Source organism: Acanthochromis polyacanthus, chromosome 6 (genome assembly GCF_021347895.1).
Source record: "Acanthochromis polyacanthus isolate Apoly-LR-REF ecotype Palm Island chromosome 6, KAUST_Apoly_ChrSc, whole genome shotgun sequence".
Classification (NCBI taxonomy): Eukaryota; Metazoa; Chordata; class Actinopteri; family Pomacentridae; genus Acanthochromis; species Acanthochromis polyacanthus.
The window spans coordinates 26,961,202-27,019,420 of NC_067118.1; the positions used below are offsets into that span (position 1 = coordinate 26,961,202).

The 58,219-nt window shown below is 39.8% G+C and overlaps 4 protein-coding genes across 5 annotated transcripts; 3 read left to right on the plus strand and 1 right to left on the minus strand.

Annotated features, from left to right (window-relative positions):
• The first annotated feature begins 2,769 nt into the window (after window positions 1-2,769).
• cebpb (CCAAT enhancer binding protein beta) lies at window positions 2,770-4,293 on the plus strand. Its single transcript, XM_022188097.2, has one exon. The coding sequence runs from the start codon at window positions 2,949-2,951 to the stop codon at window positions 3,822-3,824; it is 876 nt and encodes a 291-aa protein (XP_022043789.1). The 5' UTR covers window positions 2,770-2,948; the 3' UTR covers window positions 3,825-4,293.
• Window positions 4,294-19,031: 14,738 nt separating this feature from the next.
• Window positions 19,032-30,641, minus strand: LOC110946557 (protein tyrosine phosphatase non-receptor type 1). Its single transcript, XM_022188077.2, has 9 exons — window positions 30,165-30,641; window positions 29,310-29,400; window positions 28,047-28,147; window positions 25,600-25,698; window positions 25,361-25,498; window positions 25,011-25,220; window positions 24,639-24,800; window positions 24,311-24,465; window positions 19,032-22,237 (listed from the first exon to the last, which is right to left on the minus strand). Exons 1-9 carry the CDS (start codon window positions 30,219-30,221, stop codon window positions 21,946-21,948), a joined length of 1,305 nt encoding a protein of 434 aa, XP_022043769.2. The 5' UTR covers window positions 30,222-30,641; the 3' UTR covers window positions 19,032-21,945.
• A 5-nt stretch (window positions 30,642-30,646) lies between these two features.
• Window positions 30,647-45,651, plus strand: LOC110946540 (kelch-like protein 12). 2 transcript variants are annotated; one of them, XM_022188065.2, is made up of 13 exons: window positions 30,647-31,001; window positions 31,100-31,219; window positions 32,345-32,571; window positions 32,849-33,002; window positions 34,095-34,312; window positions 35,687-35,836; window positions 35,953-36,067; window positions 36,151-36,257; window positions 36,343-36,538; window positions 36,668-36,826; window positions 39,434-39,532; window positions 39,612-39,798; window positions 44,713-45,651. In XM_022188065.2, exons 2-13 carry the CDS (start codon window positions 31,162-31,164, stop codon window positions 44,837-44,839), a joined length of 1,797 nt encoding a protein of 598 aa, XP_022043757.1. In that variant the 5' UTR covers window positions 30,647-31,001; window positions 31,100-31,161; the 3' UTR covers window positions 44,840-45,651. The 2 variants fall into 2 exon arrangements, with proteins under 2 accessions (XP_022043757.1, XP_022043763.1); XM_022188071.2 differs by lacking the exon at window positions 31,100-31,219.
• A 5,406-nt stretch (window positions 45,652-51,057) lies between these two features.
• tuba5 (tubulin alpha 5) lies at window positions 51,058-57,935 on the plus strand. The gene is made up of 5 exons (XM_022188086.2): window positions 51,058-51,217; window positions 53,379-53,604; window positions 55,266-55,414; window positions 56,531-57,211; window positions 57,285-57,935. Exons 1-5 carry the CDS (start codon window positions 51,215-51,217, stop codon window positions 57,576-57,578), a joined length of 1,353 nt encoding a protein of 450 aa, XP_022043778.2. The 5' UTR covers window positions 51,058-51,214; the 3' UTR covers window positions 57,579-57,935.
• The last annotated feature ends 284 nt before the right edge of the window (window positions 57,936-58,219 follow it).

The following is a 58,219-nucleotide window of genomic DNA, read 5'->3' on the forward strand; positions in this document are numbered from 1 at the left end:
GAATTGCCTCTGTCAGGGTGTTATATATGACTGGTTCGTATATTTATTGTACTACCCTGTGAGTACAAAGTAGTGTAAAATCCACAAACCCAAATTTGATTCTCTCCAGTTTTGTATGTGCTTAAATCTGCGGTATTGTGCAAGAGTTTTAAGCATTAGTGAGGATGCTCTCAAAACAATGCCATGATTAGTGTTTATCTTTCAATTAGGGGAAAAAAGGGCATAAAGACAATATTTTTTTAAACAGCCCAAGTTTTTTTTTAAAGGTACAACACCTCAGTTTTTGGTCTCAGTTCTTCTATAGATTTTCGCTGCCTCTTTATGTAAATCCCAGTCTGAGATTGAAATGTTGGGATCATGGCTCTGAAGGTTCCGCACCATCGACTGCAGGAATCCTAGCTCTGCTTCTTGCTTAGATGAAGGTTTTTGACTCTGAATGTATCTTTCAGGCTGTTGTCATTCTCCTTACAACTTTGGTGTCATGCTGCAGAATGAATTTGGGATGATTTTACACCTCTCGAGGGGTATTTCATGGTGGATAACAGGGTTTTTCCTGGTTCAGAATGGGCCTTTGAGGGGTCACTGCACAAAACGGTAAGCGTGATTGGTTTGCATGAAGTCAGTGAGTCTGTGCTACCTTCTGGGACACAAGTCTAATCATTTTCTTGTTATTTCTGACCATTTGATTAACAAAAAATGTCTGTTAGGCTTGATGAAAAGAAACCTCAGTTAAAAAAAAACAAGTTAAAAACTTATATTGCTTTTATACTCAATTGTCATCATTTTCATACTGGTGATGTTCATTTGGTGCTGCCTCACACCCCTTTTGGGAGTGTTAAATATCATTGTGCCTAAAACTTTTGCATAGGTACTTGGTTATGTTTTGCTAGTGGTTGATACTAAAAGTGCGGTTCTGTTTTGTTTTAAAAGCTTTTTACTATTTACGAAGAAGCATAAATTATAAACACTAATGTGATGCACAAAAGCCTCAAGACTGTGCTCAATTAAAATATTATACAATGTTATGGCAGACACACTTAACACTACCTTCTAATAATTATACTTTGCTCTGATGCTGCTCAAAAATACACTTGTATTTGACTATGTAATTCAGTTTTTCCATTTTACGCCACTTTAAATTTCAATTCTATTTTTTTTACAGGAAATATTTTAGCTTTATTTGACTGCTAGTTATCTTCAGATGTACACTTATTTATAAACAAAACATACCATCATACACAATGTCACCTATGATGCTAGAACTATATAACAATTTATAAAGTTGAGTGTTAGGTATCATTGATGATAAAACAATAATAAGCTGCTATATTTTACATTATGATAGTTTTATTTTAAGGATCTAAGTAATTTAAAATGTATGCCCAAGCCTTGATTCTCAACCAGGCAATGCAGGCAACTGACCTTCAGGGACGTCAAAAGTCTCAGGTTCACTATGAGCCCAGTGATTTAGCTATTTTTCATGAAATGCACATTTTTTAGGAAATTTGCAACAACTGTAGCAGGTCACACAATGTCAGTGAAACATTCTGACTCATCTTATAGAGGTACTTTGTGTCAGAAAGTAGTTTTGAGGCCTTTATTCTTTCGCTGAAGTGGTCTTATCTTAGCACTAGTTCATTTGTGTCTATATAATAAAGGTAACACATATAGTTTGTGTGTTTGTTAAGTCACAGAATAAAGTGTAACAGAGATCCATGCACGTGCTGGTGATCCATATGATAAAGATTTATATTTCTCGTACTCTTGCTGTAATCCTGCAGCTCCCCACAAGGTGGCAGTCAGACCTTATCTGTACTTTTACACTGTAAATGTCTGGTTGCGTTTTAGGGGAGTTTTTCCTTATCAGAGTCGAGGGTGTATGAACAGAGAGTGCTGTATGCTGTAAAGCAATTTTGTTATCTGTGATACTGGGCTGTAAAAGTAAAACTGACTGGAGCTCACATTAAATCCAAATAACTCAGCTTGGATTATAAAATGTGACAAGAGCTGAGAGACATGTTCTGAATCCTGTGTGCTTGTAGAGTCATTAGACGTCCTGAGCACATATATGTCTGAGCAATGTGACACCAAGACATGATACAAGTCACAGTGTCCGGGTTTTGGCCTGTGTTTGTCTCAGACATAAACCAGACTGGCTGCACCCTGACCCTTACACAGTATTGGAGCAGATGCATCATCTTGTGGGTTACAGGTCCTCCTCACAGCAGCGTACAGGCTGGTTCTAACTGGTCTGTAGACGTTTTGGGAAAACATCTGTGTGGTGATGTGCAGGGCTGCTTATTGAGAATTATGAGATGATTACGCACAAACTTAGAAAATGGTAAACATGTTGCCACTGAGTGGGACTTTTCCATTATTGTCGAGTTGATGAGCTGTGACTGCAGAGGGCGTCAACGAACGTGCTGTCAACAACAAGCTGCGGGTTAAAAATATTCACCACATTTAGTTTTGCGGCACTGTGGCTGCAGTTGCTGCTGTTTCACTTTTCATTTTAATGATAAATCAGTGAGGATATAGTTTCCCTTGCTGTGCTGCAGCCGCAACTGACCGTAATTATTATATAACAGTTAGATCAAGTTGGTATTTTATGATGTTCAAACACTGATAGTTGAACGCCTGAGAGGTCCTCTGAAAGCAGGACAGGTTGTCCGGTTGGCTGCGCGCTCCGCGTCACTCACCTGCCCAGATAGAGCCCGCCCCCCGCTCCACATAAAACCCCCCGAGACAGGAAGACCTGTCAATTCCTCCCAATCCATGAGCTCAGCCTCTTCAAAGTAGTTCTTAGTGCGTGTTGTCACAGGCAGTGACAGGAGATTTAAACTCACCACATTCCAATACATTTCACAACTGAGGCAGCTGAACTCCAAGCAGTCAGGGCGTCTCATCTCAGCCCTCCATGCTCCTGCAATCGGCGGGTGTTGATATCCATGGAAGTGGCCGGTTTCTACGACGAGGGCAGCTTTGCTATCCACAACAGAGACAGCATTATCAGTCCCATCGGCGGTGGCTCATACTGGAGGCTCGGAGACTCGATGACGGAGCTGGGCATTGAGGAGCGGGAGAGAGCGATAGACTTCAGCGTTTACCTGGATTCAGCTTTGCACTGTCCGCAACTGGCGGCGCAGACGCAGCAGCAGGGGGACGTTTACTCAGATTTCCTGCCGGAGAACAAGATCAAGAGAGTTGCAGCTCTACACAACTACAAGAACTACTCGCTGCTGAACGAGCTGGAGACGAGTCAGTGTGACAGCCTGAGGGACCCCAGGGAGCCCTACGCGCTGGGTTACACCGAGCTGCAGGAGACCCGAGTGGATAGTGTGCTCAGCCCTGAACTCGGGAGCCGCTACAGAGCCGCCGCCGCTGCTGCCGAGAGAGACGACAGTCAGGAAGACGCAAAGATGGAGAACGGGTCGTCTGGCTTTGACATGAGGTCCTACCTCCACTACCAGTCCACCAGCGGCAGTCTGGGAAACATCTCCACCGCGTCCTCGACCTGCTCCAGCCCGCCCGGCACACCTGCCCCGTCAGGTAAAGGCAGGTCACCGTCGCACGGCGGCAAAATGTCCAGCGGGAAGTCAAAGAAACGCCTGGACAAGGACAGTGAAGAATACAGGCTGAGGCGGGAGAGGAACAACCTCGCCGTGAGGAAGAGCAGGGACAAAGCCAAGATGCGCAACTTGGAGACTCAACATAAAGTGCTGGAACTGGCTGCGGAGAACGATCGTTTACAAAAGCGCGTTGAGCAGCTGTCCAGAGAGCTGGCCACCCTGCGCAACCTGCTCTCCGCCACCGGACAGTGTTAGACAGAGCAGAGACTCCGCACGGCTCTCCGGGCTGCTTGTCTAATCATTGATGGACTTTAGAGCCGGAGCCGATCCACTGTGCTGAACACGGTACGCTTCACAGGTGAAGACAGGGACCACCAGTTTACAAGGACACTTTGAATGGGACTGAAGGAGTGGGTGCATGGATTGCGCAATCATTCACGACTCTTCACATGCCACCGTAGCTTTATTCTCAGATGTAATTTTTTGGTGTTATGCAGTATTTCTGTGCAGGTTTTACATACATGCGAGTGAATTTCTACATTTTTGTGTATCTGGAGCAGTGGTTGTCAAGGGAAGAGTTGTGCTGCAGTGAAATGATGCAACTCTTTGTAATAGTATTGGCAATGAATGAAATAAGTCTAATTATTTAATATTAAAAGGTGAAATGCTTTAATTGTACTTGATATTTTATTGAATTAAACAGATTTATACTTTGTTTAAACAATTTCATTCGTAAATTCTTCTTTTCTGTCCTTTTGTAGCAGCTGAAGGCTCAGACAGACAGACAGACAGACAGACAGACAGGGGCGTTATGCTTGCCTAATATTCACACTCATGATAGGCTGTGCATTACCATGTTTTTCTATTGCAGCATATTGCAGAAAAGGAACCGGCCTGACAATACAGCAAATTTGTAGTCTTTTAATCCATGCTAAAACTGAAAAAGACACCGGCACACTGGAGGAATTCTGTTGATATATGGCGAATTTTATACACCCAGTCATCAACAGTAAGGCTAAGGATCACCATTGTCACTATTTCTCACATTTATTTCCTCATTTGGTGTATCCACAAAGCAGAAAATGGTTATCATAGTTACACAACGTCGTCAGATGAAGAAGGTTGAATGAGGATTGAGGTTGAATGAAGGTTGAATGAGGATTTCATTTGTGAGACGATTCCTTAAAAATCCCATGTTTATGCCTGACTTAAAAAAAAGCAAGAAACCGGCTGTCCTCACTGTTATTTGGTAATGCTTTATGCCAGCGCCATTTTTGTGTCTCTGTTTACTTAATGATTCGACACAAAGTCCTCAGACCCTGAAACACGTCCATGCAAGTTATGCTGAAACGATACTGCTGAGGACAGCGAAAAGAAGGGGAAAAAAAGCCCAAAAAAGACTTGGTCACACTGCAGGCAGCACAGAAATGATAGTTTTATCTTTAGCACACGGCTCTGTCAATAGTCTGCTGGGTCCACTGGCCCAGAGAGGGGTTCAAGGTTGCAGTGAAATTAATCAGCAACTAACCTCCTCACACTAGCTCAGGTCACGCTTCAACAGCCTGGAGAGTGAGTGCAGGCGAGATACGTGCAATCCTGAGCAAACCTCGTTTAACTCTCAAGTGGAAGACATTCGGCAAAAAAACCCAAAAATGTAGAAGTTGAAAATGGGAGTGACAGAGTAGGTTGCAGCAGACATGGTAGATAAGTTGACAAATGGTTGGCAGTGGAATTTACCAAGCCCTCTGACGGCATTTCACTGTGTGCACAATAATAAGCGTATCTGTCACAAGCAAGCAAAGCCCAGACAGAGCAGATAAAGAAAAAGGAGCATGGCGGGATTTGTAGGTGATCCATGACAATTCAGGGGTGGGGGACTGTTTTCCAGCTCTCATTTCAAACTGCAGAGAAAAAGAAGAAGAAGAAAAAAACACCTCTGCTAGTTTGTCAAGAAAAGACACATTTAGTATATTGGGCGATGAAAAGCCACACTGTGTTCTCTCAATGAAGCATGAAAACTGTGCGATGCTGTTTGGAGCTGCAAGAGATGACATTTTGGATGTTTCAACACACTCGGTGATGAACAGTTTAGCTTTTAACAGTTGTGCAATATCCTCCCTTTTCCAACACATGACCACTTGAAGAATGCTACACCCACATTTAAATAAGACATTGTTATCCTCCATGTGCATGACAATAGCTGTGTGTAGCTGTGGCTTTGGCTCGCAGGCCTGACTGGGGACGAAATAACATTCATCATTTCTGACAGATATTTTAAAAAAAAAATCTACTTAAGACAACCACAGGAATAGAGTAGGGTTTCAGAAAGACGCTCCATTGTTGTGACTGTTGTCGTCACTGTCAGCGTTGGCACAAACTCTCTGAAACATTCTAGGCATTCTTTCTTCGATGACCCCTTGTTTCCTATTGGAGCCCCACGCAGTCAATCCCTGCTCCTGGCTCACATGCTGACAGGCGAGAGGGAAATTCCCACACAGGATGACCTCCTTTCTTCAGAGTTTAGTCCGGCCCCCTTTCCGCATTTTACCGTCAATGGGCAGTGTCTGTCCGTAAACTCCTTGTTGCATCACAGCCCCTCCAACTGGTCTCCTAAAAACTCCTCTGATAGAGCAACACAAACACACACACACTCACACACTCGCACACACACACCTGTCTTCCCGCCGTCCTCTCTGTACCAGTTCTTGTGAAATGGGAGAATTTTTTCTGCAGCTCTGAGTCATGCTAATATGCTGCTTGCACTTGTTTGTTCCTCAAAACATTTTACTTACGTTGTTGTAACAGATCGTTTTTCCCAAACGAATGAAAGAAGGCAAACATGCCGAACACACGAGCCGGTGTAATTTAACACTTCTAATAGTTTAATTTGGCTTCGGTTCAAGTTTTCCAGCTTGTTTGTTTTTACAGCGTCCCGGCCGACTGTACACAGTGTTTAACAATTTACGTAATAAAAACACGACCTGTAGAAGGCCGGAGAAGTAAATTAACATCTTAAGCATTTAGCTGAAGACACTGAAAAGGTAGGGCTTTGTGATATCAAACATCCATTTTACACGTTTTTTTTTGTTTGCAGAGTTCTCATTTTCCACAACTAATCTAATACAACATGATTTACTCCAATCCAAGGTTCATTTGTTGTTGTTTTGTTTACGCTGTTACCAGGTCACTGCATTCATTGCCATGCTGGCTTTACATACGTACAGCGAAATGAACTCGGGACAAGGAAGAAACACTAAAAATGGAAGATTTTGTTTCAAAAAGAAAGTCTTTTGTAATGAAATATTTCGGCGACAGAAAGAAAAGAGTTCCTCTGTCTTGGAGCTGTTGTCGCCACATGAGGAAACACAACTAATTTGTTTGAGCGTTTAAATCAACACCACAAAGTTCTGTATGATTCGTGCCAAGCCAGATCTGAAGGCTATCCAAAGCAAAAAAAAATATTTTGGATGCCTTTGCCAGTGTTGCACCACATGAGAAAGGCTCCAAACAGCTTTTTATTTATTAATTATTTTCTAATCGGAGCCTTGAAAATATCACCCCAGGAATTCTCAAATTATTTCATCTCTCCAAGTCATCGGGTGTAATTCCTGAATTTTTCTTTGTCACAATATATGCTTCCAAAAAAACTAAATATCACAGTGCTGGGATGCAGTCCCTATAATCAGGGTTTTGTTGCATCTCACACAGAGAAGGTAATTTGGAAACATATGACACATGGTCAGATAAAAACTGCAACAGTTAGTAATTAGTAATGAGCATTGTAGTCATATTTAAGCAACAACTGAGAAATATTTGCTGCTTCTAGCTTCTCAAATATGATGATTTGGGCCTTTTTGCTTTTTGCAAATGATAGATAAGTGGAATATTTTTGGATTCTAGGTGGTTGATCAGACAAAATTATATTTTCTGATTTGCCTTTATCTGTGTAGGACTGCTGCTAATGATATTTTTTTGGTTGTTGTTTATTCTGTTGGTTATTTTTTGAAAAATCAAAAGGTTGTTTGCTCAAAAAAATGTTACGAAAAGGTGAAAACTGTCAATCAGTGTTTCTGAAAGAACAAGAAGACGTCCTCAAATGTCCTATTTTGTCCATAACTCAACGATATTTTAGTTTACTGTCATAGAAGAATAAAGGAAGCAGAAAATATTCAAATTCACTTCAGTTTAAATTACTCAAAGCAATTACTGACTTATCATATTGATCAGCACAATAGCTTCTAATGGGTATATTTGTACTGTTTTCTGGCATTATATTGACAAAAATGAATCATCAGTGTGATCAACAGTGGATAGTCGTTCTTTGCAGCATTAATATGATACTCATTACAGCAACTATATTCTGCTGTTGTTGGTTTAGCAGACAAAACGTTGCTATGGCAGTTGCTTCATATCACGGTCAGGATCAACTTTGTCATTCAATTACAAAATACAAAACAGCACATCACACTGATACCAAGGTAATGGGTTATTCTCTGGCAATTCAGTTAAAATTTGTGGTTAAAAAAAAAACAACAACAAAAAAAACTACTGCTGTCATAGTTTATCAGTGCATCTTAAACCCAGAACGCCTTTAGCTGGTCTCTTGACACGTTTCTGGACCAGCTGCTGGGTTGAGACACAAAGTTGCTGGTTTCTATTGAAGTTGTAATGCTTTAAAATCAGCAAATAAATACCCTACTGTTCAAAAGTTTGGGATCACGTAACCCTTTGATGCGCAGTGTGAGTCAGAAGATACTCATTTTCCATTGGATTTGGGTCACTTTTGACCCATGTTGCACATCAAAGGGTTAAAAAATGTCTTTATTTTTGAAAGAAATGTGTTTTTTTTTTTTTTATGAAGTTAGCATTAAATTAATCAGAAATCCAATCTAGACATTGTTAATGTGATAAGTGACTATTGTAGCTGGAAATGGCAGATTTTTATTTTTTTTTACTCTTTTTTACATATTTTATTTTTCTGCTATTAGGAACAACAAACATAGTGGGGTGCTACTGTTGTAAGAATAGACATTTTACAAATTTTACAACTGCTTTACATATTGTGTCCATTTCTCCCATCTCAAATTTGCCCATTGTCAGTCTTAAATAATGAGTCATCCTTTCCATCACATACATTTCGTCCATAATTTCTCTCCACTGTGTCTCAGTTAAAATGTCACTTTTCATCCAGTTCCATGTTATGGTTTTCTTGCAGGCCAACAGTATCACTCTGTAGAGGCAGATATCCTCCATGCATACCTCCTCTTTAGATGGTAGATCCAAGTACGTAGTCTGTGGATCGTCTGATATCTTGTAGCCAAAGATATCCTCAATTACCTTTTCAGTATTCCCCCAAAAAGGTCTAACCTTTGCACACGTCCAAAATACATGAGAATGATTGGCATCCATATTACCACATAATCTCTAGCACGGTTGTAAAATTTTGAGCTGCTTTCTTTTGATGTGTGGTGGTCTAAAATACCTAATTATGTTTTTCCATCCATATTCCCTCCATTGTCTGGAGCTGGTTGAAGCATGTTGTAAAAGGCAAACAGAATGCCAATCTTCTTTTGACACTTTAAGCTGTAATTCAGTTTCCCACTTTCGCTTTGCATACAATGAGTGAGTCCTGTTACAGTTATGTAGGCATTTATGTAGTCTGGATGCAATTTTTGATGGCAATTTTCTGTATGCCCCTCTCACCATTTCAACTAGTTCACTGCCGTCTTGTGATAAATGAGCCCTGATATCAGAATTTAAAAAGTGTCTTAATTGGAAATACCGAGGAAACGGCTAATTTTTAATGGAATATCTCCATAGGAGTACAGAGGAACATTTCCAGCAACCATCACTCCTCTGTTCTAATGCTACATTGTGTTAGCTAATGGTGTTGAGAGGCTAATTGATGATCAGAAAACCCTTGTGCAATTATGTTAGCACATGAATGAAAGTGTGATTTTTCATGGTAAACATGATGTTGTCTGGGTGATTCCAAACGTTTGAACGGTAGTATATGTATTTTTATTTTTTTTACTCAATGACCCAGTAAATACCCAAAACAGCAGCTGTAGTTTTTAATTAATTGCATATGTGTTGGGGAGTATTTTCTGCTGCAGATTAGTGACAGAAGGATGGTGCACGTAGGACACATTTGAGTCATTTTTGGACAACAGTGGAGCTGCATGGAAGCTTTGACAAAACACTTGTTAGTTTGATCATTTCATTGTTGCCTGATCTTTTTGATGGGATTTGCTCTCAATAAGATGAATGTAGCTACCCTTTAACTAATAATCTGTATTTGACTGTTTTGAAGGTTTTCGTCATTACATCTGAGTGTGTGAATCAGTTTGTTCCTCTGCGTTCGTGTCTAAAACAGAAACTAACTGTGAGCACTCCATTAGTTTCTGTTTTAGAAACACAGATTTGTTTTGCTGTTATAAGCGGTGGAGAAATTCCAAGTTCTATTCTGGCTCTCCTTTTTGGTCCTATTTATGTATTTTTTATGTATATTTTTTAATTTTCCTGTAACATTTTACGTCACTTTGAACAGATCATTTTGAACCCAGCGACTCTCTCACAGCCGTTTCTAATTTTTTTACTTTTATCTAGTTGCTGATTGCAGAACCAGGAGTCCACTTTTATTCTGGTTTGAATTTAAACCCCAGCAGCTCAGTCGTTTCTTCTATTTCATAAGATCTTTAATACTTGAGTTTGTAAAGGTTTTTCACTTATTTCATAATCTTGTTCTATCTCACGGATTGACTTATGACTAAAGCCAAAAAAAGTTCATGCAACTCCCAGTTTGGAGAACATTCCTTGACCTCAGTTGAGTCATTTAGGGACTTAGAGATACTAAGAAATTGCTTATGCTGAAAAATTTGAGTGGTAGGTCTTTCAGAGAGCATTTCTTTATATCTTTGTTTGCAGTTTGCGTGTTTTTCAGATCTTGCTTGAAACCTTCTTATGATTCTCAACAAAAATGGTCCCTAAACAACGAAATACTCAATCAAAAGTAGTCAAACTTGTGTTGTAATTTTACCCACAAATAAAGCAGATAAATTAAAAGTGATTTCTGTGTTTAACTGATTTTAACGCCATTATTTTGCTTGTTTAATTACAGTTGCTCCTCTGAGTGAAAGGGCCACCGGATATCCGGACCATGGGTTGTAACGGGAAGACAGACCGCCTGAGCTACGGTAAACGGACCAGAACATGATCTGTCTTGAAGTGAACCAAAATTTCAACATCTTTGTTCACTTCTGCTATTTTGCCGTAGATGACTGTGAAAATACAAAACTGACGTGCAGAAGTGACTTGCGGTCACTACGCAGCAAGTATCGCTGCCCAAGTCTTGTGTAACAGCAGGACGTCCTTGCAAAACGAACATTGGCCCAATTATCACTGTGACATTCGTGTCTGAGAAGAGTTTTTATATCAGTGCAATCGTGTGTGAAGACACAGTAGCTAACAGGTGTGTCCACTGGAATAATTTGTAATTAATGGAAGCATTTATCCTTTATTATATATAATTCCTGTTAGAAATGCACTAAAGTTTGGAATCTGATAGAAAACAGGTTTTTGCAGGTTGGGAACAACTTGAGATTGTGATAGTTAAGCTGCCTTTCACATTAAAATAACAACATACAAACTCATAAAAGACCTCTGAGGATGAATCCCCAAGAATGTATTTGAATATAGTCAAAAAATTTAGCTTTTCAGCTGCAATGCCTGGGCTGATGAATGTTAAAATATAATCAAATTATCCTATAACTTGTGTGAAGACTTTTACACTAAGAAACCTTTTTTTTCAGCCAGATGTACCAAAGAAATATCCACATTTAGAGGGTTCTGTTATGTCTTCTGGATTACTGAAATAATGCTCGGGATGCACTGAGTGAGACGTCATTTTATTTGGTTGAAGTTAAACAAAAATAATAACCTTGCAATTGATCGCTTTCAACTCTTTACACTGGCTCCCAGTATGAATTAGGATATATTTCAATTTTTACTGATTAGTTTTCAGGCCTTTTATGGGCTTCTCCAAATTTTATTTCAAAGCTCTGAGCGCTGTTTGCAGCAGTAGGCACTTCTCTGGTTGATTCTTTGTCTGTTTGCGGTGCTCAAATAGAAACTAAAGAGGACAGAGTGTTTATAGCCCGACATCTAAAACGGAAATAATCTGTCTAAAAATCAGGAAGGCTGATCTTTTTAAGTTCTCTTTTGAAAACATATGTTCATGGGAGAGTCTTCCCTGATTTTATCTGCAATTGGTTATGTCTTTTAACAATATATTTTACTTTTTTTACACTATGTAGTGCTTTTCTTTGTCATTTAAATTCTTATGATTTGATGGCTTGACCTTTTTATTTCACAGAAAAGTGCTCTTCTTATTCTTAATTTACAAGAATACATCAAACTTCACAAGGGGAATATTTGATTTTGTATTGAAAATCAGTTTTTATATCAATCAAAAGTAGTTGCCGGATAAATATAGCAATATAAATAAATTTTATTAGTAAAAAGTGAAGTAATACTTCACTACTTACCGTAGTGAAGTATTAGGTAGGATATATCAAGTAAAGTACAGCACAAGTTAAGTACAATTCCAAACCCAAAACAGTTTTCCACCACTAAACAAAGGATGGCATTTGAAACACTATATTCCAGACATAAAATTATGAAATGGTAACAACTGCCCCTCGTCAATATGAATATAAGCTCTTTTAATCATTCAGCGTCACCTCAGATGTTTCTAACTGAGATTGATGAAGCACTGATAAGCTATATTCATCCTGGCTTCTCTGAACAGACAAGTAGATCTGCGTGTCACTGACTTAAAACATAAAATCACACAAAAAGGCCTCCAACTAGCCTTTCGAGGTGCTGAAGTTTGTGTCAATACTGAAAGTTCATGCTGTTGCTCTGTTCCTCAAAGCTCTCTTCCAAAACTTTCCTAGATTACCAGACATCTGACTTGCTGGCCACTTAAGCAAGCATCCTGTTTTATTTTAACAACCAGGCCTTGAACATTGTGAATATTATGGAAGTGAAAATTGATCTTCTGTTGTACGCAACAGCTGCCTCTTTTTTTCTCTGTCAAGGAAATATGGACACCTTTTACCTCTAGCAGCAAGTATGCTGGTGATAAAAAGATTGTGCTCTGTTCTGTAGATGTAAATGAAACACAGATTTGTCTCAGAGCCTCTGTAGCAGCAACATGTACAGTAAATTATCAGCTAGACACTCATGAAATCACAGATAGCTACTTGATATATAATAGTAGTAGTGATGCGTAGGCTTTAGCATGTAGAGATTACTCAACAGGAAGCAGGGCGTGTTGATGCTGGTGGCAGCCATGAAAACATTCAACACCCACACGGGTTTAGATATGTGGCCATCCTCACGTTCACCGCGTCGCACCTTTCACCTCGTTCCTAAAAGGTGTTATGAGCACAGCATCTTATCACAGATTCAAAACTCACAATTATCACATCGGATGCAACAACTTGTTCTTTTTCCACTGCTGTGATGAGGAAAACATAAACAAGAAACCAGAAGAACACAGTGATGACATCTGTGGTGAAGGAGGCAGGTCAGCTTTGTTTACATGTGGTACCGCATGTCAGCGTCATCAGACTTCGTTGCGTTCATCAGAGGAAGGATGCGGGAGCTTTAGAAGCGCACCAAGAGGGGAAGCACCAGCTCCAACCTCTTCGTACGCTATGACCTACATGCATGAGCTTACCCTATGACAGTCAATAAGGGTATGTCACATCGAAGCATGTGTTTGACGGTTGGTCCTTAAAGGCAGCAGCCAGAGGGACAGGAACAGGAAGAGGAACTGCTCACGAGTGTCTTAACAGACGTAACCAAAGACATCAGCAAAGGGACTGCAGTCAAGTGAAAACAACACAGTGGTGTTCCATGAAGGTTAAAAACAATAATGCTGCTTTTGCAGAAAAATTCCCCCCGTGACTGATGTGACTGATCATCACATTAGTAGATTACTTAATACTTATGGATTAGTGCTGGGCTAGCATTTTACTGTTGTAGCTGAAGAACTTATAACTACTTTTCACTACTTTGTAAACAGTTTAATGTCCTGCAAATAGTTGCATTTTCAATGGAAGAGGGAGTGAGGTAGTTAAAGGGAACTGAAAGAAGAAAAAGCAAACCTCTGCTACTTTACAAATTTTTGCAGCCTTAAGATATTGTATACTTTAACCTCTTTGGGCCTCCTGCGGTTACGTAAAGACCCCCACCACCACAATGTCACTGAATAAACACGTATTTCACACGGCTGAATCCACACAGAGACATTTCTGAAGACCCCCTTAAGGAGAAAATCAAGATCTTCCACTGTTAACATCTGCATTGTGTTTTTATATGCTCTATGCATCATGAGCAAAACAATCAGTCAGTACTATGGCTAATAACTCCGGTATCACAACTTGAAGAGAGAGCAAAAAAAAAAAAAAAAAAACAATGTCCTGCTACTTTTTACATTGTTGCTCCTTCAGACGTATTCTTTATCCTTTCTGGGCCTCCAACAGTTATGTAAAGATTCCCAGCCCCACCATATCACTAAATTAATACATATAGTATTTCACATGGCTGAATCAACACAGAGAAGTTTCTGTAATGTATCTGCTGAAACTTAAAGACTCCCTCTGGTGAAAATCTCATTTTTTACATTGTTAACTTGTCCAGAGGGTGTTTTTTTTATATGCTTGAAGACACATCATGAGCAAAATATGCAGTTAGTGCTATTCCTGAGTATTTCCACCTTGGAACTGGAAGTCTCACATTCAAACTTCTGTGGTTTCACTCATAATACTAAGGAACCAAACCTCATGGCATGGCAAGGCTTTCAATATCATTATTGTACTTCAGAATCAGTGTCAGGTTTAAACACGTACAACTGAATTACTCCAACATCACAACTTCCCATTGTTTAGCCCAGAGCAGTTTTACAGTGTTGGAGCTGGTGTGCTTGAACTGCAGCAATGTGATGAGGTGTGGGCGTACTAGGGACTTGATTGACACATTCTAGAGGAAACAACAGTGTTCAGTTACATTTATGTCATTTTAAGGCAGGAAGAGATTATTTTGTTGAAATATGTAGCTTAGCGTGGCTCAATGGTTGACTGCAGGTTTAAAGGCATTATGGAGGATGTTTTTTTTGTTTAATTTGTCTGATTCACATAAAATGAATATACTGACCTTTAGTGGACTTGTATGTATGGTCTCTAAAAGAATAAAAAAAAAAAAAAACTGTGGACATGGCAGGACCTGAAAAACATCAGCCAATCAACGCGCTCGGACCGAGGCGTTTGGTTTGCTCCCTTTCCTGTCAATGAAAAATCTTCCGGCTCAGGCCTAGTTACATAGATTACGTACGCCTTGGACTTACGTGTTTTGTGTATGTGTTGCTTTGGTATAGCTTCGTAGTTAGCTGGTGACTTGTTTTTCTCATCTTTTTTTACATAATGGCAGATAAAGATCCAGGGGGACCCAGCCGTAAAAGAAAGGCATTTTTTGAGGTCAGAGAAAATAAAAGACAACTGGATCGCGAGAATGCAAAAACAAAAGTGATTATTGGCGAGTCATTTGGGCGATGGCGTCAGCTCAAGCAACAAATGGACCTAAAGACAGATGCCTTGGTTGCTAAATTCCTTCTGGACAGGTAAAATGTATTATTGATTATTGATTATACTGCGGCTGTAGGCAACTTCACGAGTCCTACGCAAGTTTCTGGAGGGGGGCGTTTCTTCGTAAATGTTAAGGGGGGAGGTTAGAGGGGGGTGAGGGAGAGGTTGTATGTGCGCATGCGCATGCTACGTTCAAAGTCGTAGGAAATTAAATCTCCTCTAATGCCTTTAAGTGTGCCATTGGATGCAAATTTTTAAACATCTCCATCGCTATGGGAAATAACAACAATGACAACGTCTGAGCAGCAATCTACACTGACAGTTATGAGATTGGCCAAGGGTTTGGCTCATGCCATTAAAGTATTTTTTTGACTTAATTATCCATTTTAATGACAGTGTTCGCCTCTGTGCATGCAAACCAAGATGATTGTGATTGATTTGAAGGCACATACACCTGCCGAAGCTTTTACTCTTGTTGCTGAATGATAATGAGGTGCAGCAGACCATTCTACACAGTGCTGTGTTGGTGAATGATCATGTTGTGAAAATTTTGAACAACAGAGATGACTCTTTAGGGGTGATACCAATGACCAAAGGGTTAATTTCAATGAAATCAGCTGAACAGTTTACAGTAGTTGGGGAAATGTATCAGCAGCTGGTTAGCTTAGCTTTTATCCAAGCCTGCAAACAAGAGAAAACAACAGGCCCGGCTCTGTCTTCTAGCAACACAATTCACCTACTGTTGCTGCTTAAGCTTTCAAACAAACACATTACTGTATATCACTTTAAACATCTAACAGTTCAGACTGTTTTTGCAGTGTAATTGTCAGCATAAAATGTATTACCTTTGGACAGAAACAAACTAGTAGTTTCCTCCTGTTTCTAGTCTTTATGCTAAGCTAGGCTAACCACACCCAAACTGTCGCTTCTGAATTTACTTCTTCTTAGGTGTATTTCTCGTGAAGTCAAACTATTCTTTTCATAAACATGTCTCATAAATGAAGTGCAGCAAAAAATACAGCATTTCATCGGAAATGCCATGAAAAATTGTACTTGAATAAATGTACCGACTTTTTTTTTTTTGTTGTTGTTGTTGATGCTGAAAGCTAAGACTCATTAATCTATTTGAGATTTTGAAATGATAAGGGCATGAAGAGACACGGTACACCTGTGCTCTCAGCTCATGGTATCGCGTTTCCATTGAAAAGCATGACTGCGTGTGATGAGTCAGACTATTGCAGAGTCATACTTGGAAAGGTCCGACTCCTCGCATTCAGGAATTTCCTGATCCCTGCTCGGCTTCCTGCTAAAATGATCAGCAGGCTACAAAAGAGACTTACAGTCAATGATGGTCCCACCCACCCTCGGAGCTGGCCAGCTATTGGGAAGTTCCAGGTTAATAACTAAACCCAGGACACATGCTGGAAGAGTCAGCGGGGCAGGGCAGAGATCCTTTTAAGTCGACTGTGAATGTGGAGTCAGCATTGTGCATAACTGGGCCGAGTAAGGAGGATTGTTGAAGCTACTTTTAGTGTTTTCCAAACTGTCTTATTCTAATCTGTGAACTGTTCCAAAACACTGGAACGTGTGGGCCTGGTAGATGACATACATATATATGAAATGCATCTAAAACTACTTTTAACGTATTGAAAATGATAAATTGACTGTCACCACAAGCAACGTGAGTCATGATAACACCACCAGATGAGACAGACCATAGTTTCATCAGAAACAACTGTGGCTTTAAGATGCCTTCCGGTCCCTGGTCACACCTTGATTGTAGTTTTCCTACTGCTGCGTGTTCAATCGTTTGACGTCAGAGAGGGGTGGCTGGGAGTGCTATTACTCACTCTGTTTAAGTTGCATTCCTGTACAACACGTACCAGTGCCTGCTTCTTATTTCCCAAACAGGAAGTTCTAGCCAAGACTGTTGCCAAATCCTCTGTACTACACCCATGTGGTGGAGTTTGCTCAAGAAATGTCTGTGTCTCTGGACAGGCTCATCCTTCCCTCAGAGTTCACTGATTGTCGGAGTCTTTCTGCCAATGTGAACATGAAGTCATTCTTGAGCCATGTGTAGTCAAACAGTTTGAACCAGAAAAAATAGTGTTTATCAGTAACACCTGGTTTGAGCGTAGCCAGAATAAATATTGAAATTTAAAGTCCAGTTTTTGAAGGCAAAGGACATTTCCGAGGAAATTGCTCTTTGTATAAATGGAAGCACTTACAATTTAGATAAAATGAGAGAAATATTTGTGCCGTGCAGCCTTAAAATCTAATGGCAGTGCACGTCTTTGCCTGCAGAGGAAGGCTTCCAGATTCAGTCCACTGTAAATACAACATAACTGATGAGCAAACCCAGGTACAACACAGAAAACAGGAAAGAGTGGGCTGCAACAGAAAGCCAAGCCTTCATATTCACCGAGAGAAGGCCAGTGTTACAGTCCCACAGAGCCACCTAGTGGTGTTTGTGAAACGATTCACTCTGCAGTTCACCACAACTACTACAAAAGAGTTTTCTGTGACAGTAAAAAAAAACATGCAGAGACACCTGAGACTGTTGGATATGTTTCAGCACTCTTTAGAAATGGTTTATAAGTTGTAGCTTTTGGCTTTATTGACACTGAAGAAATCATTTTCAACTCATATACCATCAATAAGAACTAACTTTTGAATTTAAAAACTTCCATAGACTGATTAAATTGTTATCAAATGAACAAAAATTTCTTACCTAACAAATTTAAACAACACTTACAGTGACTGTTATTTAGTAATTGGTTGTGAATTATTGAAATTTATAACTGCAAACTCGACGGTTTGGTAGAAAATGAGAAACAGCTGAACATTTATTAGTGAAACACCAACATTTATAACTGCATTATTACCAGTTTTAATAAATGACTTTTTCATGATCTTAAAGCACAAAATTAGTTTGTAGGTACATTTTTTTCTGCAGCAGTGTTTCAACAACTGTTTAACTAAAATTCTCATTAAAAAGGACTTTTTTTTTTCTCTTCAATCGTCAAACTTGCATCGATTTAGTCACAGAATACACAACAAATTGCTGATGTCCTTGAATATAACTCTAGCAGGTATTTTAGCTGTTTACAAGCAGCCTAAGTTGCATCTGTTATCAAAACAGCAAAATAAAGACAGAACCAACAACCAGATATGTAAATAACTATTCAAATTCCCCTTACTGGAGCAAATTAAACTGCACAAAACTCTACTATTAGAGTTTTCAGTCCATTATTTTAGGTGTAACTGTGCTGGATTTGATCTCATCCCATTTTAATCTGTTTTAATTGATGTGATTCTACTTTTTATGGTGTTTTTACACTTTATCCACCTAGTATACAATATTAAAAAGCAATAATTGTACCTATTATTCATGTTTATTATTCATGCAGTTTGTGACTATAAAGCCATTTCATTAACTGTCATCATGAAATGTGACACATTCTTCAGAATACATATTCTGATTATGACACTTTACTCACTGTTGTTTTTTTAAAGCACCCACTCATTGCAAAATGTTCAGATGTTATAATCCTGTCATTCAGGTCGCAGACAAGTGAACTCAGACATGTGGAAACACTGAGTCAGTTTCATGTTTGGTGAAATTATGACAGCTATGTCTCTGTGACACATCAAGGAAAGACACATCAGCCCTTTGTACTCAGATTACTGATCAAAGGATATGATTTAAAAAAATCTGGTGATATTTGGCCTTTTTTTTTTATCCTACTTCAGAACTGAGAACGAGTATAGGCGTAACTCTGTTGAAAAAGAAAACAGAACAACCCACACAGATGTTTTTTTTTCTTTATTTAAAAAGTAAAACAACAAATGTAAATTAAAAAAATACATGTTTTTGAGCTCAGCATAAGTATAGAAAAACAGGAAAACCTGGTGCAATGGCTGCACAGGTGCTGAGATTTAATACCTCGCTAAAGCAGAACAAAAAAAAAAAAAACTCAGCACACTGAAACCTGATTTGAAATATATAGATATCTAATAAGGGTGTGTCCTTGGAGAGGACATTAATACATTCTAAAGAAAAGTACAGCTGTCAAACAAAGTACTGAACTTTGTCGAGTCCCAAAGGTAAATGAATGCTAGCAGCTTAACTAATCTCTTCTTAGGACAAACCTGTTGATTCACAAATGCAGCATGCTAAAAAATAAACATAATCATATAAAACAATATTGCCAGCTCAGGGTCACACCATGGTACAATGGATAATCACTACAGTGTATTGTTTTCATCCCTGTGCTGGTGTTTGATTTTTGGTTTGTTCAAAATCCCTGGTTCCCTGTTCAAACTCAGAGTTTGATGAAGTAAAGGGCGACACATTATTGAGTATTTGTATTGCTGGCGAAAAAAAAGTTGGGTGTTCGCTACTTGGCGTCTCCGTTCACGTGCGAGACGTCACTCACTGAACACACTTCCTCAGCTGTGTTCATGTTATGTTACGGATTTTTATCCACTCTGACTGAAAACAGTAACTACAACCTTATAAGAGACGACCTTGAGTTCTTAAGCTTGATTTATATTTCTGCACTGATTCTACACCGTACCCTGATGTGCGCCTCTAGAAATGTAACTACACTTTGCTGTGACACAGACGGATAATGCTTCTGTGAAATAAACCATAATATGTAATATGCTACATGCAATAGTCAGGGTTGTGCCAATGTTTCATAGATCTACCAGTCTGTTTATGCTTCCAACAGCAGTAATTTTGGTAAAGGTAACTGTTCTTAACCCTCGTGTCATCCTGCAGGTCAAAATTGACCTGTTTCAAAATTTGAAAATGTGGATAAATATATATTTTCACAGTGAAACTTCTGATGTCCACATTTTCAACATTTTTTGGAAATTTTTGAACATTTTTTGGTGGAAAAAAAGAAATGTTAAAAATGTTTAAGAACATTCACAAAAAAACAACCAAAATCCACCAAATTTTGCTGGATTTTGGTTGATTTTTTGTGAATGTTCTTCAAGAAAATATTAGAAGATTTACTGATATATATGTAATCATTTGAGATATTTTTAGCATTTTTTTGGAAGAGTTGTACTGATTTTTTTTTGAAAATATGTACAAGAATTTTCTTGCCACATTTAAGGGATTTAATATATATATATATATATATATATATATACACATAACTTATTATTATTGGAATTTTCTTCCTGAAGGTTTTGCAAATTTTCAGAAATTTGGGAAATTTTTTTGCTGAATTTTTGGATTTTTTTCAGACAAGGAAACAATGTTTTTTTGGTGCCTGTAAATAAAAGCAGGTTAATACATCTCAAATTAGGAGGTTACGTGAAAGCAGAAATCCATTTTTGAGTTAAAAATTGCTATTTTTTAAGCATGTCTGGCTTATTTTAAGACACCTAAGCCTGACAATCCTGGTAAAATAAAGCCTAAAATAAGTTTTCCCAACTTGTTTTAAGATCTCAATTCTAAATATCATATTTTATTTCAAGAAATCTTACCAAGCCATTTTTTCAGTTGTTCTACTGGCAGATTTTTTTTCACTTATTTCAAGGTAAAAGTTCCTTGAATTAATTTTTTTTTCTTGTTTAGAGAGGGGCATTTTTCCAGTGTACTAAATAGTTTTGGTGGTGTAATGGCAGAGAAGTACAAACACAACATCAGAGCCTCAGCATAAAGTCAACACAGGAGTATAAATCAAGCCTCACATTTTTTTTCAGTGTTAATTTGAGTGTGCCAGGTGAATGGAGAGTGTCAGTCTTTCCCCGCCCTGTTTTAGTTTTTTTTTATTCCTTTGTCACTCTTGAGCTACCAGGGAGAGAAAACGCAGAGGGAATCAAATACCAGGAGGCAGCCCAGTCTACATCTCACATTTGACGTTACAATAATATATCTCACTGAGCAGATTTAACTCACGCATGAGTAGAAAGCTCCGATAACTACCATTCGCGCAAATGTACATACACAGACACACAAAAAAACGCACACATACTGTATGTATTCAACCAGCACACCTCCTGCAGCCGAACACAAGCCACTAGTGAGGTCAGATAACAAGTCAATGCCCACTCCAGCATGCACGTCTTATCAGCGGGCACAGGGTTGCTTCCCCGTTACTTTCACCTTACTGTTGGGTCTAATGCTGACCCGTAACAAAAAAATAAAGTCTCTCCTTTACTGGCATGTTTTTCAGACAGGCTGGTCAGAAATCTGGCTCTATTATATCTGATCTGTTTGCAGAAGACGAAGAAAATGTAAAATCCTAATGGACACACGAGTTAAGGATGAAATGGAAGAACACATTCAAGTGTCATTTGGTAAATACGAAAACAAACATGTAAAATGGGCTGACAGGTCATTCATCCCGGCTCACAGAACAGCGGTGCTAAAATTATTTTCCTCTGCTGACCACAATACGTGTTTTATGTTGAGTCGGTTTAAATCAATACACGTATTTCGATGTGACACCTGAAAAAATGAAGCCCTGAGCACCCAAGATGACACACGGAAAGAACGTTTGGGTGGATAATAAGGAGTGGCAGCCAGCCGAGACCTCGCACTGCGTGTGTAAAAACTAAAACGAGTGAACCTCAATTTGCCGAAGACCAAACAATCCACTCGCTCGCACAGTCAAAGCAGGCTGGTTGGCCCAGACGCGTCCACTTTGCAACATCAGTGGAGAGACGGGGAGGAACAAAAGAAGGAGGAGGCGTGGCTGACATCAGTGGAAATAGGCTCGATAACAGGCGTAAGCACTGAGAGCCAGCGCTGTGCACAGGCACACGTTGGTTAGTAGAGGGGACCAAGCCCCCGGCACAGGAGAGCTCTCCTTTGGCTGCTCCACCGCCTCAGGCAACTCCAGCTCCTCCACTTCATGCTGCTGCTGGGATTTGTTCGGAGCTTCAGAGGTAATATCTCCATCTCCCATGTGGCCGTCGGGCTGATCAGCGCTGTGGGGCGGAGGCTGGGGGGCAGCGATGTTCCTCTTTCGCACCTCTGACTCTTGTGTCAACCTGAATGAGAAAAACAATGTAAGAAAAAAGAGCAGCGTAAAGCTTTAGCGTCTCCTCAGGGCAGTTTGCTTTTCCTTGATGGATACAGCAGTTAGAAGATAAAAGGATTCTTATTTTTGACATGTAGTGAGTAGCAGGATGGATCAGATCTTCAGAGTTCTAACTTAGATCGTTGGGAATGAGTAAAGATTAATTTATGTATCACTTTTCAGGTCAAAGCTTACAAAGTGCTTGACGTTAGAATGATAATAAAAAACAACAAAAACAAACATGAGCAACAAAATCAATTCATCAAGTTAAAAAAAGTAAGGGAAGATCAGTGCGTTTTCAGAAGTTATACTGCGTTTACGCAAGTAACCCTCCTTTTGTCCTCATTTACGGGCACCAAAAAATATTGTTTCCTTGTCTGAAAAAATTTGAAAAATTCAGCAGAAAAGTTTCCCAAATTTCTGAAAATTTGCAAAACCTTCAGGAAGAAAATTCCAATAATTCCTTAAAAGTTTGATTTTTTTTTAATCCCTCAAATGTGGCAAGAAAATTCTTGTAAATATTTTCAAAAAATCAGTGCAAATCTTCCAAAAAAAATCCTAAAAATATCTAAAGTGATTCCATATATATCAGTAACACTTCTAATATCACCAAAATCATTTGGGAAATCATTTGTTTGGTGGCAATTTCCATTTCACCTCAGTTCAGCACACTTTTGCCAGCTGGAGTTGAAAGCTCTGCATAGCATCCAAACAAAACACCAGCAGGACTCCAGACAAACTTTTTCACAGGTAGCACTGGTGCACCTCCCACCGTACTCGCTGAACATCTGCATTTACAGATGTTCCCTTATTGCCTCACAGTGCAGGCTGCTTTAGATGCTATGTGACTCTCAGACAGATGTGTGACCAAAAATTACTTTGAAAAGAGTGAAACAGGGCATTCTAATGTCAGATCTGTCCAAGTTGAAACCGCATGATTTTTTTCTACAAGCTCTTTTTTATGAGTGGGAAAAAACAGCACATGTAGGTGCGCTCCACTTTTTTCAAGCAGAGCACATTTTTTAAGTGTAATTGCCACATTCAATTATGTTCATATAATGGTGGGAAGCTAAAATCATTATTATGATAGCTGTTCATTTAATTTTGCAGCCCTGCTCCTGTGTTTACCGTTGTAACTGAATGCATTCATTTTTTTCCTTCCCTGGTTCAGTCAGTGTCTCCCTGCCTTCACCTGCACTCTGATCATCAGGTGTCTGTCCTTTTGTTTTTTAAGGAATCACCTACAGCTTCATAGAAGAACTATGGTCTGTCCATTAAAATCCACTTGCTATACACACATATGCATAATGGTCACAGAAGGCTGAAGCCGATCCCAGCTGAGATTGAGGAAGAGGCAGTGTATGTTCTGGACCGGTCACTAGTCAGTCACAGGACTCACATACAGACATATACAAAAATCCACACCCCATTTAAAGTCTAGTCAAGAGGAAACCAGAGTAGCTAAAAAAACTTTGTGGAAAACAGTCTAACTGGTTCTGAATCTAAAACCTTTTTAATAACTTCTGCACCACCATGTCACCAAACAAAAACATTTTTACAGAGACGTTCTGTAGTGTCTTTGCTAAGAACTTGATTTTCCTCGGAGATGGTGTTTTTCAGATGCTAGAAGACACATCGTGTCACAGCATGGCTGAGCATTTCCACCTTGACCTTTCAGTGTATTTTTCAAAAACCGGCATTTAAACTTGACGGGTTTCAGAACTAATAAACCCAGAGAATCAATTCTGTTAACTTGCAGGATGGAGCTTCCTGTATCATTCCTCTTCTCAGAATCATGTTCTGGCTCCAACACTGCTGAAGGTGACCTCATACGTCTCCTGCACTCTATTTGATTGCGTGTTTTTGCCCTTTCTGCTCCATAACAAGATGATCGCCACAAACACAACCTCTAAGAACTTAGCAAGGCATGCTAGAACAAAAACCTAACAAAGGCTTTACAAATAACTGGTGCAACTTGTTCCAGTTCTTTTTACACAGTTTGAACTTAGATAAACTTGAAAATAAACATGACTTGGACGATTACCCGAAAACATGTGCCATCTGGATGAGTTCGTCATTTTCAGGGAAAAAGGACAGCTCAAGTTTGCCGTTTTGAGGGTCTCTGGGAGGAGGAAGAGGAGGAGGAGGGGTGAACTCTGGAGGATCATCTTCCTCATTTGAGAGCTCTTTCCATGACTCCTTGAGAAAAAAAAAACAAAATCCCTGTGAGTTTAGGCAAAAATTCTTGCTATGTCCTTTTATTTCTGATTGCACATGTAGCTGACTTGTGATCATGTTGGGTTTTTTGAAAAGACAAATCATCAAGTGAGATTTTTACTTTAACAACAAAGAGCAGAAAAGAAAGGACTTACCTGCAGAGATGTATCTCCTTTGATGTATTTGGCACCTTCAATGACAGCAAGGTAGGAGAAGCGAAGCTGATCTGGAGTCTGAATCAAGCCCATACGATAGCGTCGCATCTCCAGCAGCACATTTTGAATACGCACTGAGGACGGGTCCTTACGGAGGGACATCTACATAAAACATTAAAGATATTCAGTACAGAAGCCTTTAAGATTTAAGTTTTTGCTTCAGCGAGATGTGCAAGACAAATATGAACCAGTCGGACCACTTAACACTCCTCACTACTGGTTACACTGATGGAGAATTGAGTGATTTTCTACTCTTGCACTTTGTTGTGAAAAGCGTGCACAGTGTGAATGTTACAAGAGATGAACTCCTACCAACAAGAGGCAGGTGTCCACCAGACAAAATGTCCCAGAGCGTCCGATTCCAGCGCTGCAGTGCACCACTACTGGTCCCTGGTCAGAATTCAAACAACCCGACTCTCGCACCTTGAACAGAAAGTTAAGGAAGGAGGCAGGAGACTCTGGTACCCCAAAGTCAGGCCAGGTGGTGTAGTGAAAATGTAAAATCTCTCGAGTCTCTTGAGTCTGCAGAGGGAGATTGGAGAGAGCACAAATGAAAACATGCAACAGGAAATTAAAGAACAGAAATCAAAAGCACTCAGTATTCTGTGGTGTTTGAAACCATGTCTCCTTTTATGAACAAACTCAAGATGGAGATGACTTACAGACAGATTTTCCAACTCCAGCTGACGGACTGTGTAGTAAGATTTGATGTCCTCTGAGACAAAGGTAAGCTTGAAATTGGTATCTTCAAAGGTGGCATCTTTCTCCTCTCTGTGTGGCCAATATTGGGCACATTTAACCTAAAACCAAATATAGGTGCACATTACACACAGTGTAAACAAAGACAACAGTAGCGTTATTCCCTGACATCATGACACAATAAGAAGAAACGGCTGCTTACGGATCCTTTCTCAATGACTCTGTTCAGCATCACGACGCCGCGGGTCCTCTGCTCCCACACCATCTCCCAGAAATGGCCACATGTATTTGGAAGGGGTCCCTGAAACAGAACGACAGTCAAGTTGTTTTAGAAGCAGTGGGTTTCATTCTTAGTATTACAGAACATAAGTGCACTTATTTCAAAATGAAAAAAGGCACTTCAGAAGAAAAAGGCGTACTGAATCTCAAGTCTGCCATTGTAATATTCGAGCCCAGATGCTGCCTTTAAAGGAAAACTGAAGCACTTTTATTTTTTTGTGTGTCTTATTGTGATTAAAAATAAATGGAAACTATATTTTAACATATACTATAGCGTATTTGTATAGCACTCTATATACAGAGTCAGTCGAAGTCATGTATACACACATCAGGAAAAGAAAAACTTGTATAAATATTGAACTTGTATAAGTACTTCTATACTTCTTTTGAAGTTTGATCAAATTACGATAACACTGTGTCCCGTTGTACGACGTATTCCCAACAGGTGGCATTACCCTCATGAATATAGCATCAACAAGTGACATCTACAACAGAACAAAAGTCTGGAAGCCAGTGGCCACCACTTTGAGCACCTCTTGTAATTGTAGAGGCCACAGGAAACTTGTATTAATCTTGTGATGTCTGAATAAATTTGGTATTGAAATATTTATGCATATTTTTCTTTTCCTGATGTGTGTATACATTATTTTGGCTGACTGTATATATGTCAAAAGTTTGGACACATCTTTTCCTTCAGTGGTTTTTATTTAATTATTTTGTACATTGTAGATTAATACTGTAGACATAAACCTAAAAGAATGCCTATGGAGTCATGTTGTAAACAAAAAGTTTTTATCTTCATATTAATCTACAATATAGAAAATAATACAAATAAATAAAAGTGCTGAATGAGAAGGTATGTGAAAACTTTTGACTAGTAGTGCATATATTTGCCATATTTCTCCTGAAAAGAGGCACAAAAAGCACATCAGCCACAGATGAGACGTAGCATGGTGCTGTGTGTTAGAAATATGTAAATACAACATTATAAGTAGTAAACAGGAACACATTGTCTTTTAGTTGTACACAGACCAGTCAAAACACGGTGACCACTTGCTGAGGAATGAACTCTACAAGACCTCAGGAGGGGCCCTGTGGTGCTGGCAGCAGAATCTTTAAGTCCCACAGCTCAAGACTTGTTAGAGAGCTCAAACAGCCTCCACCCTGCTACCAGTTCATTAGTCTGAGCCACCAGATGTATACTGCAGGTGTACGTCTGCCGTCTCCACCACATATTTTACATGGCTCTCACCTCCCCTTTTTGTTATTGTTATCAAAATCCCCATTGCTCTGGGAAATAACAACAACAAGCTTCGAGCAGCAACCTCCATGCTGAAAATGGAAAGTTCGGAAGAAGAATTGGATCGTGTAATAAGGCTGGTTCTTCTGGTGAATTAAACATTTTAATAAAAACAACCTCCACCCAATGTTTTCTCTGCAGGAACACAGTTGTTGAATCCAATCACGATTCTGTTTGGTTTAGAGGAATACAAACAAACCTGAGTGTTTTTCCCTTATAGCAAAATAGTGCACCGACACAGCTGTAGAGATCGGTCTGGCAATGCGAGACTAACGGTTTACAGTTTGACTCCCTCCATGTCGGTAGGTGTTCATTCCTGCAGACTCGGAGCTCTCCACAGGCCTTGTAATCTAGAAGATGCTCAGACCCAGTCCCTCCGCAATGACAGGCTTTCCCATTTCACCCACATCAAGCATTTAGACTACAAGAACCGGCTATTTCTTGCCACCTACTAAAGCTATTATCCACGACAATGTTACAATGAAATCAGTGTTATTTGCAGTGAGTAGTCATAATATTTCAGCTCATCAGTGCAACCGAGTATTTTAGGTGCTTATTAACCCTCATGTCGCCCTGCGGGTCAAAATTGACCTGGTTTAAAGTTTGAAAATGTGGAAAAAAAAAATATTTTCACTGTGAAACTTCTGATGTCCACATTTTCAACATTTTGGGGAAATTTTTGAACATGTTTTGGTGGAAAAACATGTTCAAAATGTTTCTTAAGAACATTCACATAAAAATCAACCAAAATTCAGTGAATTTCGGTGCACATAGGATAAGTTACTGTTATTGGCAGATAAAACACCTGGCTGTAACTGCATTACTTATACCACATTTATGAGGGTGGGACAGGGAAAAGAAACACCTCTCAACATGATGACAATCAGTTCAGCAGCATCACAAACACAAACCATCAAGTCCAATCAACACTTCTGTTAACAGTGTAATTCAGAAATGAGCGTTATGCACAACTGCAAATATAATCCATTAAACAAATTACAGTTTTTGTGTGACAGAGGATTCGTTCTGTCCATTTCCAGAGGATTGCACTACATCTTCTCCACGCTTACCTGAGTAAGGATATAGTTCCTCTGCGCCTCTTCTACTTTTATTAGGCTGGCATTAATGTAGTCATTCGCACCCAGCTGTAGACATATTCTGCTGTGGTCAACTGAGGAGACGGGGGAAAAAAGAATCAAGAAATGTTTTGTTGTTATTTAAATATCCCACAACCCCAAAGGACGAACACAGCTGCTGAGCAGATATGACAAGTGTCTTCTGACAAAATAAAGCTTCTAGTGTTTGACTTCATACTCGATATCCAGTGAAATAACTTTTGAGCTACAAACTAAACAGCATGAACAAGTTTCAGGTTCCTGATTTTCACATCTTGTTAAAAGTGAATAAGCAACAGACTTTGTGGTGCATATGGTAACTATCTGCAACCCGGTCTGCACAATTTGCATTGCTTATTCAGTGTGAAAAAGAGGAAACCACGTAGTTCAGCTGTTGGACTGTGACATTTTGTGAAAAAACATTCTATTAAATAATAGCTCATCACATCTATCTAGATGTACACTATAGATAGCATAAAGTAGGCATTTAATGTGAGATGACTATGAGAAAATAAGATTAGATGTCTATATAAACCAACTCTAACTTGTTTACTGGGTTTTATACTCATCTGATTATGTTGGTTTACAATTATTAAGACATTTTTTAAAATAACTTTACTAAACTTGTTATTTTTTGACAGTGTTCAGTTGCATCATGAGTACAGGTAACATTCAGCTGTCCAGGTAACCCCATTGATGGTTAATGTCCCCTTTCAATAAAATACATGTTCACCAAGAACTCTAAACTAATTTTGATAATATAAAATATACAAATATGCACAAAATTGTTCCTCATTATGATTATTATAGGATAATGCCTGCCTGATCTTCTGCACACCTTATGCAGCTTTATCTACATTAACACGGCACTACATTTTTATGTCAGTCTATTCACAGCGGTCCAATGTTACGCTCATTCTGCAATACTACGTGTTATTTCAAATGATGACGACCGTGCTTGTACCTGAAATCAAACAAGCAGTCAGCTGTCTTGTTTCTACAATATTCAGCTGTCAAAGACTTGACTGAGGTGATGCTGTTGTTACTTTACAGAACTCGGCTGATGTTTGAACATAAATAAGAGATTACACACCCAGCAGCACTGTGGGTGGACGAGCATGCAAGGAGTCCCGTGCTGCCATGACATTTAAGAAGTATTCTCAGTGGTAAAGGCTGTTGTTGGGTCCAGTGCACTGAGGCGGGCAAAAAGCAACTTACATGGGCTGACATCTCTGTATCGATTCCGGGTCTTGTTTTCAGGTAATTTGGCAAGCTTGCACGGGAGTTCACATGACTGCTGACGAATCTCCTGTGACAGAATAAAGAAAGAAGCATTAGTATAGTAGTATTGCATCCACATCACATTTCTGTGGCTAATGTATTTACAACTTTAAAACGGAATTTCAGCAATCTAATCTTGAAAAGGAGGGTTGTTCCTTCGTATGAGGACGACTATTAAACCGTTAAAAAAACTACATTTATACATGATAGATAGATAGATAATAGATAGATAGATAGATAGATAGATAGATAGATAGATAGATAGATAGATAGATAGATAGATAGATACTTTATTCATCACCTTGGGGAAATTGGGGTGTTCAATAGCTCACAGATATTACAGGATATAGTGTAAATAAAGTATAAAAATAAAGTATAAAGAAATGGTCCTTGGTTCCTGGTGGCCCCAAGTCGTTTTCTACAGTTCACTGGGGGCCCTTGAGGGACTATTGCACATAAACAACCAAAGACAATCAGCTGATCAACAGTGAAAGGAGGTAAATGTGCACTGGGTTGCACTAAGCTGAGGGGAAAAAATCCGTTAAAAGACAAATTATACGAGGGATATTTGTGCAAAAAACAGGGACCTAAATGAGGAATTACTGTCAGACAGATAACGTGTAGCTACACTGTTATAAGATGAGCTGCTGGCTTGAGACGGAGGCAGGAAGAACACGGACTGGACTAAACACGAACCAGCCTGATAGCTACGACTCATTGTGCTGTAGCTCCAATTTGGCCTACAGCTTCACCCACAGTCCACTTCCACCTTGATTTGCCGAGAGGTCCTACCTGATAAACGGCGCTCCAACTCCCGTTTTCATCGATTTCCCGAAATTCGGCTTCCATTGCTGACAGTCCAGCTGCCACTCCTTCTTCTTCTTCCCTCAGACGTGGACGACCGTAGCTTTCCGGTGTTTAAACTAATTCTGGTAAAACAGTTCCCGGTAATAGCTGCCAACTGCTCCGCCGCTGTTCTGTAATTCTCAGTACGGCTGCATAGATTACGGTCTAGGCCTGCTCTTAGCGGAAACACGCCGCTAGCTCCTCCTATACGGTGTAGCTGCCGTCCTTGGACGCCTAAAAAATAGCAGGATGTGTGTTTTTAAACAGACAACATTCCTCTGCGAGCTTTCTGAGAGAAAATCTGGGTTTTTACAAGTCCTCGGCAGCTCCGGATAACTTTGTTGGTATCCAGCAGTCACTTTACCATTCCTACAGCAGCAGTGGAGAGCGACCAGCGAGGACGCGCGGAAGGCATCTTGTTTCTGGAACGTAACGGCTTGGCGGGGAGCGCGCACGCACACCCACGTAATGGTCTGTTTACGTCCTATCTGTGGAGTCGCTGGTGTGACCTGCTGCAGTTTAGTCAACGAAACATTGTAGCTGGATAAAAATCGTATCTGGGATAATATGAGGCTAATTTGACATTTCAGACTCATACGTCCTCAAGGTGGCTGCGCATAGTGTGACCTAGCGGAGGTCATCATGGATTAGCGCTAGTTGAATGGCTTTCTTCAGACAGTGTGACTGACAGCAAGAACTGGGACAAGGGACTTTGGTGCTACTAACGTTAGCTAGCAAGGCAACTTAGCTAGACGTTTTGAATCAGCTTTACCGTTGCGACAGGTATTATGCAAATTCTTGACAAGTTCTTTTGTGTGTGTCGCTTCATGTGTTGTCTTCCTCTGGCCATCAGCTCACTTTGTATAGCTGTGTTTTCCTAGTTGTTGTCTGGCGTTGGCGTTAGCCGTCAGCTGTCGTTGGCTGCTGCTGCTGCTGCTAGCTAATGTGTAGCTATAGTTATTGCCTCCCAGTGGTGGAAAAAGTATTCAGATCTTTTAACGGTAAGTTGCATTAGCAATACCACAGTGCAAAAATACTCCATCAGAAGTACAAACTATTTTACACATTTCTACACGAATTTTTCATTTGAATTTACCTGCAAGAAATATCTCAACTCACCACTGTTGCATAAATGAAATGAGCTAGTATAATGTATATCACTTTCTTTCTAAAATGCAGTGAAATATTACAAATTGGACATACTCTAGTTAAGAATCAACACATCTAAGCTGAACTGAAGCACAGTGTTTGCATGTACTTTCTATGTTTGTTTCTCAAATCTATTTGTAAGTGTTGTCAAGTATGCATTGTATCATATTTCTCACTGTGCAACACAATACTGCTATTGAAACCGCACACACATTACTAATGCTGCAATAAACAGTTATTTTCATTGTCAGTTAATCAATCAGCAGTTTACTCAATTAACCGTTTCACTGTTTGGTTTATTAACAATGTAAGAAAACAGGGAAAATGTACATCAATATTTCCCAAAGCACAAGGATGTCCTCAAATGTCTTATTTTTGTCCGCAACTCAAAGGTATTCATTTTACTGTTCTAGAGGACTAATGAAACTAAGAAACATTTCAATTTAAGAAGCTGGAAAGAATTATTCAAACCAATTAATGGATTTTTTTTGTTCCAGTACTATTCATTACACACCAATGCTATACACCTACATAGTGTAAGGCAGAAAATAATGGAATTACTGTTATTAGCTGAAGATTTTTTTTCACTGTGAAAACAATTCACTTGGCTGTCGTAATTTCCCACAGACCAGTGTGACATCAGATGTCTTTTATATTGAACAACAGTCCAGAATCCATAGTTTATTATCATATGTGAAAAATAAATGTTCCAATCTGACATTTGACACACTAGAAATAACTAGTATTTATAATTTTGCATTAAAATAACTAATGTGCTTACTAAATCATCAAAATGGTTGCTGATGAATTTTCAGTAGACTTACTAATCAATCAGTTGACTAATTGTTGCTGCTCTAATACACTGTTTTCACACATATTATCACTTCATATTTCCATACTTGTTTGCCAGGTGTGTAACAATAACAAGGATGTGATGAGTTAGGATTTTTTCAACAGAGGTTGTGTGTTTATTTTAGATTCCTTGAATAGTTTGAGGTCCTTGAGAGACTCTCAAGGCAGCATGGCTCCCAAAGACATCATGACCAACTCCCATGCCAAATCCATCCTCAATGCAATGAACTCACTTCGCAAGAGCAACACACTCTGCGACATCACTCTGAGGGTGGAGAACACTGATTTTCCAGCTCACCGGATTGTCTTGGCTGCTTGCAGTGACTACTTCTGTGCCATGTTCACCAGTGAGGTACACATTTTTACTTAAAGTTTACACAAAATATATTGAATGCTTTGCCATAACAAAACATGTTGCATGCAGTACACATGGCTTGGAAGATTTCGTAGAATAAGAGTGTTTATTCTCCAGAGAAACAGATGCCTCAGTTAAATAAATGTATTGTCTGTTTTTCATTCTTGTGTTTTCTGGGAGTCTTCAATCGGTGTTAGACTTCACTAAATTACAGGATAACACTTCATGCTCACAAGTAATCCCTCAATTATATGTTTCTGTTGTGGTCCTGCAGCTTGCAGAAAAGGGGAAATCTTTTGTTGACATTCAGGGGCTCACTGCATCAACTATGGAGATCTTGTTGGACTTTGTCTATACAGAGACTGTGCTTGTCACAGTAGAGAATGTACAAGAGCTGCTTCCTGCAGCCTGTTTGCTGCAGCTCAAAGGTAAGTTTATGGATGTCTGCTCTACCATGATTTGCTAAGTGTGCACTTAGTGTAGGCACAGGGGGTCTGCAGGTCTTGAAAAGCAATTTCGGTACCTCAGAGAAAGTCTTTAGAGAGTGTTAAAAGCCTTTAAATACACATTTCAAACACATTTCAGTGACTACTGCTAGTTTTAGAAGCCAGAAAGCTCATCCTGTTATAGTGGCAAATACTGATTTCAGCAGAAACTAAAATTTGTTGTTTTTTTTATTCTGTGCCTTTTATACTAGCCAAGGTCGTGCTAATTTTGCAAACTGTATGGTCAGGAAATTTACTGTGAGAATGGTTTTAAGAGCTACCTTTGTGTTTCCATTGCAGTGTGCTTTATGTTTCCTCTGATCCAAATGAACGTTTATTGGTCCCGTCCACTTCTAATATGCTGCCAGTTTAGGGAAACTCTTTAGTTTGCACTCTTCAGTGCTTCTAAGACAGACATGTTACCAACACACAGCAGAAGTTCAGGACTACAGTAACTTCTAGACAAGGCTGAGCCAGCACAACTATCACTACACCCACACTGTAGCTGCATTTATAGTCTTACGTCCTTAAAGACAAACATGTCACAGGCATAAATGTTAGAAGCAGAGCCACTGTGACTGTCACAGTGACAGCTGTGTCATCTGAAGGCTGCAGTCATACTCACACATACAGTCTGTCTTGGCAGTGGTCAGCGATAGAGCTGATGAACCAGCTCCAGCAATTTTTCTTCGAAATGCAGTGATGCATACTTGTATCTGAGCAGCACAGCTGAGGGTGTGTTGACTCTCTGTACTCACAACCAGCAGGTCTACTGCATTATACATGATACTGTATCATTCTACAGTTCAGTCTTTCTCTGTACGTGAGAGGAAATGCAGACATTATTGCGAGGTAACGAAATGTAGTTCTTAAAAACATTCTTAACATGACCATGCAAGAGCTCTTTATTTTTATGAACGGCTATTCAAGTTTCCAAATTAAGCATTCAATCATGACTTTGTGTGTTGATCAGGAGTTGTCTGAATTCAAATTATAGATGTGTGTATTTACAAATGTGTGGCTGTTTTCCCTTAGGGGTGAAAAGGGCATGTTGTGATTTTTTGGAGAGCCAGCTCGATCCCTCCAACTGTCTGGGTATTCGAGACTTTGCCGAAACTCACAATTGCCTTGACCTGATGCAGGCCGCTGAGCTCTTCTCCCAGAAGCATTTCTCCGAGGTGGTTCAGCATGAGGAGTTCATGCTGCTGAGCCAGACAGAAGTTGAAAAACTTATAAAATGTGATGAAATCCAGGTAGGCTAAGGATTTCTAGAGGTTTTCTGCACACGTACTGTATGATAAGCAGAAAAAAATCAAGCAGCATGATTTTTTGTTGTTGAATCTTATGGATACATAATTTAGCTGTTTGAAGCACCTGAAAGCTGTGTGTTATAATGAGAATGTTTGCTCTATAATACAAATATGAATGAACACCTGCACTAACCAGAACAAGTGAAAATTTATGTTGAGATACCTGAAAATTGGCTTTGATTAAAAAGTGTGAACTGAGCTTGACTTTTACAGCTCACATGTCAAACATCTGAGCGCGAAAAGAGAAATGCAAGTACCGACCTGTTGTTTTCTCAGTCGGTGCCCCCCACCCCTCAGTTTTGCGGATTGGCCTGATAATGAAATTGCAGAGAAGTAAAACTGATTTAAGTTGGTCTTTGTTCTCAGGAAATTCCTGTTTCCCAACCACATGCCTTACTTCGTGAAAACACAGTTATTATCACTCGATGATTTATAGATGAGCAATTCTGTCAATTCTTCTTCCTGTCATTTTTGTTGTTTTTAAAATATAACTAGACCGTACACGAACGTCGCAGTCACGCTTAATTTGCCTTCAGTTAAAGTATTCTCTGTCATCTCTGAGGGTTTGTGGGTGAGAGTTGGTGACTTGTTTAACCCTCCTGTTGTCCTCATTTACAGGCACCAAAAAGTGTTGTTTCCTTGTCTGAAAAAAAATCCAAAAATTCAGCAAAAAAAAAATCCCCAAATTTCTGAAAATTTGCAACACCTTCAGGAAGAAAATTCCAGTAATTCCTTAAAATTTCACTTAAAAGTTTTATTTTAAAAAAAATCCTCCAAATTTGGCAAGACAATTCTTGTAAATATTTTTTAAATTTGTGAAAATCTTCAAAAAAAAATCCTAAGAATGTCTAAAGGGATTACATATACATCAGTAAAACTTCTAATATTTAAGAACATTCATATAAAAATGAACCAAAATCCAGCGAAATTCGCTGGATTTTGGTTGATTTTTATATGAATGTTCTTAAAGAAATATTTTTAAAATTTCTTTTTTTTTCCATCAAAAAATGTTCAAAGATTTCACAAAAATGTTGAAAATGTGGACATCAGAAGTTTCACTGTGAAAATATGTTTTTCTTCCACATTTTCAAACTTTAAATCTGGTCAATTCTGACAACATGAGGGTTAACCCTTAGGAGACTTCACTGTTTTACTGTTGCACATTGTGGCTTTACAAATACAGAAACAGCAGAAATTGTTGGACTTTTAACAGTAATACCTACAGTGCGACTGTTTGTTAAATGTTAAATTAATGTGTGGACATTTACTGTGAATGCTGGAATTCTTCATCCTACTAAAAACGTTGTCTGTACGTAGGTGGACTCGGAGGAGCCTGTATTTGAAGCCGTGTTAAACTGGGTCAAACACAACCGAAAAGAGCGAGAGCCGTACCTGCCAGACATGCTCGAGTTTGTTCGGATGCCACTTCTTACTCCTCGCTACATTACAGATGTCATTGATGCTGAGGTGAGCCAGACGACACACAGCGGTTTGTTGTGTAATCATACGCCAAGCGCGCAGTGAAGGATTGTCTGTTGAAGTTTTTATCACACTGTAATTAAGCAAGTTTTCACATGTTTCAGCCTCTCATTCGGTGTAGCCTGCCATGTCGAGACCTCGTTGATGAGGCCAAGAAATTCCACTTAAGACCCGAGCTGAGAAGCGAGATGCAGGGCCCGCGCACACAAGCCAGATTAGGTAGGAATCCGGTTTTCACCTGCAATTTAGCTAAATGCACGTCTCTTAAAGCAGCTTTGTAATCCACTTGGTTTTCTTTTCAGGTGCCAAAGAAGTCCTGCTGGTTATAGGTGGGTTTGGCAGCCAGCAGTCACCAATAGACATCGTTGAGAAATATGATCCCAAAACACAAGAATGGAGCTTTCTACCCGTGAGTGTTGAATATCTTAAAGAGAGCCTTGTGGTGTTTTTTATCTCAGGGGTTTGGCTGATACAGACATGCATGTCTTTAACAGAATATTGCACGGAAAAGGCGTTATGTGGCCACCGTTTCTCTCCACGATCGAGTTTACGTGATCGGAGGCTACGACGGCCGGTCAAGGCTCAGCTCTGTGGAGTGCCTGGATTACACCGCAGACGAGGATGGCGTTTGGTACACTGTGGCCACCATGAATGTGCGTCGTGGCCTTGCTGGAGCCACAACACTTGGAGGTGAGTGAGTGTTCGTGCCAAATGACTCACACTTTCAATGGTGTTTCCTTTCTGTGAAATCCCCAATGGCTTCTTTTCTTTCTCATGAGAGCAGATAATAGTTTGTGGTGTTATTTTGGCTCTCGACAGACATGATCTATGTTGCCGGCGGCTTCGATGGCAGCCGACGTCATACCAGCATGGAGCGATATGATCCCAACATCGACCAGTGGAGCATGCTGGGAGATATGCAGACAGCAAGAGAAGGAGCTGGTCTGGTGGTGGCCAGTGGGCTTATATACTGTCTAGGTATGGAGAAACACTTTGGCAATATTTGGTGGCACAAACAAACATATTATGGCTACAAGTGATCTACAATTAATTGCCGATCATTTTTCCAACTTATTAATTACATTTCTGGTCCAAATATAACCATGATTTTAAAAAAAGACCCATCCCCCTTTATGTTCACATATTTGTCCATCTCTCTAAATGTTTTTCTGCTGCACTGAGCATGTTTCAGAGTTTGTCTTTCAAAGCTTTTCCTGACCTGAGTCAGTGGTAATTCTTGGCTGCCTGACTCATGAGACAGTCCACAGTCCATGTCTGTAGTAAAGATGTCCCTGCATACTTTGGACTCTTTTTCAGTCATCATAAATTTGCACACGTTGCCCTCAAATACTCCTGCAGTTTGAACTGGACCAACAAAATACTCTGACAGTTGACTGACTCTGAAAGACGCATATTCTCCAAAACAAAGCAGCCACAATGTTACACACATTTTATATGAAGAAATCTTTCTATGTTTTGGACAGTACAGTGAGTAACAATTTCAGCTCTGCTTAATTATTGAGGGAACTATAGAACCATGAAGACATAGCCTGACTCCACAGCATGTGTTTAACTCTGATACACACTCTGCTACATGTGCTGCACAATGCTTACACACGTGGACAAAATTGTTGGTACCCCTCAGTTAAAGAAGGAAAAACCCACAATTCTCACTGAAATCACTTGAAACTCACAAAAGTAACAATAAATAAAAATTTATTGAAAATTAAATAATCAAAATCAGCCATTACTTTTGAATTGTTGATTAACATAATTATTTAAAAAAACAAACTAATGAAACAGGCCTGGACAAAAATGATGGTACCTCTATAAAAGATTGAAAACTATTTGACCAGAGTGACATGATTAACTCAGGTGTGTCATTTAATTGACATCACAGGTGTTTCCAAACTCATAATCAGTCAGTCTGCCTATTTAAAGGGAGACAAGTAGTCACCCTGCTGTTTGGTGAAAAGGTGTGTACCACACTGAACATGGACAACAGAAAGCGAAGGAGAGAATTGTCCCAGGACATCCGAAAAAAAATTATAGACAAACATCTTAAAGGTAAAGGCTATAAGACCATCTCTAAACAGCTTGAAGTTCCTGTGACAACAGTGGCTCATATTATTCAGAAGTTCAAGACCCACGGGACAGTAGCCAACCTCCCTGGACGTGGCCGCAAGAGGAAAATTGATGACAAATTGAAGAGACGGATCGTTGGAATTGTATCCAAAGAGCCCAGAGCAACCTCCAAAGAAATTAAAGGTGAACTCCAAGGCCAAGGTACATCAGTGTCAGATCGCACCATTCGTCGTTGTTTGAGCCAAAGTGGACTTCATGGGAGACGACCAAGGAGGACACCACTGCTGAAAAAAACTCATAAAAAAGCCAGACTGGAATTTGCAAAAATGCATGTTGACAAGCCACAAAGCTTCTGGGAGAATGTCCTTTGGACAGATGAGACCAAACTGGAGCTTTTTGGTAAGGCACATCAACTCTATGTTCATAGACTCAAAAACCAAGCATACGAAGAAAAGAACACTGTCCCTACGGTGAAACATGGAGGAGGCTCAGTAATGTTTTGGGGCTGCTTTGCTGCATCTGGCACAGGGTGTCTTGAAAGTGTGCAAGGTACGATGAAATCTGAAGACTATCAAGGCATTCTGGAGAGAAATGTGCTGCCTAGTGTCAGAAAGCTTGGTCTCAGTCGCAGGTCATGGGTCTTCCAACAGGACAACGATCCAAAACACACAGCCAAAAACACCCAAGAATGGCTGAGAGAAAAGCGTTGGACTATTCTAAAGTGGTCTTCTATGAGCCCAGATCTTAATCCCATTGAACATATGTGGAAGGAGCTGAAACATGCCATTTGGAGAAGACACCCATCAAACCTGAGACAACTGGAGCTGTTTGCTCATGAGGAGTGGGCCAAAATACCTGTTGACAGCTGCAGAACGCTCATTGACAAATACAGAAATCGTTTAATTGCAGTGATTGCCTCAAAAGGTTGTGCAACAAAATATTAAGTTATGGGTACCATCATTTTTGTCCAGCCCTATTTCATTAGTTTGTTTTTTTAAATAATTATGTTAATGAACAATTCAAAAGTGATGGCTGATTTTGATTATTTAATTTTCAATAAATTTTTATTTATTGTTACTTTTGTGAGTTTCAAGTGATTTCAGTGAGAATTGTGGGTTTTTCCTTCTTTAACTGAGGGGTACCAACAATTTTGTCCACGTGTGTATGTACTGTTATGATTATAAAGCATGTGGAGTTTAAGCTGTTCTGGTGACAGCATTGTCATTGTCTTAGGTGACCAGTGTCCAGCAACATATCTTAAGCTTGCTGAGTTCCGATGAAATTGTTTGTTTTTCACCAAATTTTCCAGATCATATTCAATTCACTCACACTTGAGACAAACCAAAGCAAAAAATCCGAAGAAATGAGAAAGTCAGAAGAGGGAACAATTTAACATCTTTGCTTAAAAACTGCCTAAAATCATAATTTTCTGCCTGTAGACAAACTGATACGTCAGTGATCCCCTCCGTCTCTAAATTTTCCCCTGATCTTCCCTCATAGGAGGCTACGATGGACTAAATATCTTGAATTCAGTAGAGCGGTATGACCCACACACAGGCCACTGGACCAGTGTCACGCCCATGGCCACCAAGCGGTCAGGTAAGTAAGAACACAGATGGAGGAAAACATTACTTCTAACTGTGTGAGTGTTTGTGTGACGCTTCCATACTGTTGTCAGGGGCTGGTGTGGCTCTGCTCAACGACCACATTTACGTCGTGGGAGGTTTTGATGGCGTTTCACACCTCGACTCTGTTGAGGTCTACAACATCAGAACAGACTATTGGACCACTGTGGCCAGTATGACGACTCCTCGATGTTACGTCGGAGCAACCGTTCTCCGAGGACGACTCTACGCCATCGCTGGGTGAGAAAGCGTACTCCTTCGTGTGGTACTGGCCTTAAACAGTCTTGTGCTGCATGTATGTTGAAAGTGCTGCAGTGGGTTCAACCTAGGGATGGGCGATAAAGTTTAAAAATTCATCCTAATAAAATGTTTTATTTCTGTCAACATTGGCAGTTATTGATGATTTTTTAACCCCTTGGTGCCAGTTGTCACGAATCTGCAACATACCCCTTTCATTCAGACTGCAGCCGAGATAGCAGCATATTGTTCCTTCAGTGCCTGTTTGTGCAGATTCAATACGTACCTCAGAACCTTTTGCAAGCACTGGTTTCTCATAGGACCTGTCAGAGTGGGACCTAATTATTATACATCTGTTATTTATTATTATATATCTTTGTATCTATGTTCTATGTGTAATAAATAAATTAACAATCACTGCTTATTTTAGCATCGGCTAGAAAGCAAAAACACACAAAAAATGTTTTTTATTTAATTGTCAATAAATTCAGGCATCAAGGGGTTAATGACCTACTTTTAATAAAGGCATGGAAATAAAAGGCTTAGTTTGAATTTAACCATTCTTCTTTCAAACATAACATATTTTAATCTAAGCATAATAAAAAACACACATGAATTAATAAACTTACACACATAAATATGAAGGAAATACAAATGACAAAGGAATCACCTCACCTTGATACACTTTAAATAAAGAAAGGAAATAAAACGCGGAGATGCACACAGTATGAAACCATCACACTGCACTGAGGTTCATGTTCTAAGTGCCTGCTCTGAATCAGGACTGTGACAGGACGGGGACTCTACAGAGCAGGTCACCAGCACTGTATCACTTAGGTGAAGAGTCACAAAGTCATGGATGCTTTTTGACCACAAAGCTCATCTCACAAGAGCAATCACACTACTCCCTGCCAGCCTCAGCCACTGGTGGTGGTGTGAGGTGTGGACAGGGTAGATGGGAGGCTCAGACAGCTGTGGTCCAGCAGGTTTCATGCTGGAGGGAGAATAAGCTTCAGTATCAAAGCATGACAGACTGCTATGAGCCAGAAAGCGAGCACGCTTTGTGTTCTTGCAACCAGACTTTGTGTTTACATTTTGTGCTTTCATGTACAACCACTGTATCGTGGAGGGGAAACTTTGATCATTCCATAGAACATTCTATTTACTGCTGTTGATGAAGTGTCTGTCAGCGGTGCATACTGCTATTGTTATATCACCCTCCTCTCTATAGTGACCATGAAGTGATACTTTATAGAAATACTGCCTTTTTAGAAATGGGGCAGGCAAAAACATAGACTCAAACTCTGGTAGTAAAAGTCTGAAATAGCCATGCTATGTGAAGGTTCAGTGCACATGTTTTGTCCCTGTGATAACAAGACACACTCTCTGGGGAAACACAAGTAGAGAATTCTGTTCCAAAGAAACTGTGGTTTTGGTTATAAATGAAGCTTGATATGGTCTTTGGCTGAACTTCCGATAGCATTTTTCCACAGATTGTGGTGGATTTTAGTTTGACAGCACAGTGAAGTCGGTGGGGGGTCCCCTTACAGCCGGTATTTAGAGAATACTCTCACTGAACAAGTATAGTATTACAGTAAACATTTAAAAGAGCCAGACCTGCTTTTAAATGAAGGCTGGATTGAACATAGATTTGAAGTTGGCACGCAAACATAAGAACCAGCAATTAAATGTTTTAGTTTCGACATGTACTGTAAGTTACAGTGTAAAACCAGCATATCCCAGCTAGTAGCCCCCATTCAGACCGACCTTAGCCCTGCATGAAAACAAGTCCAGTCATTAGTTTAAATGGCAGCTGTGGGGGTACAAACCCAGGGGACCCCGGCTAAAACACACACACATTGTTCAGCATTTGTTCAGCTTCTGATGCAGTGCAAGGGAGAATCATATTACAGTATTATAAACTGCAGTGCAGTTGGTTGATATCTGATCAGCCTTTAAACTCACAGATCTGTTGCTTCAACAAGACTTCTTAGATTGTGTTTCTCTCCAGTACGTGAAGCAACACGCCTCCACCAACGCAGACCCAGGGTTTTTCCTGCACAGAGAACTTTTTGGCGGCCTCCCTAAAGAGATTTTTGCCAGCACTGAGGGAAAATCACCAGCGATAGGAATGAGGAATAAAAATAGCCGTTCCATTTTTAACCAGTTTTGTCTATTGGGGTTTCATTTACTCAAGCAAAATAGTTATTTTTGTTTAGCAAATGTTCAGAAATGACAGAAAAATAAATAGACTGCTGTCAAATGATGAATGAATGATGATGAATAGTCATCAGTGCATGTGGACCGATCATGCATGGTGTCTGTTTTTGAGTCAGAAAAACCCCTGAGACCCTTACACTGGTGTAACACTGGGCTTTTTTCGTCATATTGGCCCTCTCCTTTTTGTTCAGTCTCCCATTTTTCAGCCTAATCACAAACTTCTCCTTAAATCATGATTTACAGAACAGTATTCATCAAAGTGTGAAGTTTTACCCACAGGATAATTGACAAAGATTATCCTGATTATCAGCACTAATGTAACATCCAGTTTCCAGACACAGGCTATGTGTCTTTAAATGGTATAAATTCAGTGGTAAATGAGCTACAGAGAAAACTCCAATTCAAACACTCTGAATCAGGTAATGCATCAGTTTGTTTCATTTTTTCATTTTGTTATGAGACGAGTTCTTGCAGTCGTTGCCAACTGAACAGGAGTCACTAGTGTTTCTGCTAATGATTCTTTTCACACTCTGCTTTTGAAGAAGTAGCTTATGTCTTTCTAGTAGAAATACACAAAGACAGCTGTAGTGTGAAACACAACTAGTTTCAACATAATAGTTGAATTCACTTCAGTTGAAAGACCCCCTTAAAGAAATCCTAGTTTGCTACCTTGTTAACAAGTGTTTTTAAATGCTAGAAGACGCCTCATGAGCGAAGCAATCATGCAACACTTGTTTTATGGCACTTATCCAGGTTGATTCTCCTGACTAGATCCTTGCTTGTGTTATATCCAGTCTTAGATGTATGTTGCTTTGGATAAAAGTGTCTGCTCAATGAAATTTCAGAATTATAGAGCACCGTGGCTGAGCGGTTCCACCTTAAAACTGCAGCGTACTGATGGCAAACACACTGACGTATAGTTAACTTACAGGCTGAACTTTCTGTATCATCTTGTAGCACCGAGTAGTCTCGCAGTGTTTCAGTAGAGTTGTAGGTGAGCTGTTGAGGATTATTTAGTGTATAGATGATGGATGAATGGATGAAGTAGTCGCTGCAAGATTGTAAAGGTGCTTTGATTTCTACATGCTTCCCGTCTACAGTGTCGTAACACAATTAGAAGTTCTTAACTCTCCAAGAATCCTGCGCTCTGTCCACCACTGTGTTCAGCACTCCTGAAGAGTAGTCCCTAACATGGTGCTGCAGTCCAGTCATGACCAGCTGCTGTATGCTGTACATAGTGCAAAATCAGAGTCAATGTTTCAGAAATATCCACAGGAGCCCTGTCCAAATTTCTATGTTCTATATGAGTGATAGTGTAACACGTTCCCTATAGTGGGAATATTTTAGTACAACTGGAACTCAGTGTGCGTCCACAACCCACATTCAAGTCAGCACTGGTGTGGGCATGGGAATGCAAATCTAGGAATTTCTTCTGGCTGCCAAGACCAACTTCCCCTGAGTCCTTAATTCTACGATGCAGTTTATTTTCTCTGCTGATTATTTATCTTTGTCCTGTAAAACATGAGGTTTAGGCTGGTCTGGACCCGTCACCCTGTAGCAATTTTAAATGTTTGAGATTGGTGTCCAAGGACTGTTTTCTGCCATAAAGCAATGATGAGCAAGAGTTTTGGGGTTCAGTGGATTCAATAGAAAGATTTTGAGTAGTATTGGGTGTACAGTTGCAGTGGTAACCAGTCTGGCAACCAGTAGGGTGTTAAAATGCTGTAAAAAAGGGCAAAACTGCCATAAATTCCAAGAAAATCTTTAGTATGTTGTTATTTCCGAGGTACATACCATTGACACCAATAAATGTTATAAAAAAGGTGAATCAGACATCTACTCATTTTCATCATCATTCTTGAAACAATCCTGTCCACTTGACATGCACAAATTCCTGAACAGAAAAGGTTTGCACTGTTGTGACCACACTTTTTTATATTATAAAGGATCTCTACTGCATCTGACGTGTGACAGTGTTCTACGTGAATTTTTAAAATTGCTTAGGTGTGACAGGTCTCATTTTATGCACCCCAAAGATAGTAATCAGCAGATAAAAACACTGTATCGGAGCATCAGGGGTCATACACTTTTAAAGCTGCCAGGGCCTTACCCCTGGCTATATTTTAGACATGCTAACCCCGTACGTTCCCTCGTACAGCCTTAGATCCTCAGATGGGTCCCTCCTAGTTGTTCCAAAGTCGAGGCTTAAATCCTAGGGTGACCGGGCCTTCTCCATCAGAACTCCTCGGCTTTAGAATGATCTGCCTGAGGAAATAAGGCTCTCCGAATCAGTAGATTCTTTTAAATCACTTCTTAAAACTCGCTTTTATAGACTTGCCTTCCAGTAAAGTTCTCTTTTATTTCCCTTTTGTTTATTTCCCTTATGGTCTACTTGTCAAAGCACTTTGTGAATGTTCTTCTGAAAGGTGCCATACAAATACAGTTATTATTCATATAATTATAATACCCCTTGGCTACTTTCTAAATATTTATTTCTGATACAAGAAATAAAATTTTAGAGGTTTAATCAATGACCAGAGTGGAGCTTTAGTCTTAGTTTAACCGGTACAGTGTGTTGCAGCCACCATATCACAGTTTGGTAATGTGACCTTTTAAAATCATGCTTTCATTCAGCTCTGTGTTGCTTTGCAGAGTTTATTCCTATGATTGAAACTCTTTGTTCCTCTCTTACTCTAGATATGACGGGAACTCTCTCCTCAGCAGTATCGAATGCTACGACCCGGTGATCGACTCCTGGGAGGTCGTCACTTCGATGGCGACTCAGCGGTGCGATGCAGGCGTCTGTGTTCTACGAGAAAAGTGATATTTGCCAAGAACAAGAACCACAAGAGGAAAAGCAGGCGGGAGCACGGGCAGCTAGACTTTGCTATAATGCCACTAAAACAGAGCCACAAAGGGAGATGTTTGGTCGCCGGTATGCAAACAGGTACTCTTAAAAGAAAGATGTTTGAGCTGCCTCCTCCGAAGGACGGTTAAACCTTCACCACTCAGACTGTGCAACAGAGATTCAGCTTCGCCGTGGTAGACTTCACCTCAAAAGAGGCCTCCAAGGAGCCCATCACCACTTGCATGACTCTCTTCAGTGGTACTTGTGTCTGTCGTTATCTGTGAGATTATTTTTTCAGTTTATCTTCAAAGTGCAATATATTTCTACTCATCATAAGAAGACGATGGAGCAGATTTAGACTCCAGCTGCTGCTATATGCCTTATGACTTTGGCCAGTGAACATCCATGTTGCCTCCCATTTGACTTTGATGATAGTTTCGCCACATAAGCTTATTATCACGTGAACTCATTTGGCATTTGCAAGGTCATTAATGGGTCAATAATTTAGCCCTTTTTTGTAATTCTTCCTGTAAACAGTGCTTTTAGATTGAATCACTTTATTAAAAAAAGGATTTATTACTTACTGTTTCTCTCAGAAGATATATTTAGAAATATTGCTATAGAACATGACTGAATTGTGCTGGTTATTCTTCAGTATTTTGTCCGTTAATTTGGCAAAATTGAATGATCAGAATCATGAGGTGCATGCATGTAGATCTGGACATGTACATGTAGGATGTCCAAACATCACTGTTGCCTGGGAAGTAAATAAACACACTGAGAACAGACACATTTTATCTGTGTTGCATCTGAACACCTGTTAAGTGATGCAGAGAGACAGAACACTGCAATTTCGCTTCACACGTCATCAGCCGATTCAGTGGCATCTCTGGTGAGAAAAGTCTTCACTCGCATCCACAGAGAAAGAACCATCCCAACACTTAAAGCAGTTTCATTCAACAAAGCTCTGGATTCATCAGTGTTATGACTGTACAACTTAATCTGTCCATTTATCATGAAGAAATGGTAGAAAGTCAACATGTGCATGCTGCAAATTTATTGCTTTCACCTCCAATCTGCTCTCGTTTCTGCTTTTCCACCGTAGACTGGATGTGAAAGATGGACGTATAACTCTTGGGTCTGGAAAGTGGAAGCAGTGCCTTAAACCTGTAGCCTAGCCGCGCTAGACAACCCACGGCAACGAATTTAATTCTCTGCCACGGTGGGTCTAGTTACCCTCCATAAGGCTCGAGGCTGGATTCTCCTAAAACTGGCCGGACCAATCACCATGAAGTGTAGAGTCAGAAGGCGTGACGATTCTGACAGAAACAACCGGCGCACAATAAACAGTTATCTTTCGACTCGGCTTTGGCCACAGCCCTTAAAGATTTGAAGCTAAAATTCAACTTGAAAGATAAACAAAGGACGGCACTGAAGTGTTTCATTGAGAAGAAAGACGTATTTGGACTTATGCCGACGGGATATGGCAAATCCTTAATATACCAGTTGGCTCCGCGGTTCCACTGGTTGTGAAGCTAATGGGACTTAGCCACAATCCGCCGATGCTCTCGGAACTACGTCAGCCTATTCGTTGCGTTGATTGGTTGTATGCCTACCCAATTGCTGCAGAGGGATTTGATAGACAACCTTTTAGCCCGCCTCCCTCCCTGTCGAGCTTCCCTAGACCCTTGTGCCATCAGAAACATGGGTGTAGCATGGCTAGGCTATTAAACCTGCATTATTTGTACCAGCCAGCAGGGGGCGACTCTTCTGATTGCAAAGAGAAAGGTTATTCAGAATGGCTCTAATTCTTTCTTGATTTGTTACCTCAATAAACATTTTCCTAATAAGTTTATGCTTTCAGTTGCTAGTTTCAAGTCTTCTTCAATGCAAAAATGTTTTTCATTTTGTAAAGAACAGCTGATAAATCAGAGTGTTTAGGCCAAAGATACCTAGAACTGATAAGTCACAAGTTTTAGAGCATTTTCGGTCAGATCCATCCCTCTGGTATCATTCATTCATTCATTCAAACCTTTATTCTTGAAAGGACATTGAGGTTTCTCTCATTTCCAATCCTGTCAAGATTACAAACACATTAAAACCACAGCACAAGAAACAAGGACGGCATAATCACTGTGAACAATAATCTCATCAGCGACAAGGTAGATAATGTTTTAATGTTTGGGATGAATTTTGAGAATTTCATCTGTTTCCAGATCGAGGAATATTTGTATTGTCATCCTCAGAGCACAGTGGTATGAAATTTGGTGAATAAAAAACAGTCTGCAGTAGATCTAAATGACTGAATGGCTCCAGCAGAGGTCATATCTTTGAAGTCTGCCCTTGAAAATGGAAAACACAGTCTTCTGTTGACATTTTACCAACTTTTGAGGCCTTTAGCATCCGTAGAATTTGATGTGTTCAGTGTTTTGGTACTCTGACATGTTTAAACTGGTGATGTTGATTCATTTGTAGGAGCACCACAGCTGGTGGTCAATGTAGTGTCATTCTATATGCAAAATTTCAAGTTGCTTCCATGTTTTTGTCATGTTGAAATTTACCAAAGTATGAGGCTTGTTTTGCTTTCATTTTTCCATACACGTACTTAAAATGAACACTGAATGGAGAAACTGCTGGTAATTCAACACACATCACAACAAGTCTCGTGTTTACTGAAACTCTTCATGGTAAGTGGTGAATCGTCATGACAAGTGAAACAGGAAATCGCTGCAGCACTAAAATCAACAAAAGAAAACAATGCAAAACAGTCATCATTCCTCCATGGAATTACATCTGGTTTACTTGCAGGAAGGGAATAAAAAAAAGAAAAAGAAACATTCTCTGTTGGTTTCAATGTCAGTTACTGAGCAGTAATGACTTCTTGTGCTTCTTTACAGATAAAATTGTTACAATCAGAGAAAAAAAATTCACCCCGCCCTTCCTTCAACTGTCACAGATGTATCATGGAGTACAGTTGGTTTAGAATTGGCTGTAAGACCTGATGGATATTTAGACTTCTTCACTTCTATACATCTCTCTGAACTAACTTCCAACAGTTTGTTCTTCTATACCAGGGGTCGGCAACCTTTAACACTCAAAGAGCCATTTTGACCCGTTTCCCACAGAAAAGAAAACACCAGGAGCCGCAAAATCCTTTTCGCATTTAAAATGAAGACAACATTGCATATATCGCTTTTTTACCTCTATGCCCTTGTTAATCAGTCGTGATTAATTAATTACAAAGCCTCTAATTAGATAGATTCATTTTTTAAATTGTGTCCTTCCACTAACATTTATCTTACTTGGTTAATGTCATTTTTGCTCCTGGACCTCATATGTTACCTAATGTTAGCTGGAAATCAATATTTTGCGAATGTCTATTTAACTTGTAAAATCTATTTATCTATTTATCTTAAGCTAATAACTTTTCTCCGGTAAGTCGCTGCCCTATTTTCCAAGACGACACTCCTCTGACTCTCTGACCTGCTGCCTGGACATCGAGCCGTGTTCCTTCGAGTAACGTGTATTACCCTATCACGAGTACTTTTGACTAAAAGACAAGACGTGTCTTTCTTGGAGTGGAGCTTTAACATACAGGCTTGCTATTCTTGAGTACAAAACGATATGAAACTACAGGTGTTGCTTCTCCATCTTCTCTGCATCACTTATGCGCTCTCATGTCCCAGGGGGAAAAAACCCCAGCTGCACATCCGGTGGAGTGACACGTCAAAATAAGAGCGGTAATTTCATAATAAAATTCTCTATATTAAAATGCATTGAAACGCGCCTGAAAGACAGAACAATTTATTCTCCAAGGTAGTGTCTACAGATACGGACCCGTACCCGTAGCCTGTGGCCTACGGATACGGCACTTTCCCTTAACATAAATATTAATGAGCCGTACATAAATATTAATGAGCCGGCTGATGAACGCGCTTCGTGATTGGCTGGTAATCCGACGTACATAAATATTAATGAGCCGGCGACGCTGATGAAGGCGCTTCCGTGATTCGAGGTGAATCTGCGGAATGAATGGCGGAACTAACAGCCAGCAAACTATAAGTATTTTTTTACCTTCAAAAGTAGCGACAGACTATTACATACTAACAACCTAAACAAAACCCTGACGTATTTTCTGCGTCTGTCAACACAGACACTGTCACAGTCACTTTAATGTTAGCGGACTCTGTTGAATGGCTAAGTTACATCACTACAAACAAATCTCACAATATCACAGTAAATCGAGTAAATGTTTTTTTTTTAAATTCATGCCGAATTAAAGAGCTACTCCTCACCATTCACGAGTGTTTGTTTCATATTCGACATCCTTAATTTTATCTTGTAAATTAGCGTCCGAAATTAAATGGGAACATTTGCAATGGAGTTCGTCAGCCGCTTCCACCACTGAACGCGGTAAACTAATTAATAGGAACTGGACTTCAAACAATTTAGACACGGCGTCTAAAAGCGTAAAAACTACTTTGTCTACGTAAAGTGTGAGAGGAGACGGTGTATTTTTAGCTAAATTATACAATGTTCGCCGTCAAAGTCATTCATATAAACTGCCTGTAATGTGCAGCAAATAGTAGTTAACCATCGCCAGCTCTTCAGTGACCTTAACACGTCCGTACCTCTAGTACAGATGCTACGGGTACGGGTCCGTACCTCTAGCATCAACCATTTTCCAAAGTTACAGGGAGCCACAACAGAGGGCTAAAAGAGCCGCATGCGGCTCCGGAGCCGCGGGTTGCCGACCCCTGTTCTAAACCATCAACATGTCTTTTGGATCCTATCCCAACTGGACTGTTCAAGGAGGCTTTTCTTTGATTAATTCTTCAATGTTAGATCTGATCAGTCTCCCTCTAGTGACAGGCTATGTACCACAGGCTTTTAAGGTTGCTGTAATCAAACCTTTATTTAACCCTCGTGTCATCCTGCGGGTTGAAATTGACCCGTTTTAAAGTTTGAAAACGTGGGGAAAAAAAACTTTATTTTAACAGTGAAACTTCTGATGTCCACATTTTCAACATTTTTGGGAAATCCTTGAACATTTTTTGGAAGAAATAAATGTTAAAAATGTTTCTTAAGAACATCCACCAAAAAAATCAACCAAAATCCAGCGAAATTTGCTTGATTTTTTTTGTGAATGTTCTTAAAGAAAATAGAAGTTTTACTGATATGTATATATATATGTAATCACTTTAGATATTTTAAGGATTTTTTGAAGATTTTTACTCATTTTTTGAAAATATTTGCAAGAATTTTCTTGCCGCATTTGGAGGATTTTTTTTAAATAAATCTTTTAAGGGAAACTTTTCAGAAATTATTGGAATTTTCTTCCTGAAGGTTTTGCAAATTTTCTGAAATCTGTGGAATTTTTTTGCAATTTTTTTTCAGACAAGGAAACCATATTTTTTGGTGCCTGTAAATGAGGATATCAGGAAGGTTAAAAGGCTAAAGAGGAGCATGAAGAGAGGATCAAGTTTATCCACCGAAGTAGGCAAGCTGCGTTGTCCAGGTTTCCTCTGTCTGATGATATCTGTGGCATCTTGTTTAAAAGATTTGTGGAAATGTAGAAGAAATTACAAATATGGGTAAAGATAGAGCTAAAGCTAACATTATGAGGCGTTCCACCAAAAAAACTCTGTAAAATTCTTACACGATTTAAGTAATTGTTTGAGACTCAAAGGAGGTAAAATGACTCTCTATGAAAAATGTGTTTGGTAGAACTGTTTTTCTTCCCCACCAGACCCCTCATGTTTATGCTTTTATTCTTCAGACGGGACCCACTGGACTAAACTTCCAAAGTGAAACAATCAAAACAGCTCCAGAGAACAATCTCATAATGAGAGATAATCATGTCAGGTCATTCGTCGGCATGCAAGCACGTATATCTTTCATATTTTTACAGCTGAAATAAAGAGTCTGAGTACTTCATCCACATCTCATCGCAGGTTCAAAGACAGAGAAGCAAAGCTGATGCCAGAAAAATGATGAATCTGTTTGAAGTTCTGTGAAAAGGCTTTTTTTCTTCACGCAAGTAACGGCAAGTCAAAAAAGCAACTAAAACAACATTTTGAGGGAGAACTTACAGAATGTGGGAGTAGAGTTATTATCCCTCCCTCCCTTTATCTATCCGCCGCCTCCTCCTAAAGCCCTGAATCAGCACCTTTACTCAGACAGACAGACACCTGGGAGACGTCTGCACATATAAAGAGCAGCAGGAAGCCAACAGGACAGAGTAGCACTGTGGTGGCGGAGACTCGTTACTCGTCCCGGGACGCTGCAGAGGAAATACTGCTGATCAAACAACCAACAACACAGCTTGTCGCTACTGTCACCTTCAGCAACATGGTAGGAGAATGACAGGGGCATTTGCTCTTTTGTGTTCATAAATTGTGTGTAACATAATATATACTATTTTAGATAGTCAAAGTAGTATAAATACTACTTTTTCTGAATGTTCTGTCTACATGTGTAATGTCTCTAACCTCCCCAACACTGCACTGAATGTATTTGAACTGTTGGGTCCATTTGTGTTGATTATTGCATGGATTTTTAGTTTCTTTGTGTTTTCTATCGACACCCTCCTGCATCACTTCATCTTCAGCTTGTAGCCTTTTGCACGGTGAATGTTTTACTCTCTGGATGTCTTTATTAATGTTCATGTTCGCTTTAGTCAACCCATGTCTTATAAATGTCACTCAACAACCAGAAAATCATCTAAAGGGATGTTCTCCCTTCGGGGGATACCAGCCAAAATTCTCAACATGTTCAAACATGACGGCTGGAAGTGCTTGAAAGCCAGTGAAGGGTTGGAATGAGCCCATCTAGTTTTTGATGTGTTTACACTTGACATAATTAGAAGAGCTGATGCAAATATGAGAAATAAGTTACCGTCAGATGTTTTTGCATTGCACTGCGTGAGTTTGAATTTTATTAATTGTGAAATTGAACCACTGTTGGAATTTAAATATTAATGTATTTTTGCTCCAAATCTGTATTTTATAGGAGGTCCAAAATTTAAACTTATAGATGTGTAGATATGGGAAGCCAAAGATGTCCAGATGCATCATATGCAGCTGTGAAATTTAAACAATCCTTAATGCTTTCTGTTGGAACTGAAATATCACTTTGTTCGATTTTTATTTTCTCATTTTGCAGTTTTACTCAGACTTAATTCTACCTTTTTGTTTGACTGTTTTTTGGGTTCACAAACTGTAGCAGAAAGCTCCATTACTGTTACCATGATGACCCAAATTTCATGAGTCAAATTCTGATTAGAAAAAATTCTAAAGAGGCCAAAAAATCTAGTTACTCAAGTTGAAGCTGTAAAAATCAGACAATGAAAGTTCAGATGAAAAATTCTAATTTTAACCAAAGAGTCCTGTCAAGGTACGTAAGTGAAAGTAGGAGGTGCGATCAGGAAGTACAGATTCTGTTCCTGCTGGACTCTGGGTGACTTTTTAAGCGCACATTTGTAATTTCACCATGGACCTGCAAAAGTATCACCATGTCAAAGCCTGTTTCTCTGTGACCTTGATCCCTGGGTGTGGGGTCCACGGCTACGATCCAGAGAACAAACAGTTTTCAGTGGAAAAACCTGCAAGACCGAAGAAGGTGCATCGGGTCAGGAGCACAAGCAAGAGCATGCTCATTGTTTTCTTTAACATTCACCTGGTTCAGCTCTGTGAATTCATCACCCGGTGTCAGACTGTCAACGTTGACCTCTAATGTACCGTTCTGAGGCATCTAAGGGAGAACGTTTGGTGCAAATGACCTGAACAGCACTATGGCTTTGATTTTTGCTTCTTCCCCTCTCGTCCAAGAGGCTTCTTTACTCCATGTTCTGTAGATGTTGGAAATACTTTAACCTGGATGACTGAAAATCTACACAGACTCCCTACAGTGTCCTCTTCCTCCCCAAAATGAAATTCAAGTTGAAAAGTTGCTGATCTCAGGCTTTAGGGGGCATCCCAAGTATGGCAGAAGCACTGGGAGCAGAGCAGCTCTGCACAAGGAGACTACATCCATAGTCTAACGCAGGGATAGCAGCCTTTTTTTATCTTCACAGTCTCAGGACTTTTTGATCACATCAAAAATAAGCTGCCTGTTCATCATTCATAGTTTTAAGGGTTTACCAAGGCTACCACAGAGGCTGATTTTACTCCAGTATTTATACCTCTATAGTATGATGACCTTCTGTCTATATTTAGATGAAAACAAATGAGCAAATGTCTCAGGGTGGTGCAGAGAGTAGCTTGTAGAATATGTTTCTGTCTCAGTTTCGTGCAATGTGATCTATGTGAGTGTTGTCATGTTCTTGAATGTTGACCAACCTACGTTACTTTTAATGTTACAGTGTTATTTTTAATGTTGATTTGTCTCTTTGTATGTGTAATTGTGTGTCTTGCTTGGTTGTCCTTTTTAAGCTGCTTTTTCATGCCCTTTTTAACTGCCCCTTGGGGACAAATGAAAATTTTTTTAATTGAATTGAATTACTTGTTCTGCACAGAGAGAGTGCATCTCCATCCATGTGGGCCAGGCGGGTGTCCAGACAGGAAATGCATGCTGGGAGCTCTTCTGCCTCGAGCACGGCGTCGGTCCTGATGGCGTCTTCCTGGACCTCCCTGCAGAAGCAAACTCCCGAGAAGATCCATTTAATACTTTCTTCAACACTGGGAGCTTTGGACGTCATGTTCCAAGAGCGATATATGTCGACCTGGAGCCCACAGTGGTTGGTGAGTCTGAGTCCATTAAATGGGTTTATTTTTAACTTCTTTGTCTGTCTTTTATTACCACTCCCAGCGTCCAGTTACATGTGTCTTATATATGATGTGACGCATCTCCATCGACATGGGTCATGCAGGTAACACTGGTATCCTAGCAACAAGCGCAGTGGTGACTCCTTCACCACTTGTTCAGTGTACATTGTGTAAATATCAGGATGTACAGTGCAGTGTTCAATACAATGGACATGAAAAACATTTTTTTTTATTCTCTCCCAGGTCAGAAAACATGAAATTCTCCAAAAAGATCAAAAATACTTCAAATATTTTCCAAATTCTGTCTGTCTTGACCAGACTGACTCTCCTCTGTCGTGTCCTGTTGAGCAGCACAGCTCACACAATGTTAATCAGCTCAGTGCTGGGGCTGATGTGTGCCGAGCATTATTCATATTTTTGACATTGATTTTCTCCGTTCTGTTACTGCATACTGCAGGGGTGTCAAACTCATTTTAATTCAGGGACCACATTCAGCTCAATTTGATCTCAAGTGGACCAGACCAGTGAAATCGCAGCACAATAACCAATAAATCACCACAACTCCAACTTTTTCCTTTGTTTTTGTACAAAAAAGTACATTGTGAAAATGTTCTCATTTAAGGAAATATCTTTTTACAAAACAATATGAACAACCTCAAATTTCTGAAGAAAAATAAATTCAATTTCAGCAACATCATACCTCAGTTTATCATTTACACATTACAACTTACAGATCACAGAGTGTTTACAAAGGAACAAAACGTTTAGTCACAGGTATCTGGAACTGAACGATATAGTATTTTGCTGTAAAAAAGACAAACAACAACAAAAACAAGACAAAATATTACAAGAATGAGACATAACAACAAAAGAGAGTAACAGAAAGACAAAAATGAGACAAATGACACGGAACAAAACAGAAAAGAGACCAAAAATTAGACAAAAAAGATGTAAAGCAACAAAAAAATGGACACAAATGAGACAAAAAATGGCAAAAGCATGAAACAAAGCAACAACAACGACACACAACATGGCAAAAATGAGGCAAAAAACACAAGTGAGACAAAAAGGAAACACAAAACAACAAAAACATGAGACAAACAATAAAAAAGACAACAAACAATAAAAGCAAGACAAAATAGTACAAATATTGGACACAAAACAACAGAAGAACAATGAACAATCTAATATTTTACTTTATGATCAAAACAACTTGTCATGATCTAAGAATTATTTCAAATTTATAATAAATTTACAAATTGAAGTTAATGTCTTCTCTGTCATTTTTACATTTTACAAAGTCGTCCCACAGGCCAGATTGGACCCTCTTATTGGCCGGTTTTGGCCCATGGGCCGCATGTTTGACACCCGTGAAAACCTCCATGAAACAGCTCCATTATTACATTAAATTTAAAAAATATTTTTATGCACCATATTACACAAAATTTCCTTTGAGTCAGTCCAATACTGTTGATATCTTTTATATGTCTTCAGCTCTAGACTGTAAAAATGTTCAAGTTAATCATGAGTTTACCACATTAGTGTCGATTAAATCTAAATATAACGTTACAGCTAAGATGATACACTATAGATCCACATTTGCTGTTGTCTGTTCTGAATTAAATCCGTCTTTCCAGATGAAGTGAGGGTCGGGAAGTACAGAGAGCTGTTCCACCCCGAGCAGCTGATCTCTGGAAAGGAGGACGCTGCCAACAACTACGCTCGTGGCCATTACACTGTTGGGAAAGAAATCATTGATGGAGTCATGGAGCGTGTTCGTAAAATGGTCAGTAATAATGTGAGGGAAGCACTGGGAATCTTCATATGAATAAATATAAATGTCACATTTACAGAGACCTGAGAGGATGTTATTATTGCAATTCCTATTTTTTCCTTCCTTATTACACAAGCTCTAAACTAATTTATCAGCAAGACACAGGAACCTTCTGGTCTGTATTTACAGTTCGGTCTCTCTGAGTGCTGAGAAAGCTTCATCTTAAACAGGAACATTTTTGTTGCATCAAACATTGTACACTTTTACCTCTGCGACTACCAACATGTCACCATAGGCCTGCTGTTGGTCGGATGTCAGTCATCTAACCAACAGTCATACAAATAAAAATAACTGAAAAAGAAATTCCCTTTGACACCAAGCAAGAAACACATTATTTTCCAGAACATTTAAATTGGAAGACAGCACCATATGTTGAATATTTATCACCTTTGCAGTAGCTTTGATGAAGTAAAAGTCAATGCAGCATTTTTGGTCACCTTTGATCAGAAAATCTCAGTGGGAGCAGGACAAGAGTAACTTGTCAAGAGAAATTTCTAAAATTCACTGCAAGATTTTTGGTGGGTGTTCACCATTCCAATTTAATTCAATTCAGTTTGATTTATTTAGCACCAATTCACAACATCTGTCATCTCAAACCTTCCTACAGTAAAGTGAAGAACTTACAAATGCCCCAAACAGCCCCATCTCCTGTGGGTTTTTTGAGCTCCAGAGCACCAACATAACTGCCACCCATGTTTTGGGAATAAGTACATTTGGTTTCTTGCAAAGAGTCAGATGAGAAAACTGATCCCATCCTCGTGCTTACACAATACATATAAAGCTCTCTATTTTAACTCCATTTTTGGTCTCCACCAACTGCTGGGGTAAACATCTGGTCCTTTAGCTGCTAAATGCTACAGTTTGTTCATAAGTTAGTTAACTTTTTCTGTCTGCTGGAACAGTGTGCTGTATGTTTTAGAGTCTTTTTTGTTGATGACACCTGCCTGCTGACATCAGAACTGAACTAGCAGAGACTGAATCTTAGTATGAATCTTCAAAAAGCTTATCAGAGGAACATTCATTCATTCTGCTTTAAATCAGTAAAGACTGTTGTGTCCCTCTCATCAGACGGACCAGTGTACAGGCTTGCAGGGGTTCCTGGTCTTCCACAGCTTTGGAGGGGGGACCGGCTCTGGCTTCACCTCTCTGCTGATGGAGCGTCTGTCTGTAGACTACGGCAAGAAATCCAAGCTGGAGTTTGCGGTGTACCCAGCTCCCCAGGTGTCCACTGCTGTGGTGGAGCCCTACAACGCCATCCTGACCACCCACACCACCCTGGAGCACTCCGACTGTGCCTTCATGGTGGACAATGAGGCCATCTACGACATATGCCGCCGCAACATGGACATCGAGAGTCCTGGGTACATCAACCTCAACAGGTTGATCGGTCAGATAGTTTCCTCCATCACTGCTTCCCTTCGTTTCGATGGCGCCCTCAACGTCGATCTCACGGAGTTCCAGACCAACTTGGTGCCGTACCCTCGTATCCACTTCCCTCTGGTGACCTACTCGCCCATCATTTCTGCTGAGAAGGCCTACCATGAGCAGCTGACCGTGTCCGAGATCACCAGCGCCTGTTTTGAACCGACCAATCAGATGGTGAAGTGTGATCCTCGTCATGGCAAGTACATGGCCTGCTGCCTGCTGTACCGAGGCGACGTCGTCCCAAAGGATGTGAACACTGCCATCGCAAACATAAAGACCCGACGTTCCATTCAGTTTGTCGACTGGTGCCCCACTGGCTTCAAGGTGAGTCGCAGTGTGAAGGTAAGGAATACAGCCGGAGATCCTTTCTCACTGAGCATCCTCTTTGTCTCAACAGGTCGGCATTAATTACCAACCTCCAACTGCTGTTCCTGGTGGAGACCTGGCGAAGGTCCAGAGAGCTGTGTGCATGCTGAGCAACACCACCGCTATCGCTGAGGCCTGGTCTCGCCTTGACCACAAGTTTGACCTCATGTATGCTAAGCGAGCCTTTGTCCACTGGTACGTGGGTGAAGGCATGGAGGAGGGAGAGTTTGCAGAGGCCAGAGAGGACCTGGCCTGTCTGGAAAAAGATTACGAGGAAATGGGCCAAATTGACCCTGATTCTGAAAATGATGATGATGAATGCTAATCTTGAGGCCTTAGGCTGAGCTAACAAAGCAGTTTTTGTCTCCTGATTTTATATTATGTCTTTTAAGCTAGAGTTAACCTAAGTCCTGACATATCTGTGTAGATTCTCAGTTATTCAGGTTATAGTAATCCTAAGGTTGGTGAAAAGTGACTGGATTTCAGTTTGAGAACTGAAAAAGCCTCTTCAATACCATGAGTGTCTTCAACAACCAAAAAGAGAAGTCCAGATGCTTTTTACTGCAGCTCTTAGGACAAAGCAATGACCTTTCTCACGGCCTCGTTTTTTATAGTGCCACCTTTAGATTCAAAGATCAAAGTTGAATTTGAATTGTGGTCTGAAATAAAGCTTGTCTTGATATATTGTGTGTGAAACTTTTTACAGACACGGCGGTCTCAGCGCTCTAAGACGGTACCACATATTTACCACAACCCCATTAAGGATGCTGCAGGGGATCTTTGTTGCACGCTCCCCTCCCCCGTTCTGCTTACATTTCCTGTCTGCTGCTGTCCTACATACTGCAGAATAAACCCAAACACCTTAAGACAAATTTGCAAGCAAAGTAAGAACAATCAGTTATTAATGAAATCACACAGTTGTTTTTATCAGATCTTTTTATGCCCTTTGCCCAAAATTCACTTTCA

Excerpts from the sequence above, each read along its gene's own strand:
- cebpb (XM_022188097.2), top strand. The coding sequence starts at position 2,949 with ATGGAAGTGGCCGGTTTCTACGACGAGGGCAGCTTTGCTATCCACAAC.
- LOC110946557 (XM_022188077.2), bottom strand. The coding sequence starts at position 30,221 with ATGGAAGCCGAATTTCGGGAAATCGATGAAAACGGGAGTTGGAGCGCC. Across the intron at positions 25,499-25,599 it reads GAGTCATTGAGAAAGGATCC|GTTAAATGTGCCCAATATTG; the intron begins GTAAGCAGCCGT and ends ATTTGGTTTTAG. Across the intron at positions 24,801-25,010 it reads TGGACACCTGCCTCTTGTTG|ATGTCCCTCCGTAAGGACCC; the intron begins GTAGGAGTTCAT and ends TGTTTTATGTAG.
- LOC110946540 (XM_022188065.2), top strand. The coding sequence starts at position 31,162 with ATGTGTAGCTATAGTTATTGCCTCCCAGTGGTGGAAAAAGTATTCAGA. Across the intron at positions 33,003-34,094 it reads CTGTTTGCTGCAGCTCAAAG|GGGTGAAAAGGGCATGTTGT; the intron begins GTAAGTTTATGG and ends GTTTTCCCTTAG. Across the intron at positions 36,539-36,667 it reads TGGAGCCACAACACTTGGAG|ACATGATCTATGTTGCCGGC; the intron begins GTGAGTGAGTGT and ends GGCTCTCGACAG.
- tuba5 (XM_022188086.2), top strand. Across the intron at positions 53,605-55,265 it reads CCTGGAGCCCACAGTGGTTG|ATGAAGTGAGGGTCGGGAAG; the intron begins GTGAGTCTGAGT and ends CCGTCTTTCCAG. Across the intron at positions 57,212-57,284 it reads GGTGCCCCACTGGCTTCAAG|GTCGGCATTAATTACCAACC; the intron begins GTGAGTCGCAGT and ends TTGTCTCAACAG.